The following is a 72089-nucleotide window of genomic DNA, read 5'->3' on the forward strand; positions in this document are numbered from 1 at the left end:
ACCACTCGTACGATGATGAAATCCCCCAAACATGGATTTTGAAGGAATCTCCAGCAACTTGAATATTTAGTTTGAAAACCAAAAACACTAGAGTAAAGAATTCAAAATTCCAATTCCTTGTGATACATTGAATACATGAACGAAAGATGATATGTTGTCATGTATGATGTACCTGGTCAAAAGCCTCAAGAACAGGTGGGTCCCATCCGAAACACGTCAGTCGGTACTCAAAAAAGAGATTTTTTTCTGGATACGATTCCTTTTGATTTCTCCGATATTTTTTCACACTTTTGATTTCTTGAAGCTTCTGTTCTATACTATGTTTAAGAAAACAACAATTTGTTTGTCAAAGGGGCATTGGTGGGTGGTAGCCCTTTTCAAAGGGAACATGTTGGATATATCGTGCGACTATTCTTTCCTTTTTTTTGTCAACACTTTGAATCGACTCAAAACTTCATGTTGTTTATTCTCTTAATGTTCCAATAATCGAATTATCTCGTGTGAACTGTTAGAAATGTAGCTATTATTGCCACTTAAATTTCGTGTCTTCCAAGGTATACATGTAGTACCAAAGACCAATGCATTTGTGTGGTATATATATGTCCTCATACTTCAACACATCAAATTATCTCCTCCAAGATTGAATCTTTTATTTTAGAAAAAAAAAACACATGTCGAAAAGCTTGAGTTTAACGAAACCGCATGCAAGGCTTCCACCTAGACGAGGTCAAGTCAAAATACGTATATTTCATCTCATTATTGAGCTTCTTAAGGAGAGAGTGATCCGTATACTTGATGATAATGAGAATGTACTTAAGGTGAAATTTAGTTCTAGAGGGTATAATGATATTTCTTGAAAAGCTATGCATTTTTTCAATATTATGAGCCTTGGGATTTTTATATCTGTAGTCAAAGCTATTAAGGTGATGAAGATACTTTGTATCTAGCTGTAAATAATCTTTAACATCATGCCATCGAATTCAACTATTTTTTTTTTATCAATGAATAAACATTTTGTATGATATTTACGCATTTTTCTTGTTTGAGTAGTATAACATCAAAGTTTTCATGTTGTAAAACCTTTGCTTGAATGCCAAGCATATGAATCTATAATCTGAGTGATGGCTATTTAACCTTGATGTTGCATATATGGGCTTTTAGTTAACCCAGAATGGAATCGAATAATTATGCGACTTGTAATGGAGTTAAATGGTTATTGTCAATAAGGCCAAAATCATCATCATCATCATTTGAACAGGGGGTTTCAACTGTCACTTCTGGAATTTTTATTATCATCCTGAAAACAAAGCCAACATTGATGATTTGCAAAATGATGAAGTGGAATGAAGCAAGTGTATTTGATTATTAGTCAAATGTCTAAAATAATGACAAAACAAAGACATATCAACCATATTACAAACCTAGAAGTAGAAACCCATTTGTTATCACCTGAGATTTTGATTTTATGGATCATATTTATATGTGATGAGAAGAAATTTAGTTTAAGATGAAAAAGCAATCATCGTCTCTTTTTTTATTTGTAAAAAAAAAAATATCTATCCTTTTTTTATTTATCAATATACGTTCATTTAGTTTTCTAATATTACATAATACCAACAAACAAGAGGTTTGAATGACTCATTCCGGTCATTCAAGCTAAGCAAACATGATAACCAAATGTAATCACCATCATTCCTTACCTTATTTTTCTTAATCCTATTCGCCATGAAACAGGTCATGGGTTTGTTGAAAGAACAAGATTCTCAAGTAATGGAATCAGGAAAGCTGTCAAGATCACAATTCAATGGAATCCGAGAAGAAAACAAAAAATTCAACAAACTATCAATGTTTTGAACTCAAAATAACACAAGGTGATTACAGGGAGGATCATCAGTTTCTGAACAAATCCTATGTGAGGAAACGGAAACTGAAACTGAAACTAAAACATGAATGAAATGGCAGAGTAAGGGGAATGGGTGAATACATAGACCAAATAAACGAGTAACTGGAGATCTAGAGTTTACCTGTTCAGAACTGGATCGATTAACCCAAATAAACGAGTAACTAATGATCTAGAGAATTGATGTTCTTAGGCGGCGGCTCATTCAAATTTGATCAAGGATAGTAACCCTTATCGTCTAGATTAGTGGTGGGGTGAAAACGGTGGATAGTGGAGGGGGGAAGGGGGAGGTATTTTGTGATTTACACCCCGTTCCCGAGTTGTAGCAGATAAAGAAGAAAAGAAGAGAAGAGAAAAGAAAGTAAGGAGAGAAAAGAAGAGAAGAGAAAGAAAAAGAAATTTGTGTTTTGTGTTCCCGAGTTGGAGAGAAATGGAAGGAAAGTTAAACATTTTGTTCTTTCTCTTCAAATCCTTCCAAATCGGAAGGAAAGTTAGGAGGGAAAGTGATCCCTCCATTTCCTTCCACTTCCCTCCTTTAATGAAACTCGGGAACACCAATTTCTCTTACTTTCCTCCCACTTCCACTCATTTCCTTTCTTTTCTCTCTTTAAATTGAACTCGGGAACGGGGTGTTAGGGAGGAGGTAAGGCAGTCGACGAGTGGTTAATTGAAGTTTAGGGTTAGTATGACCAAATACGCCCAAATACCAAATACCATTTGTTAAAAGTTTTTGAGGTTTTTTTTAACTTAAAAATTATATCTCTTGAAAGCACATAGTTTTGTCTAATAAAAATTACCATTTACTTTTTTTCATATAACTCAAACATTCCACAAAAATTATAAAAAACATACAACTTAACATACACGTATACTAAAAATGAAGAAATGATTTAGACAAAACTGCAAAAATCGTCTTAGTGGTATGCATTTTTTTGGAGTTTTAATCCAAACCATGACTTTTTTGGATTGGTGGTCATTTTGAACTAGTTTCATTGCGTTTTTGATCCCTCCAAATAGTGAATTGATTGTAATACCCTTAGGGTATTTATTTTCTATTTTTCTTTCATTTTTTTATATCTAATACTAATTTATTTATTTTAATAATAAAAAATAAGAAGGGGCCCACCTCTCTCTCTCTCTCTCTCTCTCTCTCTCTCTCTCCACCCAAGAAGCGACCTTAAGTTCCTCTTCTCCATCCAATTCACCCAATTCTAGCCCTTAAACATTAAATATGTTCGTAAACCGAAAATGATAAATGCCCATCCTAGATCTCAGTCCAGCCACACATTCCTTTTATAACCCTCCAAAGGAATTAAGGTTTTTAGATCTGGGCAAGTTACGCCATGCGTAACGTTGGGTACACCCAGCGTACCTGAGGGTGAACGCATCCAAATGAGGCGCGCGAGTACGCGCAGCGTACAGCTTGTACGCCCAGCTTACTCGCCTATCATGAAAGCCCTAAATTAACAACATAACCAAGATGCAGGGCCAAAAAGAAGAATACCTGAATTTTGGGCTGTGACAATTCTCCCCCACTAGAACCAGACTTCGCCCCCGAAGTCTCATACTGAAAACAACTCTGGATATTGATCCCGCATATCGGACTCAGACTCCCATGTCATCTTGGACCCCTTCCGATGTTGCCACTGCACTTGTACCAGGGTTACTTCCTTGTTCCTCAGAACCTAAACTTTCCGATCCCTGATCGCTACTGGTCTCTCCACATACTTCAGACCTGCATCCACCTGAATATCATCTAATGGCACCACTGCCGACTCGTCGGCAATACATTTCCTCAACTGCGAGACATGAAAGGTATCATGGATTTGCCCCAACTTAGCAGGTAGATCCAACCGGTAGGCTACCCGGCATACCCTAGCAATTACCCTGAAGGGTCCAATATATCGGGGTCCCAACTTGCCTCTCTTCCTAAATCGTATCACTCCTTTCCAAGGAGAGACCTTTAGGAGCACAAGATCACCAACCTGAAACTCAAGCTCGGACCGACGCTTGTCCGCATAACTCTTCTGGCGACTCTGCGCGGTCAACAACCTCTGCCTGACTTGCTGAATCTGCTCGGTCGTCTGGAGTACAATCTCCATGCTACCCATCACCTGCTGCCCCACCTCTCCCCAGCAGATGGGGGTGCGACACCTCCGCCCATACAACAACTCAAAGGGTGGCATACCAATGCTCGAATGATGGCTGTTGTTGTACGAAAACTCTGCTAAAGGTAGATAGGTGTCCCAGCTCCCTCCAAAATCCAAAAAACATGCTCGGAGCATATCCTCAAGCGTTTGAATCGTCCGCTCGCTCTGTCCGTCCGTCTGCGGGTGGTATGCGGTACTGAAATGCAGTCTCGTACCCAACTCCTCATGAAACTTCTTTTAAAACCTGGAAGTAAAATGCACATCCCGATCTGAAACAATCGACATCGGAACCCCATGCCGCGATACCACCTCCCTCATGTATAATTCCGCCAACTTCTCCGCAGAAGAGCTCTCGCTAATGGCTAGAAAATGAGCACTCTTCGTCAATCTATCCACGATCACCCAAATTGCATCGACTCCCCTCGCAGTCCGCGGAAATTTGGTGATAAAATCATGGTAATCTGCTCCCACTTCCATTCGGGAATCTCTAGCGGCTGCAATTTACCGTGCGGATGCTGGTGCTCGGCCTTAACCTGTCGACAAGTTAGGCACCCCTCAACAAACCATGCAACATCCATTTTCATATAGGGCCACCAATACTTCTTTCTTAGGTCCAAATACATTTTTGTAGCCCCGGGATGAATAGAGAATTTCAATCGATGCGCTTCCTCCATCAAAATAGTACGCGTACCGCCCACAAACGGTACCCAAATCCGACCCTGAAATGTCATAAGCCCTCGACCATCCGTAACGAATCCTAATACCTGACCGACAACTCGCTCCCTCTTCTGGTTTTCTGGTCTTGCAGCCTCAGCCTGAGCTCCACGAATGGTATCCAAAATCGGGGTCATCACCGTCAACCTCATACAAATATCTCGGATCGGGGCGCTTTCCACCCTACGGATCAACGCATCGGCCACCACATTGGCCTTGTCCGGGTGGTACAAAATCTCACAATCATAATCCTTCACCACATCCAACCATCTCCTCTGTCGCATATTCAGATTTGGCTGATCCATCAAGTACTTCAGACTCTAGTGGTCCGTGTAGATGGTACACCGAACCCCATAAAGATAATGCCGCCAGATCTTGAGGGCAAACACCACAGCCCCCAATTCCAGGTCGTGGGTGGGATATCTTGACTCATGAGGCTTCAACTGCCTCGAAGCATACGCTATAACGTGTCCCCTCTGCATAAGCACCTCCCCTAAACTCGATATAGATGCATCACAGTATACCACAAAGTCCTCCATCCCTTCCGGGAGTGCAAGCACCGGGGCCTCGCACAATTTCTGACGAAGAGTCTCGAATGAGGATTGCTGCTCCGGTCCCCACGAAAATGCAACACCCTTCCGGGTCATCTTAGTAAGTGGCACGGAGATCTTGGAGAAATCCTTGATAAACCTCCGATAATAGCCGGCCAATCCCAGAAAACTCCTGATCTCAGTGGGCGATCTCGGCACCTCCCATCTCAACACCGCCTCAATCTTGGCCGGATCGACCAATATCCCTTTCTGGTTAACAAGGTGCCCAAGGAACTGGACCTCTCATAACCAGAAATCACACTTGGAGAATTTGGCATACAGCCTCTCCGATCTCAATACCCCAAGAATTTCCCTCAAATGCTCCTCATGCTGCTCCGTAGACCTCGAATATACCAAGATATCATCAATGAATACGATCACCGACCGATCCAGCATCGGCATGCACACCCGGTTCATAAGATCCATGAACGCAGCCGGGGCATTGGTGAGCCCAAAAGGCATCACCACAAACTCATAATGTCCATAACGAGTTCTGAATGCAGTCTTCTGAATATCTTCATCCCGAACCCTCATCTGATGATAACCCAACCTCAAGTCTATCTTGGAGAACCAAGATGCCCCCTGCAACTGATCGAACAGATCATCGATCCTAGGTAACGGATACCGGTTCTGAACCGTCAACTTGTTCAACTCCCGGTAATTGATACACATCCGGTGTGAACCATCTTTTTTCTTGACAAATAAAATCGGGCTTGAAGCAAATAACATGAACCAAATGACAAGATCCGAACTTTTTACCTGATAATGAAGCTTTAACCCTTGCAAAGCTCAGATCTACACTTGAACACCACTTCTAGCCTTTCCAATGAGTTCTACTTCTCCTTTGCAACCTTGGAATGGCACCACCAAGCTTAGAATATACACCAAAAGGCTTAAGAACGAAGGTACACTCTATTTAGGGTTTCACTCTGAGGGATGGTCGCTGAGAAGTCCAGCCACACATTCCTTTTATAGCCCTCCAAAGGAATTAGGGTTTTTAGATCTGGGCAAGTTACGCCATGCGTAACCTTGGGTACGCCCAACGTACCTGAGGGTGAAGGCGTCCAAATGAGGCGTACGAGTACGCGCAGCGTACACCTTGTACGCCCAGCATACTCGCCTATCATGAAAGCCCTAAATTAACAACATAACCAAGATGTAGGGCCAAAAACAAGACTACCTGAATTTCGGGCTGTTACACAACCGGTGGTGCTCGCTTCGGCGACTCCCGATGCTTCTGTCCATTTCTTCAAGCGAGGTCGATGCGTGAGACACGATGGGAGGAAGAAGTAAGGGTCGGGGACGTTTGGAGGATGTTTGGGGTTGCTGTACTAGAAAAAATAAACACGGTGGTGGTGGGGTTTTACCATGGCAGCGTGTAGTGGCGGAGGGAGCTGCTCCAGTGGTCGGCAACAGTGGTTCTTGGTTATAAGTGAAGAAGAAGGAAGAGAAATGTTGGTCCGGTGAGGTATGAGAGAGAGAGAGAGAGAGAGAGAGAGAGAGAGGGAAGTGGGCCCTTTTTATTATTAAAATTAATAAATAGATATTATGTTTAAGAAAAATCAAAGAAAAAATAAAAAATAAATACCCCAAGGGTATTACAGTCATTTCAGTTTACTGAGGGACCAAAACTACATGTAAACTAGCTCAAAAGGACTATTAATCCAAAAAAGTTGAGGTTTGGATTAAAACCCCAAAAAAATGCATAACACAGGGACCATTTTTGCAATTATGTCAATGATTTAGGAGCATCAACAACCTCTCCCTCTTTCCATTGCTGCAATTCAAACAACACATACAACAACACACATCAAAAATTAAAAATAAACACACATAATCACCGGGGAAGTTGATTAAAAGAGACATTGGATTTGGTCCAATGCCAATCTATTTATGGTAATTTGTTCACGCCAATTGTTTGTGATATTCATTATGGATTTTTATGAATGCAACTCTTGATACAAACAACCAATAATGAACTCAACTTTTATCATCATTTTAGTTAATAGCTCTAGTTATATTTATTTTAAAGATATGTTTGTTAGCGAATAGGGTAGGAAACAAAGTTTAGTAACCATATATGTGGATACCTCACGGATCGTGTAGTTCAATGTTCGTATATATTGATATTTCTTTCATATGTCTATGTTAATAACAAATTTAATCTGAAATATCGTGCAGGACACTTGGTGTTTCAGGCACAAAATAGAAAACAAAGTTCTAGAGAGAGTATATGGATTGTTCGATTAGTTTCGTAAGAGAGTTAAAAATAAATGATAAATGAGTGTATATACCCATTGACCCAACAATTGGATAATATTGTCGATAATTGTGTTGAAAAATGGTTTCTTAAGAAATTGCCCAAAAAACTTGAATTGTTTGACCACAGTTATCACAAGCAACTTTGGCTACCTGGCAGTGTAAGTTACATTCGAGCTAACTCCATTTTGTATGTTTTTCCAGCTACCTTTATTCTAATGTTATCCACTTCATTCCAAGTCTAAAATTGTGTAAAGGTTGACACCCACCTTTCTTTATGTTATGACTCAAACTCATGTTATATCCAAGTTTACACTCTGCACACTTAACTTGCACATGTTAGATTACAATTATAAATTCCAATTTAACACACATTAATTTTAATTATATAAAATAGCTAATGATAATGATATCACAAATAATCAATAATATTTGTTGCCACAACTTTTTGGTTATTTTTCATAGAAATCCAACTATACAAACAATTTAATTTCTATCTTATAATTATGTCATCCAATACACAGAGAAAACAATCGGTTTCCATAATTTTCTTCTTCTTTATCTCATATAAGTTTGGGATGTTATAAGGGTAAAATGTGAACAGTTTCAATAGTTCAATGGCAAATAGATAACGAAAAAAAGTTTAGTGACTAAATATGAACAAAATCGAAAGTTCGTTTCCCTCTAAAAAGTTCAATGACTAAATGTGAACAAACTTTCTCTTATATTATGTTTTACCAAATTATTTATTTTTGTTAAATTGTAGCAACATTTATTGATGAAGAAATCTATGAAATAAAATAAAAAAAAAAAAAAAAAAAAAAAAAAAAAAAAAAAAAACAAAAAACAAAACCCTGAAAATATATTTAAAAAAAACAAAAAACCAAAACCGAAATAAAAAACCAATGGTTTGACATTTTCCAAAATAAAAAATCAAAATTTCCAATCTGATTTTGGTTTTACAAAAAAATGAACCATTCTCACTGATATCAATTATGACCATTGGTTTGACATGCGAAATTTGTGACATCCCATGAATATGTATTTACAACATCATGTGAACTCGTAATTCATAGTAAGGGGTTAGAGTATCATCGCATGAATACGTAGTTACAACATCGCCTGAAAATCGTAATTCATCACCTACAGGTTATGGGCCTGCTGGTGTTTCCACTGGGTTGTCTAGAATAGTCCGTGGTCGCCATCTATACTCTGGTAGATTACTACATCGTCACATTGTTGGTTAAGGTTATGGTATCTCCTTTCATCCTACATCACATATTCATCATCATCTATTTACCTAATTATCATCACCTTTCTATCATCACCTATCTCTCATCATTTTATTTCATCACATTGCTGGTTTAGGTTATGCTTCCTAACTTCAAACCCCAAGGTTTACTCTACTAAAGCTTCATATTCTCAGCTTTCTGGACCTAGAAGGGTCCAGATCTATCACACCAAAAAGCTCAAGATAGCTCTTCCTCTCACTCTACACACTCAAGCTTACTAGGGTTCTCACTTATGGGAAAGGTAGTCACAATTGAAGGCCATAAGTGCCTTTAAATATGGGTCGGGCCCAAAGATTTAGGGTTTTTGCCAACAGCGCGGACTCGTCGAGTCGCCTCACCGACTTGTCGAGTCCATTCATTAATCCGAGTCATCAGTCGCGACCTTACTCGACGAGTTGTGGCGTCAACTCGTCGAGTCTCTCTTCTTAACTCAAAAGAAAAATACTTAAATTATGATACCTGGAAATCCGGATGTTACATTTTGTTTTTTTATTTCATAGATTTCTTCATCAACAAATGTTGCTACAATTAAACAAAAATAAATAATTTTGCTAAAACATAATACAATAGGAAGTTTGTTCACATTTAGTCATTGAACTTTTTAGAGGGAAACGAACTTTCGATTTTGTTCACATTTAGTCACTAAACTTTTTTTCGTTATCTATTTGCCACTAAATTTTTGAAACTGTTCACATTTTACCCTTATGACCGGTAACAGCCGGTTATAAGGGTAAAATGTGAACAGTTTCAATAGTTCAATAACAAATAGATAACGAAAAAAAGTTTAGTGACTAAATGTGACAAAAGTCGAAAGTTCGTTACCCTTTCAAGTCATTATCCCTATAAGTTTGTAATATTTTCTTTTTTCTTATTAAAAGTAATACTAAATTTTAGAGAAATTTTTATATACCTTTCTTAAAAATCAAAACATCATATTTATTCAACCTAATTTTTAAATATCATATATACTCTTCATAAACTTTCAAATATCCAATTTACCCAAATACTTGTTTTTAGACATTCTATAATCATTTCAAATCTTTAGGTTTCTCAATAGAATGTTATAACCGTATTAAAAATCTAAGTTTAAAATATCATTTATTCCTTCTTGTAATACAAATCATGTTCTCAACTCATTTATTGACCTTGTTTTAGTTGTATCGGTTTGTTATTTTTCAAAAACATGTTAATATATTTAGAATGAGCAATAAGCAACGATTATGTAAGCTGAGCATCAGTCCAGACCCGGACCTAGAACTGAAGTACTGATAACCAATTTAGTGGAAAATGGAGAACCGTGACCAGACCAATACCCTAGTTCTGGTTCCGATTCCGATTCTACAAGTGCGCTCTTTAATTAGGGATGTGTTCAATTTCGAACCCGATTTGAATTAGAACAAGTATTGAAGAACTGAGAACCAATTTTGTGGGAAATGGAGAACCGAGAATCGAATCGAATATCCTGGTTCCAACTTTTTTTTCTAATCAGATCCAGTTCCATCGGGTCAAATGCTCGCCCGTACGATCATGTTCAACAACTTTTCAAACACACAAGAGTACATATAAAATATGGGCAAACAATAAGCGTTACAAAATAGACACCACATTTGCAATACATCTAGCTTTACAAAGAAGGTGATTGATTTTAGATTAAAATATCAACTTTTTTTTCTTTGGATTGATTTTAGTGAATAAAAAACAAAACTTACTATAATAATATTATATTTAAAAATTAAAATTAACAAATGTAATATTTTATATTCAATAATGACATATGAAATACCTTTCTATTAAATAAAAACAAGAAAAAAAAATTTAAGCCAAAACTGAAAAAAGCGCCATCCGTGGGACTCGAACCCACGACCACGTGGTTAAAAGCCACGCGCTCTACCAACTGAGCTAGAACGGCTAATTGCTTGAATATATAGATCAAGATTTTTATACCGAAAAAGACTTGGAAATAAGTAGAGGCATACGTGTCTGTTTGTAGTTGAAGCCTTATCTTTGTTATCTTAACTACGAACCGACTTATTGATGAATGTTTTAATGTACAAAAAGTTTGGTACATGAAGACATGTATATATATCTTGCAACACCATAATAAATAATTAGCACCATGTTATATATAGAATATATTAAAAAATTTAAGAGTAAAACTACATTAAAGTTCATTTAAAACAGCAATTTCCAACCATCTAAGCGATCCTTCCATTAACCCAGGGCTCAATCTAAACATAAGAACATAAAACTCCATCTCACTCAACTTGCCATCTCCATCAACATCACCTTCTCTTACCATATATCTCAGTTCACTGTCGTTCATCTTCTGCAACCCCAGCGAAGATGCGTTCCTCTTCAAGCTATCAAATGTTATGAACCCTTTCGTGTCTCTGTCCTCCAATAACTCAAACCCTTTGTACAGTTCGTTCATAAATCCTTCGGCACCCAACTTTTCCACCATGGATGGGAAATGATCCTCGAATTCAACAACAAAGTTTCCAGATTTCAAACCCATGAGTTATTTTTCTTCAGAGTACTATATATATAGTATAGGCAAAGTTAATCGTGGAATAGAAGATGAGATATGTGTATGTTTATATAGACAAAAAGAAGCCATGGATTCGAGGAAAGAAGGTAGGGGAGATGCCAACGAAGTTACAGATCATGATTTCTTCTTGGTGTTGTGTTTGGTTTTGTTGAGGAAATTCATGGCAGTAATGATGTTTCCTGGAAGTTGCATAATAAAACTGGAAGCTACCTCAGCCTCACTACAATACTTAAAATAGAAGGCTTTAAATTAATATAAGCCTTTGTTTGGTACGCAACGTGGGTAGCATTTTCCCTTTTCTGGAAACTTTAAATGAATTATGATGATGGAGACTTTTGATGCCATTCTTAAGATGTTTTTGAGGTTTCGTCGAAAGGGATAAAAGAGTCGATATTTTTTTTCTTTTTTTTCCTTTTTTCTTCTCTTTTTCTTTTTCTTTTTCTTTTTCTTTTTCTTTTTCTTCTTTTCTTTTGTAAAATTTGAGCTTTAGATTTAATACATTCTCATTTCCGCCTTTGATTTTATAATGCTTAGTTGTAAGTCACAAGAAATATGAGATTATATAAATAGTAGAACCGAAGGACTTATTGCTAGGGATGGAAAAATCCCCGTATCCGATGGGAATCAGAAACCCGTGTCCGGTTTGCCAGGTGAATCCCTAAGTTGACCGGGAATATGGAAATGCCCAAATAAAAAAACAAGTATGATGATACCCCTATTTCCCGACCGAAAACCTAACTCCGGTAGATATTAATATATATAAAAATAAAACAAAAATATATTTATAGTAAAAATTTACAACACCTAAAATTTGATCCAAGTAATCTAACTCATTATAATTATTTGGTTTGAATTATATTTTTTCTTATTCGTTTATCTAATTTAATCTCATGTATAATTTTTTATCTTTGGTTTATTTATTGTTACCTCAAATATCACATTCATAAAAAAATTTCTACCTGATTTTTTATGTATGTATTTTAATTTGGTAGAAAAAATTTTAAAGTTTTTATGCAATCTATGAATAGTTTTATAGTTTTTAAAATCTTTAATTTTATGTTGGTAAAGTTGAAATTTATATTTCTTCCTTATATAAAAGTTTTCATATTAAAATAAAAAAAAATAAAAAAAAAAATCTCTGATTGTCTATGATCCCCAATGGCGGGGTGGGGATAGGGATTAATTTATATTTTCCGGTGGGAGGAATGAGGATAGAAATTTAAATGAGGATACATGGATGGAGATTTGGTACCCCATTTTCATCTCTTGTTGATATATGATGTTGAAATGATGATCATAACCAAAATCGTTGGAGATTCAGGTCTGGTATGTTTGATAACTATAATTAATTAGAGTATATGCAGTTGTTCTAAAATAAATTAATAAATTTTTTTGTCAATGTAAAAGTTTATAATATGCCTATTATTTTGATATTTTTTTAATAAAAATCTCTTGAGAATGTATGTGTTCGAAATATTTTTCCCCAATAATAGAGTTCTACTATCATGCAAATATTTAAACACTTTTGATATATATATATATATATATATATATATATATATATATATATATATATATATATATATATATATATATATATATATATATATATATATATATATATATATATAGAGAGAGAGAGAGAGAGAGAGAGTCAACATCAAATAAAAAGGAAATTTTTGGTAGGAATGTAACAAGTTTTTTTTCTACATATTTTTTTCACGAACAAACAAAATGAATCATTAGATGATTCATTTGTAAGATGATTCACAAGAAAAAATTCTCAAAAAAACATCTCGCCGATTCATTTATATAATGATTTTGTTGTTATTCACTAAAATTGTCATAAAAGTGGATTTTTTCTTAATTTACTTAAAAATGAATCATATAGATGTTTTTTTAAGAATGTTTTCTTGTGAATCATCTTACAAATGAATCATCTAGTGATTTATTTTTTTTGTTCGTCAAAAAAATATATAGAAAAAAAAACTTCTTACCTTCCTACCAAAAAAAATTTCGTACCATATATATATATATATATATATATATATATATATATATATATATATATATATATATATATATATATATATATATATATATATATATATATATATATATATATATATAGTGTGAAACGTAAAAACATTATTTTTATGTTATTATTCTGTAATGAATTTTGTATCTACAATTTTATGTCATTATTCAGGAATGAATAAATAAATAATCACATGTTAAAACTAAAAATAGAATTTACTAAAAAAATACACATATATAAATCTAATAGAATAATAAAATTCTAACGAATATATGAGTAATCAAAAGGTTAATATTCATATTAGAATTGCTTCAACAACATACATATACAACATTCATTACATAATAATAACATAAATATAGTGTTTTTACGTTGTCAGATTATTTACTATTTTTATTTGAACTTGCTTCTATCTCTCTCTCTCTCTCTCTCTCTCTTTATATATATATATATATATATATATATATATATATATATATATATGTGTGTGTGTGTGTGTGTATATATATATATATATATATATATATTGAACAAATGAATTTTTTAAAATTAATAAGAGGCTAGAAAAGAAACAGTTACAAACACATAACTAAAAAAGGGATTTTGGATCCCATTAGTCCACTTAGCCAAAACCTTATTGCTTATATTCATATACCGATTAAATGACAAATCTACGATACTTATCAAACAACAAGTCTCGACAAGGGGGTTTATCATCAAACAACAACTCATTTTGCAACCTCAAAACAACCCACATAACCACAAAAGCTAAGGGCTCCAACACTCCTTTCTCACTGAACTGATGTGAGACTCGTCGATCCAAGTGAAGATATAAACAACCGCCACCCAGTCCAGAATAACAAAATCAAGCCATCTAAACGCTCACCTCCAAATATTAGCAGCAATTTCAAATGCCAAGAGAACGTGATTGACAATTTCCATCGAATTTGAACAAATAGGACACAACAAGGAAGACATCGCAACCCTTTTTCTAACTCAAATCCATCTAGTAGGAAGTCGATCAAGATAAGCACGCCAAACAAAAATTTTAAATTTGCTTGGGACAAGCCAACTGCAGCTCGTTATATAAACAACCCTCCAACATATAAACATTATCAATGAACTTTCTAGTCTCACTTGTTGGTGGTTGTTGACACCAACAAATAAATAACACTAATGTTCTAACACATAATTATGTGTAACGCCACATTTTTTAACACGAAGTACACCAAAAAAATTCAATTTTAATTTAAAAAACAACATGGTGTACATTTTTTGTTAACTAGGAAGATACAATAAGTTATGAAAATGGTTTGCAGCCGAAAATAGGTGTTCGGTTCTGCTGGTGTTTTCGGCTCCTTGAAGATATGAAGGTTGTTCTTGGTGTTCTTGGTGAAAATATGAAGATTCAAAGGACTGTTCTTGAGGATATGAATGTTCTTGGGAGAGAATTGAGAGTGTTTTCGGGTGAAAAGGGTGAGAAATGAACAAGTTCTCGGGGAAAACCCTTTATATCGGTTGAGTTTTTGGCTAGAAAGTGGGTTCTCGGCCAAAATCCTTTTTCGGTCCGAGGGTTTTCGGCCAAAAACGCATGGCTGAACAAGATTAGTTGTTTTTCGAGGAAAAATCCAGATTTTTAAGTGTTTTTGGTTCCGAAAACTTATATAAACTTTATTTATATAATTTAAATGGTTTTCTAACCTTTTTGAGCTTAATAGAATAATTAAATTTTGAAATTTTATTTAACATAATTGACTTTTGTTGATTGGAAAAGTATCAGGTTGTCACATGAGTTGTTGTATGGACAGAGATGTCGCACCCCATTCTGTTGGGGTGAGGTCAGTTATAGGGTGATGGGTCGCACCGAGGTGGTTCTGAAGACTACCAAGAGGATTCAACGGATCAGACAGCAGTTGCAGATCGCACAGAGTTGGCAGAAGAGTTACGCTGACAGACGCCGATCTAACTTGGAGTTTCAGGTCGGTGACATGGTACTCCTGAAGGTCTCCCCCTGGAAGGGTGTGATCCGTTTCAGGAAGAGGGGGAAATTAGGTCCCCGATACATCGGGCCGTTCAGGATCATTGCCAAGGTTGGAAAGGTGACATACAAACTAGAGCTACTAGAGGAGCTTAGTCAAATCCACAACACTTTCCATGTATCACAATTGTGAAAGTACGTATTAGATGAGGAGGCAATGGTGTCTTTGCATGACATACAACTCGACGAGCGGTTGAATTACATAGAGAGGCCAGTGGCCATTCTGGAGAGGAAAGTGAAGGTTCTACGGAACAAGGAGGTACATTTGGCAAAGTTACAATGAGAGCACCGGAGGGGATATTAGTGGAGTTGGGAGCCGGAGACTGAGATGCGAGAGCATTACTCGAAGTTTTTCACCGCAGAGGACTTCGAGGATGAAGTCTAATTCAAGTGGGGGAGAATTGTAACACTACGACTCTCTGGTATAAACTTTACAATGTTATATTCATTTTGAAAGGTCTACTCGACAAGTCGGATGCCCTGACTCGTCGAGTAAGAGCGGATTTGGCTGCGTGTCTTAAGTGACCAACTCAATGAGATGGAGGACACAACTCGATGAGTTGGAGCTAGAGGATGAAACCCTAATTTCCAGGGTTTTGCACCCTATTTAAAGGGTCATTAGCCTCCCTTACAGCCCCCTTGAGCTCAGAAACCCTAAATCGTATTTACTCTCCATATTTGTGTGTTATTAAGCTTGGAAGGTGGATTTTGGTGAGAAGAGATTGAAGATCAAGGAGCTTGGAGCAAGGAAAGTTGTGGATCCGAATTCTACTCCATCTTAGCATCACTTTGAAGGTAACAATTCGTTACTTAACTTTCTTCTAACTAGATCTCTCCATGCTTGAGATTAGGGCCATTTTAGCATGTTGGTAATTCATTTTAGGTGTTGGGCATGATCTGAAGTTGCAACTTTAGATCTAGGCTCTCTTGGTCCTTATAGTCATAAAGCTTCAACCTTTAGCGAGATAATACCTTTTCCTCGCCTTGAACCTCTCATTAGCTTGATTTTGGCCCTTAGCACCTTGCATGTACGTAAAGTTTGCAACTTTACGTAGGAAATATGCCTTAGGAACTTATATCTACAATATGGAGCTTTGGGGTGGCTTATAAACATCTAAATGGAGAAAGGAATGAAGGGACTCGACGAGTTGCATGGCCAACTCAAAGAGTCTGATGAAGATTAGCCTTTGACGGTTCTGCATGAACTCGGCGAGTCAGAAAGACGAATCGACGAGTCAGTTAGGGTTTTCTCGACTTGAGAACACGCATGGACTCGACGAGTTCTCTGGAAACTTGACTAGTAACTAGGGGTTTCACGACTTCTCCATTTATGGAAGGACTCGACAAGTCAGTGAGTTGCACTCGACGAGTTGGGTCAACATGGACTGTTGACCTTGATCGTTGACATTGAATTTAACCAAGGATTGACCAGTTTGATTCCCTAGGGGGTATTTTTGTAAATTGGAAATTTATGGAAGTAGTCTTATAGCAAATATAGGTGGCGGAGTCTGTGGCTGTGATTCGAGAGTTTGAGCTTATCACTTCAGTTTGACATTTGTGAGGTGAGCTTTCCTCACTATACTCAAGGGTCGAAGGCACCAAGGCCGACCCTTTTTAGATTGTTATCCTGATATGTTATGCCAGTATGATCTGTTAAATCAGTATCCTGGTAGATAGGATGGTATTATGCTGTTATGATATGTTAGATCGGTATCCTGGTAGATAGGATGTTATTATGTTGTTATGATCCGTTAGATCGGTTTGTCTCTCTATAGACTGTTATGTGATTATATGTTATATGTTCACATGTTTGATTGGTGGTTGAGGCTTATTTGCTTTGTGCGAAAGCCAATACACCTGGGCATTCTAACCCGATGGTTCTGGGCCGTGAGTATTCCATCTCGATGATGATTGTACTTGTAGTATGTAGGCATTCCAATCTGATGGTTGTGGTCCTGGGGTATTCCATCTCGAGGAGTATTGGACTCATAGTATGTTGGCATTCCTACCTGATGGTTGAAGGCCTGGGGTATTCCAACCCGATGGTTGATTGGACCCATAGTAATGAGTTTGTGATTATATGTATATTGTTATGTGTATGTGTATTTTGGGGGAACTCACTAAGCTTCGGGCTTACAGTTTTGGTTTTGGTTTCAGGTACCTCGGATGATCGCGGGAAGGTAAAGGCGTGATTGTACAGCTCCTCACATTTTCTGACTTTGTTTTTAGGATACTCTAATGTAGAACCATTTTGAAAAAAAAATTGTAATAATTGAAGGATTTCTAAATGCTTTAAAAAGTTTAAATTTGGCATGATTTTTATGGATGTTACAATTCCATACTCATGAAGATCCATATTTTGTGACAAAATGAACTCAAATCCAAGACCAAACAAGATCTATCAAAATAAGCTCCAAGGTTTGAACTTTATACCTCAAAAAAGTGGACACGGAGATGAAGATTCTGGATCTAGAAGCTAGGATGCACCACCACATTTTGAATGATCTTCTTTCTCTATCAAGAACACTCGAGAATTACTCTCAAGCTTCAAATCTCACTCACAAAAGCTAGGGGTAGATTTTAGTGTTTGGAGGATATGTATGTTGGTCATAAGAAGGTCCAAGAGGGATTATGATGTTTAAATAGGAGTCACAACCCATAATATTAGGGTTTGGAGAATGCACGAGTACGCCCTAAGTGCACACATGTACGGTCGGCATACTCAAATGTTGACCTGCCATAATGTGTTGACTTACGCCCGGTGTATGATTTTGTACGCCCAACGTAAGGACCTCTTCTGCAATCTCTTAAAAATATAAGGGACTGGAAAAGAAAATACCTAGCAACGGGTGTTACAATGATCCATAAAGTTGCTAGCTTTATTGAATCCCACCATTCCAACATGCTTGTTTTTGAAGAAAATGGGACAAAAACCTAGATCTAGAGACATAGAACAATAAAGCTTGGATCTTGAATACTTCCAAGAGTCCATAATATAAAATAGAATATGATCATGAGGTTTGCAAGCTAGATATGTCCACCAAGTGTGCTTCCTTTTCCTTCAAAACACAAAAAACACCAACAAAAGCTCAAGATCTTCAACAATGGAGGCTAGGGTTGGATGAGATAAGATCTCATGGGGTGGAGGCTGTCAAATAAGGCAACCCTAAGAGTTAGTGCCCTTAAAGAGGGAACCAGTCCCGAAATTAGGGTTTTGGCCCAAAATAGTTGCCACGTAGTGGCAAACATACCGTCACGTCGTGGCATTGCACCAAAAATGCATTCTTCTCAGCCAATGCCATGTCGTGGACCCCCCGATGTCACGTCCTAGCTATAAAAAACTCCAAAATATTAAATGATTAACTTATGAAAAGAATATTACATGCAAACTGGATGTTACAACAATATTGGCCAATACCATTAATGATTACTCTCCAATCGATCAATCGGTTTCTTTTTCATATTGAACTCGTTTTATTTATAAATTAAATTTCTTTTAATATGTTTTCTGTAGTCTTTTTTTTTTTTTTTTTTTTTTTTTTTTTTTTTTGCAACAATCGATTTCTATAATCGTTTTCTGCAACAATCACTTTTTGTAATCATTTTCTGCAATAATCGTATTCAAAAAATCTTTTTTTCTATAATCGTTCCAATAACCCATTTCATTTACTTGTGTTTTGAAAAATCGATGCATTGTTGTGGTTTACTGCACCAGAGTTATTGGCTTGTTTTATAAAATAAGAACAATGCCTAAACATCCTTCCAAAAGAGAGTATTTGAAGTTTTATATAAGGGATATTTGAAGCAGGTTATGTTGGGGATATAAATTTCATGTTTGTAGGTTATCCTTACTGATATAAATTTCATGTGTGAAAAAAAATTGGAATTTTCGGTTGCTATTTATCCTTGCTACTATATATATATAATTGTTTCATACGATTTCTTAGTTACCTTTAGGGGTGAGCATAATAACCGAAAAACCGAACCATAACCAAATTAACCGATATTACAGAACCATAATAACTGAACCGTTTTAAAAACCATTGGTTCGGTTTCTAATTTTTGTTAACCGATAACAAACGATTCGGTTATGGTTTTATAGGTTAATCGAACCATTATTAACCGAACCGTTAACTTTATATTTTAATACATAAAAATTATGGATTATATATAAAATAATATAGTCAAACTTATGTAAGACCCATTAAAATTTGAAAATATAACTCATTTATCCTCACTTATTAGGAGACGAAAGTGTAATCAAACCATCAAAGGATGATCACGCAGATCATGCAGACACACACAATTTTCAAATCATGCATTGAGTTAGATTATTGATTAATGTTATAATTCTTAATCGGCTAATTTTATAGTTTGTAAACATTATTCACAATTAGTTTAATCTCAACACTCATAATCCTAATCGAAGGCTTCTCACACCGTTAATCCTAATCAAAGATTGTTTTGACTTTATAATTCTATTCGAAGGATTTTTATAATTGATAATTAAAACTTCTAGGCAAGTTAAGTTTTTTGTTCTTCTTCACTTTGTGATATATTAAGAATGTATTTTTTGTTTTTTAATTTTTCTTTTTTTATTTATTGTTTTTGACTTTAATCACATTGAATGTATATGAATGATTGTTTTTTTTATATCTATATAACTAGTTTATAACCCGTGATAACCACGGTTATAAAATTAATTAAATTTTCGTATTAAAAAATCAAAAATATTAATCAATTATTTTAAATAAATTATTAATTAAAAGATATTCTTTTTTAGTTATATAAAATTATAATCGTTGATTTAAATAAATACATGGAGTTATATTATTTTATCATTTATATTAATTTTATTTTATTTTTTAATCTAATGTTATTAATTTAATATAATTAAAAGGATAAATTCTAAAATTTGAAATTTAAAATGAAGAATCAATTATTAATTTAATAAAATTAGAGTGGGAAATTTAAAATTTGAAATTTGAAATGAATAATTAATAGGTTGACAAGTGGCATGATAAATGATATATACAACATTAATGAGGGGTTCTAATTGTATGATACTTGTCAATATGAGATTAAAGTTATTCTTTTATTAGAATAGGGAGATATGTAATATAAATGTTTAGTTATTTTATTTTATAGTTTTTTATTTTATCGCATTGAACGTGCATCAATGTTTGACTTTATTTTAATGTTAAAATATATGAAGTTATTAATATCAATTTTTTAATGTTCTATACTTTTTATTAAATGTTTTTTTATTTTGAATGTGATTATGTGTTATTTCACTTTGAGTATCAAAGATACACATTTTATTATATTACTATAAGTTAGGTTACAAACATTGGTGCCGAGGACCTTTTGTATTTTCTTTTCATTTTTTATGCCACTATACTTTTGTCATTTATATTATTTTGAACATTATGGTTAACCAATATTAACCATTAACCAAAACCGTTAACCAACAAAAATCATTAACCATAACCAATATTAACCATACATAATGGTTACCAAAATACATTAACTAATCATAATGGTTATAGCTCGATTTTGATCGATAACTGAACGAAACAGTCTCATACACATCCCTAGTTACCTTATGTACATTTTCTGTTTTCTTAGTTACCTGGTTTTAACATATATGAATTTCATTGCAATAATTGATCCTTAGTGCTATATTTTAACGTTTCTATAGTTACATTCTTTAACTGTTTAAATCCATTCTCTTTTTAGTTTGATCTTTTTTTTACAATTGTTTTCTGTTTAAAATCAACACAATTACTCAATTGCTTTCTATTTTTTATTTTGCTTGATTATTATCAGTTTCGTATGTTTTCTTATTTACATGGTACGCATTGTCTTTTTTCTTAGTTACCTAGTATTAACTTAATATGTTTTCTTAGTTACCTGGTATGCATTGTTTGTTTTCTTAGTTACCTGTATTAATTTAATGCATTTTGTTTGATGTGCTCTTGTAGTGAGACTCACGATCAAATTCAACAACTTGTGCAACCAAGTTCAGAAGCTACCGGAACAACTAATGTTGCATCTGTGGTTGATGGTGATCAGGATCGGCCCTAGAAGGTGGGCAAGCTGAGCGACCGCCCCAAGCCTCGCCAAATCTCGGGGTCCCAAATAAGGATTAATATTATATATATAGTTTTAAAATGATAAATACTATACGCATCCCAAAAATATATAACCAAAGGTGCTTGTAGTTTATTTGTTTTGAAGCGTAGGAATGGTTGTGGTTGTTGATCCGTGTTCGAATCTCACTGCTCTTATATTTTACTAAATGTTGAGGCCACTCTAAACAACGTGGAGCCACTGGGGAAGAAATCACCCACATCAAAAATTGTTATTGTTGAAATTCTCTGTATATAAACATATTCTTTTTTTTTTCTCAAAAGTGCACTCTACAAATATATCCTTTCAAAACTTTCATTTCCACAACAAAATTTCCTATTATGTTATACAAATTCAAATGGAAAGATAAAAAATAATGAAGGGAATATTATTAGTTCATGTTGATAGCTTCCGAAAGGAGATTAAATTCTAATTCAATAACAAAACATTATTTTTTTGTGAACCTTTGCTCGTGGTTGATTTAATCAATTAGATTATGCTAGGTTTATGTTTTCTTCTATAAGGTGATTTTTACGAGATTTTTTTATTTTATTTTGTTTTATCGTATTAACTTTATCTTTTATACGACTAGTATTTAATACAACACACGATACAACGGAGAACTCATTTGCAAAGTGGACTACAATTTATAAAAATAAAGTTTCTGTCCAAACAATTATGTATGAAGGAGTAAATAATAATTAAGAAATTATATTAATAAAAACGAAAACTATAAAAACAAAGTTTGTAAGGGATCAAAGACAATTTTAAAATATTGTATTAAATTTTTAAATTTAACAAAAATTTCCGAAGTACGGCAGTGAAGTGCCTCAAATTTTATTTTGCTCCGAGCCTCAAATTGTCTTGGACCGGCACTGATGGTGATGAATACCCAACAGGGTCGGTCCAGACGGTGGGCGACCGTCCATGGCCCACGACTCTAAGGGTCCAAAATTTATGGGCTATGTAGTTTATATATGTAAAAAAATTATTACTTAAATCATTTTTAGGGTTTAAAGTTGGTTGAAACTCAAATTAATTCAAAAGGTAAATAATTTATTTTGTTTGTTATTTCTAATTTAACACGTCTATATTGAAGAGAAATTAATATTTTTTTGAATCTTTATTATATTTGTCTTTAAAGAACCTTCTTTTTTCTTTTTACCCCGGGCCTTATATATGTTTAGACCGGTCCTAATATCAAAAACTTTTTTTGTGATTAGAGTGAAGTTCTTATTTTAGTTTTTGTATTTTGTTGTCTTTAAGAATGAAATGTGAATCATTGAACTTTTTATTTATTGTGATTATTGTTTATGTTTTTTGAATTTCATATTTATAAAAATGAATTTCATTTACTAAACAGGTATCCTACGGGTTCCCCGAATCCAATAAGGATCTTTTTACTCGACTCCGTCGGGGATTAAACGGGGCGGAGGCGGGGATGGATGTGGTAATCAGAGGGCGGGGACGGGGATCACAATCTCCACCAATATCCGCCCTCATTTGCATCCCTACTCTTAAGGTACCAACTATTTCAGAAAAATCGGGTTTGGAGCAGGATTCGCAAAGATCCGAAACTTCAGGGACCCATATTGTAAAATTGGTTTAAAACTCCCCCATGCGACGATGAGGGAGAGAAAGACGGAATTGGGAAAAAGAGAGCTAGGAAGAAAGGTGTGTCTTGGTATCGACCAAGCACGTAGCTTTTTGCAGAGTTGTCTTTATCGCTGTTTAAAAATAATTAACTTTTGATTTTTTTTTTTATTTTGAAAAACGTCAACCCTTTGAACGTGGCTTACAGTATCAACACAAACTCAGCCCACTCGTGCAATTCTTTTATTCGTGATTTTCACACCAAAAAAGCGCGTCTGGCATTGACAAATGAGGACTACAGTCTGTAGTTTAGGGTAAACAATTCAAAGAGGTCAACATCATATCAGAAAATCTTCTTCGATTCTTTATTCCATTAAGAATAAAAAAAGAAAGCGCAAAAATGTCTGCTTGTTTTTGGGTATTCACAACCCTCTACTTATACACATCAAACGCTTCTCCGATCACCGGTATTTCCAGTTCAAAAACCATCGAGAGCCTCGCTACAAATCAACAACTCTATGATGGAGAAACCTTAGTTTCTCCAGATCAGCGATTTGAATTAGGTTTTTTCTGCCCTTCAAATCCATGCAAAGATGTAAAATTCTTGGGAATTTGGTACAAAAACATAGCACCGACTACTGTTGTTTGGGTAGCCAATCGGAAAAGGCCAATTCGAAGAACATCTTCAGGTGTACATTTGATGCTAGACGATTATGGGGTTTTTGTTATTCAAGATGGTAGTAAGCGAGTCATCTGGAGGAGCCCTCCCAAGAATTACTCTCCATCTGTGGGTCGAAAACCAGTTTTGCAGCTTCTGCAATCTGGAAATCTTGTGGTTAGAGATTGTGATATTAATCTATCATGCGGTGGATACATCTGGGAAAGCTTTAATCATCCAAGTGATACATTATTACCAGGAATGGAGCTCAGTCTGGATTATGGATCTAGGCTTCGATATCGCGCAATCACTTCATGGAGAAAGAAAGACGATCCATCTGATGGCGATTTTAAGTTTGGGTTCGACAGATCTGTTCAAGCTCCCCAATTGGTGCTCACGAAAGAGAATGGCGTTCGACTCTCAAGATGGGGTCCATGGGATGGCCAAAAGTTCAGTGGTATGAACTCGTTAATGGATAATCCAATTTTGTCACCCACATTGAGGTTTGATGACGACCAAGTTTCTTTGAAATTCGAGGCATTAAACCAATCGATCTTATTGAGGTTGGTGTTAAGTCCACTAGGGAGTCTGCAGTTCTTGTGGTGGAAGAGTAAAAACGAAGGTTGGATAACAATTCTGACTCTAAATAAAGATAACTGTGATCGAATTGGATCATGTGGACCTTATGGTATATGTTATAGTGATGATCCAAGTTGTAGATGCTTGGAAGAAGGATTCATGGCAATTTCGTCAGTGGATTGGTGTGGATTTGAGTGCTCAAGTGGATGCAAGAGAAAAAATGATCTGAATTGCACTGCAGGAGATGGGTTTCTGAAGTATGAACAAATGAAGCTGCCTGATAATTCATCTGTTTGGGGTGCTTTAAGCATCAATGAATGTGAAAATAAGTGTGCAAAGGAATGCAGTTGTATGGGATACACTAGCTTGAACATGTATGGAAATGGGAGTATTATTTGTGTGGTTTGGCTTAATGATCTTATTGATCTGCGAACAGTTCATGGAGGTGGAAATGATATTTACATACGCATGTCACACATCGAGCTAGGTATCCATCTGTTAACTAATTTGTTTTGATTTTCGTTTCCTTTTATTTATGTAATTATAGTTACTTTAACTCTTGAGGATCCCTATAAGGTTTAGACTATTGAAAATACTCTGAAACTTTTTTTTCTTGCTTGAACTGTTTTTGAAGTGCTGTTTCATTATGGAGTTATTTGCTTGGCTCTCAAGTTAAGTTAGTTGTCTATTAAGAATATTTTCGGTTATTTAAGTTTCATTAAGACTATTTGTAAGGTCATATATAAAGCATTAGATCTCATATTTTTATTCATTCCTTCTTGTCCTTTCAGTTTTGCATAATCCTCATCATTCTTGAACTCATCATAATGGTAAACACAATGTGCAGTAGAACTACATGATCTTCTTCAGTTCATTACCTTTTTAGACCTCAAAATGTAAAACAAAATTTGTGTTTTAATGACATTAATTTACTACACTGTTTTGATCTGATCATAATCTATAATCTACTTGTTGGATTTTCTTTGAAATCTTTTCATACTCAGATTCCATCATCCACAAGACGAAGAGGAAGAAAGTAATATGGGTTGCCTCTATTGTTCTCGTGTCAACAATTATTACTTGTGCACTTCTACTTATTATCATAGCTCGATATTTTACTATGCTAAAAAGGTCAAAGACAAGAGGTAGTAATGCCCTTTTTATCTTTCACATATCGTGTATATATATGCCTGCAGCTTTTTTGCCATAACTTTTGTATTCTCTAAATTTGCCACACTATATTCAGCATTGGAACAGGAACAAAGTCCATTGACAGAATTTGGAGGATCTCAAGAGGAAGATTCAGATTGTCGTGTCTTTGAATTGGATGAAATTGCCACTGCAACTAATAACTTTTGTACCTCTAATGAGATTGGCTCAGGAGGTTTTGGTAGGGTCTATAAGGTAAATTTCTTTGATGAAAGCCATATTTCCTGAAAAAATATATAGATATGATCAAATCAAATGATTTATTTTCAGGGTGAATTACCAAGAGGAGAAAAAGTAGCTGTGAAGAGACTAGCCGAGAGTTCTTGGCAAGGAATTCGGGAATTCAAGAATGAAGTTACTTTAATAGCAAAGCTCCAACATCGGAATCTTGTGAAGCTCTTGGGATATTGCATTGAAGGAAATGAAAGAATACTAGTATATGAATACCTGTCAAACCACAGCTTAGATCATATCATTTTTGGTAAATTAATATCATAGAATTTCATGTTTTATCGTATATACGTACGTACTCTTTTAGTTTTGTTATAATTTATGCTTGGAAATGTGTAGATCAATTCAAGAAAAGACTCCTGATGTGGGACAATCGTTTCAAGATTATCAAGGGAGTAGCAAAAGGACTTTTATATCTCCATGATGATTCTAGGCTAAGAGTAATTCACCGTGATCTAAAAGCAAGTAATATTCTTCTTGATAGTGAAATGAACCCCAAGATTTCTGACTTTGGATTGGCAAGAATTCTTGCAAGTGAGAAAGGGGAAACGACAAACCGAGTAATTGGAACACAGTAAGTATATATGTGCAACAGATTTCTAGATAAAAAAAACACAACTTCATGTGTATTGGATATAAACTATTTGCTTTCTTATGTGCACACATGCAGTGGTTATATGTCTCCAGAATACATAATGAATGGCCATTTTTCTACCAAGTCTGATGTTTACAGCTTTGGTGTTTTGGCTTTGGAGATAATAAGTGGGAAAAAGAATTGGGGATTTCAGCATCCTGACCATAACTTGAACCTGTTAGGTCATGTAAGAAATGAAATCTATGATTCATCATGCTGTGTAGCTATATAGTTTTGCATTCTGATTAGTAGAAATTATACAAGATTAATATATGTGTGTGTGTGTGTGTGTTGCAGGCATGGAAGTTGTGGACTGAAGGAAGGTCCTCAGAACTGATGGAACCTGTATTAGGTGACTCAATCATTCAGGAGGATGAGATTGTAAAGTGTATACATATTGGTTTGTTGTGTGTCCAAAAACAGCCTGAAGATCGGCTTACAATGTCTGAAGTGGTCAACATACTACAAGGTGAACATTGTATTAATGTGCGCCAACCAGATGAACCTGGTTTTTTTGCAGGAAGGTCTATGATGGGATTAGGGTTTTCTACAACTGCAGAAAGAAATCTTGAAAGTGTAAATGAGGTAACGATGACAACTATAAGTGGAAGATAGTTGAGTTCTGAAGAACAAAATGTATGTATATCCTTTTAGATGAGTGGGATACATGGATACATATATGTAGAGAGTAGATACTTTGCAGATCTATAAAAGCATGCATACAGCGATCGATATATGCATTCCTGAGTTTAAAAAACTGGAATGGAATGCAGATATCGATCATCTTCACTTGTTGTTTATCATGTATACAAATGTTGACAGCTTTTCAGTTTGTGCATGTTATTGAAAGTAATCTGAAAAAATCAGCTTTGTTACATTAGCGCATATCTCCTTTCTCAGCTAAGGACTGAACAAGAGATTTTGAAAATAGGTAATAGTTCCCCTTTCATTGCACCTTGTTGTTGCACAAGGCTTTTCCTATCATTAGGCTGTTAATGTGATTCTTCATTGATTTTATGTTATTAGCAATATGAAGGAAATATCTTTAAGTTTCCATCTACTATTTAACAAGTGTAATTGTGCGATTTCAAATCTGGAACGAACATCAATTACATGTAGCTACATTTGTGATCCAATTGCATGGTTTAGAGGAGAACTCATGTTTGAGATTTGCAACTTCATCATCAGGACTTCTGTATGCCGAGCTAGCCTCATATCCATATTGCTTTCATCAATGCCTTAGTGTCGCATTTGGGTGCTTACGGGTTTTATAAACCAAAATAAGGCTTATACAATATTAATTATGTCAATATTTACACCATTAACGATAGCCATTGATCGTATTTTTCTCCATTCAATTGCATTGTAACATCATCATTAATTGTTATAAAACATAAGATTGTTTTAGATGGGACTAGCCAATGGCAAGCTAAAAAGGATTACATTAGAGAGAATTAAGCCAATTGGGATAAGGCATCAAACTTGCCGGTCACAACTATACTTTTTAGATCTATCTGAAATCCAAGTAAATAATAGAATCACAATTTTTTCAAACAAAGTATTGTTTGGCGACTTTTTCTCCTTGAAAACAACATTACAATAGCTTCATATAGCCCCAAAAGTGTTGAGCACCACTACATCCATACATCTTGAACTCCTGCATCTGAACCGTTTAAGAGAAGGGATGTCCATATACGAAGGATTCTGAATATTACGCCTTAGCCTAAAGCGAGATGGCAATATGACATGGAGTGTGGATAAGGGATCCCCTATTTCAATTGTGTTGTCACATGATAGGGCAACGAGACAAGTGAAGACCAATGCCTCATTGATGACCCGCATAGGGAGATGATTAACAGCAATCCGGCAAGACAAGACATATATTTATATAGGAACAAGGTTGTCCTATCAGACCTCGTTAAGTATCGAAAATATCAAGTCTTACACTACTAGAAAATATCAAGACATATTTATATAGTTATCAAAAATATCAAGTCTTACGCTACTAGAAAATATCAAGACATATATTTATATGCTACTAGAAAATATCAAGACATTAACAGTAATCTGGCAAGACAAGACATATATTTATATAGGAGCAAGTTTGTCCCGTTAGACCTTATTAATTATCGAAAATATCAAGACATATATTTATATAATGAGAAACCTCAAGCACTAAAAAAAAAAGACGGCCATTTTTGTCGGTGATCCGAGTCGTTACTAAAGGATTTCCGACAAAATTACTTCCATAAGAAAAAGGGTTGTGGGAAATCATTTACAACAGATTTCCGATGGAATATTTTGTTTTTTAGAAAATGGGGTTTGGCTAACTTTTACCATTTTTGACGGATTACCAATACATTGGGGTTTGTCCAACTTTGAGCATCATTGACCAGCTTTCACCATTTCTGATGGATTTACGACAGAATGGGGTTTGATCAGCTATGACCTGGTTTGACCATTTTGATGGATCACCGACGGAATGTTATGGTCACCACGTATTATGGTGTTTCTAGACGTTATGTTTCATTACTTTCGAAAGGTGATTTATGATGAATTTCTAAGTTCTATGTATACCTCTATGGTGTTATATTACGAAAGTATTTTCAAATATTTTCGAGGGTTTGATCGTGGGAATGGTTGGTCGCGCTCAACTAATGCCCTTAAAGAGTCAACCTCAGGTAATGTCAAGATACTTTCCAAAGCCTTACGCTTGTAGTGTGACATGGACTTAGTTTGCATGATGTTAGAAAGAAACATGTTTTTGGACATTTTAGAAGACTTTGCCTTGTATGATTATACTTTACCGATGTTTCATGATATTCAGTTGTTACGTCCTCGCATTTTTAAACAATTATGTTTTGTTAAACTTTTGGGACCGAATATTCCGCAACTATAACTTTTAAGTTGATTGTTTGGACTTCGTAAACTTTTATGGTTTATATTTGATTTTGTTAAAAATAAAATTGTACTCATTTTAAAAGAGCCCACAAGAGGGTTGTCCTCAATTGATATCAGAGCAATGGTTTAAGTGAACTAGGTGTTATTTAGGACAGTTCATAGACTTAAACTATAGTTGTTGGGGCAATTAGGGATCTATGAGTTCATCTTCTATATATTTAGTAATTGACATTATTTTAATCCTTTTTTTTTTTTTTTTTGCAAACCATAGAGACCAAATTTGCAATTTACTCCTCATTCTATATAGAGAAAACTACAAAAATGATCTTTGTAGATTGTTGTTTTTTCGATGGAGTCCAAAATTTTGAACTTCGAAATATTTTTTGTAATTAATATAATGTATATATCGACATGTGTATATTTAACGCTTTAATAATTCAACTAAGAGGGTATTTACAATCCAAAATCTACGCAAAAGTTTAAATAAACCATACAAGTTTAAATAATTCAACATGCTAACTCTATGCTTCCTTTTCATTTACGAGTACAAAAATAATACGTTGGGCTTGGAAAGCCTAGTAAGCAATACCGAAATCTAGCTATGGAATATAATTCGGTAATAACAATAATCCAACTCCCAAGTCAAGACAAATGGATAGATATAATGTTTAAATATTTAAGTGATGCAACCGAATGTAAATTAAGTTTAGAGAGCTTTTATTTGTTGTAGACTTGTAGTACATGTGGTTATACTTATATAGTAGGATCTGAGGTGCATGCAAAACTTGGTATGGGACATAAAACTGACGGCTGAAGTTGTATAGTATTAGACTAGACAATATTAATATTAAATGGTAGTAATGTGTAATATTATGTAATACCTTTTCTACCCCTGTATTCTATTCTAGATACACAATAATACAAAATTACCAAGTTGAACTTGGTATCAGAGCTAGTATACCCTAACCCTAGTCGTCGCCATCCAATCCTCTTCCATCTGCTTAATCGATTTCAAAACGATGACAACTCTTGTCGCTTTCACCCAAGTCGAGAAAACAATCCACAACACACACAAGTTCGGATTCAAACTCTCCTCCACAAATTATGGGTACTGGAAAACAACGCTCTAACCCTTCCTTATCATTAACAACTTGTTCAACTATATCAATGGTACGATTCCATGTCCACCTACTATCTCTTTGGCTGCATCCTCTTTTGACAAAGATAAAGAACAGATCACTACAACACAAGCTAAACCGGAGTACACAATTTGGGTACAGAATGATGCTCACATCAGAATGTTACTCTTATCCACGATCTCTGAAAATGCCTTCCAACATGTCTAGGGAATCACATCTCGTGACTTATGGTTGGCCTTGGAACGTGTCTATGCCTCACACACGTCATCAAGGGAATATACCTTGAAAACTCAGTTATTAAAGCTCCAAATGAAACCTGGTGAATCCACTTCTACCTATCTTACTAGGGCTTAAGAAACATAGGCGAACCAAAAAAACGAAAAAGATGTTGTCATGCTTCTTCTATCTGGCCTCCGTGAAGAATAAAATGGGTTTAAGTCTACGATTCGTGCTCGCCAAACTCCTATTGCCTTTTTTGATCTTCATGCTTTATTATTAGATCATGACTACATGATTTCAAAAACATCTACTGAAGTCTCTCATGTACAAGCCTTTAATACCACAACTGCCATTCGAAAATCAAATACCACAACATGTTCTTCATAATCATCTCCAGATGCGGTTCAAGCAATACAAAAACTTGCTGCCAAATTAGGCTTTCAACTACACCCTTTCAGCTTACAACAACCTCAATCAAACTTCACAAATCCATCACAGAATAATTGTGATCTCCCTCAAAACAACCGATCTGGAAACATGGGACGTGGCAACTACACCAACCAGAATTAAGGTAACCGAAATCAGTTTAGTTGGGCATCTAACCAAAATATTGTATGGAACGTGTAACAGGTGTAGTATAGGTCATGTACCATCCCAATGTCCAAACCGAGATCCCAATACTTTCCGATCTCGATAACCACCATCCGTCAACTATTAGGGATGAGTATCGGAACCGGGTACTCGCTTTTGGAACCAGAACCGCCTCGGAACTGCCGGTTCTGCAACTGGAACTGCCTAAGCTGTTTCAGTTCCGCTTCCTAAAGTTATGGAACCGCCTTAAGTGGTTCCGATTCTAATTCTCATTTTTTCAGAACCGCTACCCGCTGGATACCCACCGAAACCGGTTTAGTGTTTCATATAAATATGTGTGTTACTTAGACCAGTTTAGAATATATTGGTCTGATTTTGTCCCTCTTTGGTCTGAATTGATTTGATTTGGATCGAACTAAGTTGCAGTTTTATCGACAAAAGTTAACAAAGTTGATTTAACCGGGTCACCCATTTCCCGGAACCGAAACCACTGGTTCCGGGACTGGTTCCAGAAATTTAAGAACCGCTTAGAGCGGTTCCGGTTCCGGTTCTAACTTTCTAGGAACCGCCGGTTCCAGTTCTGGTTCTCGCCAAATGAGGCGGGTACCCGCCTCTGCTCATCCCTACCAACTATGATGATTATCATTCACAAGCTTCAAATATTTGGCTTCGGGATACATGATCCGGTCACCATGTCGCCTCCAATTTCTCCAACCTTGACCACTCTGAAACCTACTATGGTGAGGATAATTTTCATGTTGGTAATGGTAAGGGTTTACCCATATTGCATGTTGGTTCTTCTCGTTTTTCCTCACCCAATAAAACGTTTGACGTCAAAAAAACTCTTCATGTTCCTATTATAACTCAAAACCTTCTTTCAATTCAGCAATTTTGTTTTGACAATAATGTTTATTTTGAATTTCACTCTACTTTATTTACTGTGAAGGACACGTCTACCCACAAAATCCTCCACACGGGTCCAAATAATGGAGGTATCTACTCATTCAATTTTCCTAGCATTCAACATAAAGTGTCTTTTTCTGCGATTCGTGCTTCCCCAACTATTTGGCATCATCTCTTGGGTCACCCTCATCCACAATTTTGAAATCTATGTGTTCTAAGTATAGTTGACCTTTGACAAACAGTTGTTCTAGTATTTTGTGTGATTCTTGTCTTATTGGAAAATCTTAAAAACTTCACTTATCTCATTCCAATGTTAAAAGTACTTGTATTTTAGATCTTGTGTTTTGTGATGTATGGGGCCCCACCCTAGTTACCTCTGTTGATGGTCATCGGTATTGTTTATTGTGCGTTGATCACTTTACCAAATTCATGTGGATCTTTCTACTCAAACGCAAATATGATGTATTTGATACATTTAAGCAATTTCTTCTCACTGTTGAATGCCAATTTAACACCAAGCTCAAATCAGTTCAAACAGAATGTTGGCCGGGGGGGATGAATTTCATAACCATTCCTCCATCTTTTCCACCATCGGCATTATCCATCACTTTTCTTGCCCACATACAAGTGAATAAAATGACCTTGACGAATGTCTTCATCGTAATGTCATTGAAACCGGCCTTACCTTACTTGCCAAATCCAATGTTCCACCAACGTTTTGGCACTTTGTTTTCGATATTGCCACCTATCTCATTAATCGAATGCCTTCTCGTACAAACTCAAATACCTCACCCTTTGAGCTTGTGTTTCATCATCCTCCTGACTACACATTTATGCATGTATTTAGGTGCCAATGTTATGGCTATTTATGTCCATACAACAAACACAAGATGGACTTTCGCTCTACATCATGTGTGTTTCTTGGTTATAGCACCTCCCATCATGGTTATCAGTGTTATGACCTACAAACCGAACAACTATGCATCGTTTGTCATGTATGCTTCAACGAACATTCATTTCCATTTACTAAAACTGCCATTTCTCCAGATACTTCTCTTTTCACACAGAACCATATTATTCATCATATCCCACTCCACTTCCTCTTAGTCCTAACCTTGAACATCCTTCCATTGTTGTTTCCACCAACCTAATCACACTTTCTCTATCTTTGTTCCTACCACATACCTATGTTCAGCGATCACAAGACCATGTCGTAACTTCTGCCTTTGACTGTTACACTCAAACAGAACCACCTCCTTCTTCCGCTATTCCTCAACCATCAACCGAATCCTCACCACCTTCCGACCTCCCCGACATCGTAAAAACACCCACAAACAACCAACCCAACTCCACAACGACCTTCATTACCACAACTCGTACATGTCCTTCCCATATCAAACAAAACCCTAAACCTAATACCAAATACGCCTCTTCCTTTCATACTCAGCCTTCCACCTCTGAAAATGAACCAACATCATTTACTATTGCTAACAACATCCTCAATGGTGTCAAGCCATGGTTGATGAGTACTCTGCACTCTTACGGAATAACATATGGTCTTTAGTTCCACGTGTTCCTGATACTAATGTGGTTGATTGTAAGTGGGTTTACAAGGTTAAACGTGATCAAACAGGGTCTGTCACACGCTACAAAGCTCGTTTGGTGTTAAAGGGTTTTCGACAACAACCTGAGTTTGATTATCATGAAACATTTAGTCCAGTTGTAAAGTCTACGACCATTCGTCTTGTTGTTTCCTTAGCAGTTGCACAAAATTGGTCTCTGCGGCAACTTAATGTTCAAAATGCTTTTCTCCATGGTGATTTAAAGGAGACTGTCTACTTACAACAACCACAAGGGTTTGTTGACCCCAAGAAACCGGATCATGTGTGTCTTCTGCACAAGTCTCTTTATGGTTTAAAACAAGCACCAATGGTGTGGTTTCAACGACTGTCTATGGTTTTACAACGCCTTGATTTTCTTGGCTTCAAAACCGACCCATCACTCTTTATCTATACTAAAACGACACTCTTCTTTATATGCTTGTCTATGTGGATAACATTATTTTGACAAGAAATAACCCGGAGGCTATTACTCAAGTTGTTCACAGTCTTGGTTATTCGTTTGCTATTCATGATATGGGCAGATTGTCTTATTTTCTGGGAATCGAGATTATTCCATGAGACAAGGATATTGTGTTGTCACGACAAAAATACATTATGGAGTTACTTGAGCGTGCACACCTTTACAACGCAAATCCTATGCCTACTCCTATAGCAACCGATGCCAACCTTGCTCTCGGTGACAGTCCTCCCCTCAAAGATCTGGTTCAGGTTCAATATAGACAGATTGTAGGCGCTCTTCAGTATGTTACTCCATCTCGATTTGACATTGCCTACGTTGTGAACAAAGTATGTCAATTTAGGCATTCACCAACAGTTAATCATTGGTCTATTGTCAAGAGAATCGTGCGTTATCTCAAGGGTACTTCTTTCTATGGTCTTCTAATCCATCACAACTCTGAGACTTCTCTTTATGCTTACAGTGACTCAGTGTTTACCAATCTTAGCGCATTTTCCAATGTTGATTGGGCTTATTGCCCTGATGACCGTCGATCCATATGGGGGTATGCTATATACATCGGATCTAATCTTATTTCTTGGTCGGCACGAAAACAAAAGAGTGTATCTCGGTCTTCAACGGAATTTAAATACAAAGCATTGGCAGATATTGTTGCTAAACTCACATGGTTACCAACTCTGTTACATGAACTTCGAGTACCAATGAAGAAAGTCCCGACACTATGGTGTGACAATCTAGGAGCGACATATCTCTCATCAAATCCGGTGTTTCATGCCAGAACAAAGCATGCTGAAGTAGATTTTCACTTTGTTCGTGAAAAGGTGGCTCAATGAAGTTTATCGATAGAGTTTATCTCTACAGACGATCAGATTGTAAATGTGTTCACAAAGCCTTTATCCTCTCAAAGATTTTTAGACTTAAGAAACAAGCTAAAGGTCGCTTCCCTGCCTTAGCTTGCAGGAGAATATTAAACTAGACAATAATAATATTTGATGGTAGTAATGTGTAATATTATGTAATATATATTCTACCCTTGCATTCTATTCTAGATACACAATAATACAAAATCACCAAGTTTAACTTATTGATATAAACCAACAGTAATTCTAAATTTAACAATTAAAAAAAAACCTTGTTCTCGGTGTAATTCCTTCTTATTTTACTTTGAATAAACAAACAATGTCATTTAGATAATAAATTGAAATACTTTAATAACTAATCTAAAACAAAATCAAAATTCAAGTGTGAAATAAGCTAGGTTGCATTTGATACAAGGTAAGAATTTTTTTATGACAAGGAGAGGAAGGACATTTATGTATTTTACGCAATTTGAGAAATCCCATCTCAATGATTTCTTTCTATTTTTCTGGTTCTTGGTAACCATTGGTTTCAGATGCAGCTTTTGCATCTGACACCTCATTGCTGCTTTTACTTTCACCCGTAGTTTTTGTCTGCCACATTTATTCACGTTTCTTTTTAAATTAATATAGAAAAAAAAAGACTTAATAGAAAAAATCAACAAAATGGATCCCATCAAGAATACTACCTACCTTGTTCCTGTCACGCCAACCAAGTCCAAATGAAAGTATCCCCGGCCTTCTTCCAGCTGTGTTAGATTCCGGACGAATTAACCTATATATATTAAAAATATATATTTTAACATATAGTAATATTATTAATAATAGTAATTGTAATAATAGCAATAAGATAAGTAGCCTTACCCTGTTGGTTGTACTGCTTTGACTTGACCAGAATTGTATTGCATTGTTGCCTCTAAAGTAGATTCCGCCATTACAACTCTCTTTTCCATTTGAGCAAGAGTATACACAGCTTCTTCATACTTCCTCTGCATATAACATATATTTAAAAAAAAATAAAAAAAAAAAAAAAAAAAAAAAAAATTATTTAGTTTTCATTCATTTGATTTCCTTTGTTCTAGAAGAGTAAATTAATATTTGTTTATAAAGAGTAGAGTAGTTTACCTCAAGTACATTCACTAAATATCTCTGAGCAGCTGCATCTTGCTCTGCAGATTTACGAGCATCTTCTGCCACCTTTTGTTCTTGCTCAACTCGCATTAAAACCTAAATTAATTAATACATTTTAAAGTTTTAGATCGATCTGTATCAATATGAACAATAAATCACAACAATTAAATATTAAAACATTTATTTAAACCTCAAGCATTTTTTTCTCCTGTTCTTTCTTATCAGCAAGAAGTTGGTGCAACTCATTAACCTCTCGTTCCATATGCTCAATCTGTAATTTATTATATTAATAATCATTTTTTCCATTATGTGTTGCCACATATAACATAAGGGAGTCCTTTTTATTTAATCAATAAAGTTGGTAGAAAGTCATGTTTACTAAGGCATACATACCAATATAACATTTCCAAAAGCATATACATAGCTTCTGGTGTATATAAATTTTTATCAAGCAACAAAATGAGAATTTTTGCCAAATTCACCACTAATTTGGCATATTTCTTTATATCAGTAATTTTCCAAATTAACCATTATATACAAGTCAAAATGGTTAACTTGGAAACATGTCTGAAACGTTTATGGTTTAATTGGGAAACAATAACGTATAAACGGTTATGGTTAAACCATAAAAATTGCCCAAAATACAATGGCAATTCTGTAATTTCCCTGAATGAATATATACCTTTGCTGTCAGTTCACGCCTATTATCTTCTTTAGCCATCTCCATGAGTGCTATCTCCAACTCCTCAGCTCTAAAAAACCATAAACAAATTTAACAACAGAATTTATGCCAAAACATTTCTTAAAATCTAAAAAAAAATAAACCTTATTGTAGCGGATCTCTTGTCATCCAGCATTGAACACAACTGAGCCTTCAACCATACAACCTATACATACATATAAACTATTGAATAGATACAAGTGCTATAATCTATATATTTCCTATGATTAATTGAATTACCTGATCTTGAAAATCAGGAAGAGAGTCAACTTCTGTAGTCATGGCAGCAATATTAAGAGAGTCATCAGGTTTAGGAGCAGTGTTCAAATTTGTGTTGTCATTTGTTAATCCTTGTTTCATACTAGGTTGTCGTACAAGTGGCTTAGGTTCATGTTTGAAACTGTATAATTTAGTAGCAAGTCCTTTTGGATCTTTCCTTATAGCATCTCCTCTTTTTCTTTCTTCAACTGCTGCAATCACATCAGGTCTGTGTTTCTCTCTAAGTTGTTGTAATGTATCTTCTGTTACATATGAGAAACTTATGCAAGCAGTCACAACAAGATTGCTGCTATCGAATGTTGAACTGACAAGTGATTGCATTGAAGTGATTGCATCTCCTGCATCTCTTGTTGTACATAAATCAGGACCTGTTTGTAAAAAACTTATTGTTACTTATTAGCCACATAGGAATGATACATAATAATAATTATAATTATTAAAATGGGAATGAGTTTGGGATTACCATATAGCTCCATTAAAGCCAATGCAGTTCGTAGTAACATTGCGCGATTTCCTTCGAATAAAATTACATCCCAAACACGAAGAACTGAAGGTAAAAGAAAAGTGATGTTTATTGTTGAAAGATAATTTTTTTGTTTGTGGAGTGTTATGTGTAAAGAAAGATATATAATAAGGGGTTACCACTTTCCCATGGGATCATGTTTACAAAGATGGAAAGAAACCATGGTCCACAAATCCAACCCATTTCAACTCCCAACATGTTAAAATGATTAACTGTAGAAAAAGAAGAAAATTAATCATGGGGATGTTGTAAGTTATAACTTATAAATAAAAAGGTAAAATGAATTCTGTTATAAGTGGTGTCAATGGAGAAACCTAGTTTAGGATATCGTTCACGCATTAAATCTTCAAAAACAAGTTGATCCACCTGAATAACAAGAGTCTTGAATTCAGAAAGTAAACATATAACATAAAGATAATAACCAATTTCACCTGTTATTAAAAAAGTATTGTTTTATATGAAATGTAGGGATAATTGAAAGACATACCTGGGATTCGATCATGTCTGTGGTGAAGTATCCATCAAAGTAATCATCAATCATGCCAACCAAAGTCCTGAAAAGATTCATTGTAGTTTTAAGTAATCAAGTAATATGTCAATGGGTTTATCAAAAAGGTAATTTTGGTGAAAAAGTTACAGTATCTTATCTTAGTTGTGTAAAGAGTGATAATGAAAGAAGGATAACAAAAACGAATACATACCAAAAGGCATTTTCTTCAGGCATCATTAGTAGTAACATTGCAGCAAAAAAATTCATTGCCTACACACACAGGTTTATTTATATATGTCAATATAAAGAAAAGAAACAAAACATTGAATGAATTTGTGAAAATGTAAACAAAGTGACACCTGGCAATACCCAACATCAGGGTTATGGCGAGCATATGCTAAAAGTAAGCGTCTCAAGGAGTCCCTACCCTCTTCATTTAATGCAGGATGACCTGGAAATGTTCTTGGTAAATCCTGCCTTGTTCAAAAGAATACACTATTAGTCCACAAGAAAATTTGAAGAAGTTAAGGTAAATAAAAGGGGGAATCAACACCAATTAATAACCTTTTCAATTTGTTTTTTACATTTTTCAGGCACAGCTGCCTTTTCTCCTTTTTCCCCTAATCTTTTTGGATTTGATTTGATCTGATCATGCAATTGTTTGTTTCCAGCATCTCCTACCTCCAACAAATTCTGGTAGTATCTCTCCACCCTACGTGCTTTCACACCAACAAAAGCTTGCCATACCTGTAGTAACAATTATATAACTAATAATCTTTTTTAATGCTTAAAAAGTATAATAATATTGAGAAGCAGAAGAAGATGATGAAGAAGAAGAAGAAGAAGATGATGATGATGAAGAAGAAGAAGAAAAAGGCACCTCTCCTCTAAGCTCTCTAGGCACACCACCACGAACAAGTGACTCAAGTTCTTTCCATGGAAATACAGGATTTGGTTTTTCATCATCTGTTGTTAACTCCTCTGTGGAGGGTCCCACTCCCTCCTCTTGAACATGTTTTTGAGGATTGTTGACACGATGACACATCATATCTTCCATGGTGTTGAGAGATGTTCTGACATCTGTCCAGTTTTGCAAGGCATGCTTCTTTGCTGGTTTTGCTGCCTCTGAGACAACTTTTTCAGGAACATTTTCTGTTTGATTGTTGTTAGTATTATTATTACTATTATCTTCTGTTGGCTTCTTGTCACTTAAAACATCTCCCTCTTTTTGAGTTGATTCCAAGACATGATTGGTGTTCTCTTCTGTAACCTCAGCATCATCAGGTTTTTTGATGCTCGAGTTCAATCGAACAAGCTCTTCTTGCTGCTCGAGAAAGGACCTCCATTTTGTTGACCTTTCTTCTTCCTCCTTCTGCAGTATGAATGGAACATAATTGATGCATATTTTTTACCTAATTCAGAATTCTGAAACATTCACATATTACCTTATAGATACTATCAAACTCTTTGAATGTGTCAAGGTACTGAGGTCTCACAGTAAATCCATATGCATCCCTGTGGGTTCAATTTCAATCACCAATTAATTCATGAATTGTTAGATAACTTAGCATAATTACAAGTGCATGAAAAAGGAGCGAGTAATTTCTCAGGTAGTATATCTTTTATGCTGCAAAAAGACATAAGCTGGAAGAAAACGAAGAAGATAACCGAAATCATACCTGGAATCTGCATTTAATGTTCTCTTACTCAGCAAGGATAACAACATACTTCATAAACGTTACCAATTCTACTTCCCATATCGTTGCTTTTGCTTCAAACCATGAATGCGAAGTTGATGTTATTCTAAAATCTGAAGTGAAAACTAAGATCTAGGATTCCCACTCTACACTATTTGTTGGTGCCAAATACACGAAATCCAGAGCATAATCATCATATAATATAATATTTCCCACTAAATCGTCAAACTAATCCGAATCAAATAACTCAAACCCTACGGAGAAACAGAGATTAACCCGTATAATGCCATCAAATCTGAATGCGCATAAAAGCTGAGATCGAATACCGACTTCTTTTAGCGTCAAAAAGTGGAAAAACCCCAACATAATCGAACTAATGAACCCAATTCCGAAAACTCGTAGAACAAACAGCCCTAATTCTCGATTGAAATGTGATCGATCCCCTTCTTCACCTTGATTGCGAATGTCTGAAACGACCTTCCTGAAATTTCTGACGTTAATTTTATCTAAAACGATAGCTCAAAAATAATTTAACTAAAAATAACGGAATTGAGTACGCGTGTAATTAAAGAACACATATATCTATGCATGCAGTGTTGTATGTATAGATATAACGATACGTATATGCATCATGTATGTGCTTGTAAAATTACCGTTAGGTCTCGATATCCTGGAAGAAATATAGCGCCATTTCCGGCAATTTCGATTGATCCAGCGGTTTCATTTGAATTTATTCAATATCAAATAATGAAGTTATTACAAAAAAAAAAAAAAAAAAACTATAAAAGAAATATTTTATTTTATTTTTGCTATTATAGCTGACTAGATGTATGAGTAATGAGTTAGACTTTAGAGGATGTAAAAAACTTCTGTGAGACTCTTACCTCGATAAACTTTGTGTGTAATGACCAATGACGAGTCTAAAACAGAAAACTATATGGCTCCTTTCTATAGAAAATTTTCTATACAAACTTAAGGATTTTATGGGTAAGATAGGTCCTAAATTATTTTTAAGGTGGTTCACCAAAATTTTCCTATAGTAATGTTATATAAACTAAAAAAAATAGGTGGGTCATTGGACCAACCTTACATACACATAGCCTTCCTCCTAGTAAGGACACTCAAATGCATCCACAAGTCTTGCCCATATATGTACATTTACTAAAGTGATTCCATTAGTTGGTGGAAACTGATATAGTGGAAGAGGTCCGGTAGAAACCAATGTAGTGGAAGAGGGTCTGATAAAAATCTATCACATCCGGTAGAAATCAATTAAGTGTGGAAAGCAACAATCAAGCAAAATCTATTATGTGTAGAAATTGATCTAGTGGAAGAGGGTTCAGTAGAAACCAATAAACTTATTCAATAGGTTTCTTTGGAGAATTATAAGTATTTCGGTGATGACAACGTTGCTACATATGTTGATGGTGATGTTGCTACATATAAGGATTATCATTATTGAAATGTGCTTCTTCTTGTTTATGATTTTAATATACCTCCTCATCGAGAGCCTTTAAAATATTATTTGGGGATATTTAACATTGAAAAAATTAAAGTAATTTCAAAGATGGCTTGTCAGAATGATGCAATAAAAACATCAATCTACGGTATGATCCCCCACAATGCCATATCCAAACCTAGTTTATTAATTTGTATATCATAATAAAGGTAACACCTACAAACGTTAAAAAACAAAGCTCTTCGACTAGCTCTTTGGATTTAAATGTGTTCAAAAAGGTTATCAATAAAATATCAAAATATATGCAAAATAAAGGTTTAAGGCAATAGTTATTGGTGAAAATGCACATAACGTGTTATGACTAGGCTAGTTAAGTATATTTGTAACATCCTGTTTCGGATAGTGTATGATTTAGGGTTTGTGGGCTGCAACCCGGGCATGAGGAATCTAACTTATAACGAAGCGTAGGGCTTCTCGCCACCTTTCGGTGGATATAAGGTTCGTTGGAAACTGACTTATAATGAAGAAGTTATGATAGTTTGAAGTTTTGGCAAGTTTAGTCCTTTATTTGAGAAAGGTGGTAGCTGAGTATGCGGGGCATACGCATGTGTATGCTCAGCGTACTCATGTGCGTGTTTTGGACGCGGAAGCCACCTAGTAGGCTGGACGTACCAGAGGGTATGCTGGGCGTACTAGGCTCAGAGTGAAAACCCTAAATATGGGGTGTGTCCCTATTTAAGGAACATGGTGGCCTCATTTCTGGCCACCATTTCCAGTCATCAACTCCCCTCAAAACCCTAATTTTCGTTCTCTTAGATTAAGTGGCCATTTTAAGCTTTTGAGTGTTCTTGTAAGATTCTTTGTGTGAAGAAGGAGCTTTGAAGAGAATAGAGTTGGAGTCCAAGCTTTGGATCTGAGTTTTCGTGTGGTTGGTGTATCATTTGAAGGTATCAAGCTCAAAGCTTTCTCATTGTTTTGATTTGTGCATCTTATGGTTCATTTTAGGGTTTATGTCCCAAAGCTTGAAGCATTATGAGTTTGTTGAACTCCACAGCCTAATACATGTCTCTTTAAGTGTCTCTAGTGGAGTAAACTCATTAAAATGGAACCTTGGACATTAAGATCTTCCCATGCATAATGTATGAGAACTTTTGTGAGTAAAGAGTGGGAGTTTATGAGTTCTAGACTTGCTCAGCCATGCAAAGGCTTAAAGTCACAAACTTTATGGAGTATTAGGCTTTAGTGAGTCCAGATCTGAGATTATAGTTATGGTCTTAACGGGTTAATACCAAGAGAATGGGATAAGCAAGTCTGGGGCGTACATTGGGCGTACTCCCATATACGCTCACCGTAGCGACGAAGTTTCCTGATGCATGCATCGCAAAGTAGTACGCCCAAGGTAAAGGGTTGTACGCCCAGCGTACGCGCTTGATGTTGACTTTTGTTGACTTTTCGGATTTGGTCAAACTGTGGACTTTTGAGGCCATGGAGATGTAAAACGGTCTTTTATCCTTCTAAGAGTTAGTAGAGGGTTTAGCCTAACATCTTTGGGGGTCGTTTATTATTAGAGTTAATTACGATACATGTTAGGCGGAAGCTAGACTGGTGGTTCGTGTACGAGACATACTTGTTTTACTTACGAGGTGAGTTTTCTCACTATACTTACCTGAGTGGTAATATTGTGTAACCGGAGGGTCTTATTGTAACGCCTGTGTTTCCGGGCTTGCCATTTTTATCAATGTAATGGTCTAGGTTAACCTTTGTAACCCGTTTTGAAATAATAAGATTGTATTATTTGAGTATTATGTGTTTTGTGCTTAATTGCTTAATTATGTGGTTTAATTATGTGGTTTGACTAATTAAGAATAAAAATAAGCGTCAAAATTTAAGTGTAAAATAAACTTGATATCTTTAGATAATGTTGTAGTAGTTGAAACAAGGTTTCCGAAGATATAAAGAATGTCGAAATCCGAGTTATAACGAGGAAGTTATGACCTGTCGAAGTTTCGCGACAGAACCGGCACGACACAGCGCGACGTAAAAAGTGAATTTATGTTAGAGCGATATTTAGCCTTAGCAATCTAAATGAAAGTCGTAGAGTACGTCAAACCATGAGCGTGCATAAAAAGAACGCCCAAATCTGACTTCGTATGAGGAAGTTATGATTTTTCGAAGTTTCGACTTAACAGTATGCAGCCCGAATGCTCGATTTGAGACCGAGCGGTTTTTAGCCGAAACAATCTAAATGAGAATTGAAGATCTCATTAATTGTAGTAAAACGATAAAAAGATAGGCGAAAACGGACGTCGGATGAAGAAGTTATGATTTTATAACGGAGTTTTCCTGTCCCGGCCTACTAAAAATAAATAATAAAAAATAAAGTAAAAATTAGCCTACGGAGTCTAAACGAAAGTTGTAGATCGTAGTCTCACCTACGCGTGGATATAAAGAGCGTCGAAAACGGAGTTCGTATGAGGAAGATATGAATTTTTGAAGTTTATTTAATAAATTCGGTATTTAATTTAAATAAAAATTCGCTGATATTATCCATGGGGAGGGGAGTCACCGGCCTTATCCCCGTTACGCCCCGCGTACATGAATTACGCCCCGCGTAAATCGCAGATCCAGCCTCCTATAAATAGGATGCGAAGGGTCCGGGTTTATTTGCTAATTTCCTCTCGTTTTTGTGCCGAAGCTCTACGTTTTTTACCCCCGAAGCCATCCCGAAGCCCCGGTAATATTCCCGAGTCCCGAAGCGAGTCCCAAGATCCCGAAGATCCCGAGAAGTGCGGTTTCCGAGCCGAAGCTCTGCCCGCGAGAAGTTCAATTTTCGTAGAGATCTTCCAGATCTGCTGAGGATTACGACTTCTGCAAGCCGTAGTGCTGTCCGATCATCTTCTGATCAAGTGAGTGTATACTACCTTTCATAAACGCAATAATAATACAAGTATGGTTTGAGTGTATTAAGTTTATCGTCGTTTATACGTGCGAAGGCGTTGTTACTTTCTCCTAACGTATAACTATAAAGTATTTTATACGAGATACGTGTTATGTGTATATTTTGTTGTTATGTGTGTGAATGTATATTCACCTTCTTCTATCTTACAGATATGATTATTTCTATATGAAATACGTGTTATGTGTGTGTGCCTCATCTATTATATGGAAAATGTATTGATCAAGCATGCTATACAGGTTTTGAAAATATGTATAAAAATGTATGTTTTTATCTACTAATATGTTGGGTAGAACATGGGTAGATAGTTGGTGTGTAATAAACAGATGAGAGGCCTCGTTGTTGTTTTGATCCAGTCATCTAGCGGAATTTAGATGACGACCACGGACTTTTCTAGACAGTCCAGTGGAACGCTAGCAGGCTCATAACCTGTAGGTGTTAATGAACTTGGGTGTTCATTCGTTGTATTCCATCCCCCTCATGGTTGCCTTATTTGACTTATATTGCTGAGGAAACCCCGCAGCATGTGTTGTCACCCCGATGAAAATATTCTTAGATTAGGTCCCTTGTGTTAGTTATTTTAGGGACATAAAGTGAGAATAACGGGAATGGGTAACTGGGTTATTGTTGGTTGATAATTAATTTAATTATTTATTGTGGGTTGAAAACCCTATATGCTCACCAGGCTCCCAAGCCTGACCCACTCAGTTTTATTTGTATTACAGGAAGTGGCGCAAGGGCGTAAGATGGATGAACCATCAAGTTGTTTTGTTTACAAGTCTGTATATGTAAATATTTGTTGAATGACTTGTAATGTTATCGTTTATGCTTATTGGTCTATATCGGAACATGACACCCCGAGTTTTGATTATAATGAAAATACATTTCTTTTATGAAATGCTTCGGTAAACATTGTTTTATCATGTTTTGTTTTTGGGAACAAATTCCGCAACTCTTTCAAATCAAAAGGATTTACTCTGAATTTATTTTAAAAGCATAAATGAAAATCGGTCTTTTCTGGCCGAGATTTTAGGGATGTCACACTTATGTGCTTATACTGAGTTACGTGATATCATGCATTTTGTCTTTGTGATTTATGATGTATATTACTCCTGTGCCTTATTGAGTTATTTTGTTCTTGTGAGACTGGAGGGTCTTCATTGAGATACCGGACCGGAGGGTCCAACCCGAGCTATGAGACCAGAGGGTCTTCACGGAGACACATGATCGGAGGGTCCTTATTGAGATATAGCCATGAGAGGCTAATTATTTGTGTGAGGTATTTTGGGGTACTCAGTAAGCTTCGTGCTTACCGTGTTGTGTGATATGTGTTTCAAGTACTTTTCCGGATCACGGGAAGGCGCTGACTTGATTGTACACACCTGTTCAAGACTGTGTTGAGGATTCTGGGATATTATTAGTTGTTTTGGTGATCTGTGTTTTTGATATTTGATACATTATGGTTTTTGAGAAAGTATGATAACGAGTTTTATGTGATTTAAAAATGAAAAAAAAAATTGTTTGGAATTTTACGGCATTACAATATTGAAGTTTTCCGATTCTATAAATTTGTTAACAAACACGCTTATTAAAAAATGTGATTGCACCAAATCATTACCAAGTCGATTAAAAGGTGGTGAGGTATTCACAGAAAAGAGGTTATTGCTATTAATCATAGTAAAAAGTACTAGAGAAAGGAATCTTTTAAGATTTCGATACAAAGTTTAAAGTTGATATTTCTTAGATCTAGGAAAGTTTGATATAGGATGAAAGACAAAGAGAAGATTGTTTGGTTTTGGTGGTGCACATCTACGGAAAGAAGAAGAAAATTACTTGGTGCTTTTATAGGTTGCATTGTGTCGAAGGTTGAAGCTTTATTGGCTGATTCGTGACCATTGGACTCGCATCTAGAATATAGACCAATTAAGACCGGCCAGATCGAGATTAACTTGTAGTTTTTGAGACCCGTTTGACATCATAATGTTCACTACCGATTGAGATTAGAGGTGGGCAAAAAAATTGTTTCCTGATGCGAAACCGATTTTGAATCCGAAGTCAGATCTTCTCTTAAACCAATTTTGGTGAAACTGGTTCGGTTCATAATTTGATCTATTGGTTCGATCCATATTTATATTATAGCTATTAGCATCGTTTGAGACTGTTTTTTCACAAACTGGTTTGACGAATCGATATTCTATCTGATTTGAAATCATTTATTCCAAGAAGAACACTAATCATTTGTCGCCTCTTTTCTTTGAGGAAAAGTCATATGACTGTTTTTCAGCTTTTATGGTCGATTTTTACCTAAAAGTCCATTTTTCCCCTCAATTGATTGTATTATATAGATATTGGATCTTGAGGTTTAATCACCCAACTCAAAAACATTCATAAAACGCAAAAACACTCTCAAGCAACGGCGTCTGCATGTGGGCAATCATAATCTTTGGTTGGTGTTGGAGAATCGCCAAGTAATATTATGATTGTCACCATCAAAATGACGACAAGAAATCCAACAATTTGGTGAATTATGATTTGTGTAAAATGTTGAGTGCTTCGAGAAAGGCACGATGCAAGAAATGTGAGTTTTTTTTTCTTCAGGAAGACGAAAATTCAACTTTGCTAAAACATTCAAATATTTATTGCAAAGCGATGAAATTTGGATAGACATAACCAAACAACAATGAGGAACGGTGCTACATTGTGGCATTATGGAGCGAGTCGAGTTCGGAATAGGATGGCGAAGTTCGTGATTCAAAAGAGTTTGTCTTTTGACAACTTCAACAATTCTTGACAAAACTCATCCATGAGAACTCAGCAACCATATTATTTTCATGCAAGTCGTTCAACGTTTAGACATGATTGTATAGAATTGTGGAAACTTGTACAAATTGAAATGATTTCACGATTTTAATCTCTAGAAACTATGTTAACCTGTAATTTTAGACAACTCCACATAATTTACTGGATTTGAACTTCGTGTTACTATTCATTGGGTAAATCCCAATATGGAAAATGATGAAGCGATGTAACTTCCTATTTCCTATTTTATTTTAAATAATAATTATTAATGATTACATCAATAATATCGTTTATTTAAAAATATTAAATATAAAAATATTTAACCACTTGAAAACGAATTGTAGAGGGTTAAACAAGAAATCTACGAGGAAGAAATAATGATGTGAATGTCAATACAAGTTACTATACAAAAGTGTTATTACGAAGATGAATTATGCATTGTGAAACAAGAAGAATTGTGCAATGTGGAACAAGAAGACTAAATCTAAACAACAATTACTATCAACAGTCAAAATAACCAAAAAGAATAAGGAAAAAAAACAAGAACTACGACATTATGCTTTATGCTTTATGTTTTTATATTTGAAGATGTATTATTTCATTTCTATAACCAAAAAAAATGAAAAAGAAAATTAAGAAAATTGCTCCCAAAAAATGTCTCATGCCTTCACTTTGCCACAGGTTCACATTCACTTTTTTTTTTTTTTCTTCTTGGGCCAACCATTAAGACACAAAACCACATAAACAGGCTTTTGAAAGTATAAGGAGAACACTTCTTGTGGGCTGAGACAATTACAAAAGTTCAATTTGACCGGTTTTCTTTCCAAACCGGACTGAGACAATGGATGCTTACACAAAAAAGCCGATAACACTACAGCAACTACTACATCAATGGGACATCAATTTCTGTGAAAAATAGAAGGCCTTTGACTGCTGCCTCGTTTATCCAATTCTACTGATCCATCGTCAACTCAAAACCCCAAGGAAGCCGCCATCTTTTGAGTTAATCAACCACAATTTGGACAAGCTTCTTGCGACTTCTAAAACATGGAAAGTAGTAGCGGAGGCGTAATTGTATCAAAAGGGATGCAGAATCCATTTACTTTGAAGGTGGGTAAAGTATTCACTGGATTTGGCGTCGGTTGTGGTGCTGGTATCGGCGTTGGCAGGCCTATAAATCTAGGTAATTTCTCTTCATCTATGTTGTTCAATAACACGATGAAATTTGGGGGAATTTTTAAACCTAAAGAGGGGGAAAACCATGATCCTAGTATGCTGTTTTTTTCAACTATTTAATTGCATGTTTTGCTATTTTGAAATGTGGGCTTGTTTTGTTATTGAATTTTGATTGCATTATATGTCCCTTGAAGATATATTTATGTCATTTCGGTTGCAATATATAGCTTTATCTGTCCCTTTAGGTCATAATTTCCAACAAAAGATTGGCTTAATGTTAATACATGGTAAAATTAGCTCTACGAACTGGAAAAAACTCACAAAAGTTTAAGCTTTTATAGAAGTAACGAAACTGTATGTGACATTTGTAATGTTCATTTGCTTCCTCTATTCTTACCCATTCCATTACAATTTTGAATGCATTAGTGGTTATGTTTGAATTTAACAGGTGCAATACCAGTATTAAATGAAGTAATGGGTGCTGCTAGAGGAGCAACAGATGTTTTTTCAGGTGTTGGAAGGCATGCCAACAACTCTGTAAGCTCATTTAGGTTGTATACTACTTACTTTTCTATATTATTATTAGATCATAAAATAATAATAATAATCATATCCATTTCAGTTGAATAAGGTAGGAGCAAAAAACGTTAAAGTAGGCATTGGGTGTGGAGTTGGTTTTGGCCATGGTTTTGGAGTTGGTATGCATTTTATATATCACCTATTGTGATGATATTGATTTTTTAGCAATTTATTTTACCCTTTTTGTTAATCAAAAAATCAAAAACAGTATTTTATTTCCATTACAGGTCTTGGTATAAAGCCTTGGGTGTTACAGCAAATACAAACAAGCCTTGTAGTATGTCACTTCTCTTGAACATAATCATCATCATCTAGTCTGTTGTGTTTTCTATAAACCCTAAGTTTTTTGCATCTTAATTATATGACAATACTTCAAATATTCTCCAGCAAACAGCTACAAAGTTGATGATGAAATTTGGAATGACACCCAACTTATCAAGTGTTACTGGAGGCATGTTTCCCCAATCATTACAATTACAAAGTGGTATTAAGACTAAGAACATAAACACAACTATGACACAAGAAAATGTGTCATTAAAACCTCCATTGACTTCATCGTATGCGAATCATACAGAGAAGGTTATCAACAACTTCTTGAAAAATCCTCTTCTAGAAGGTGAAGCGAAGAATCAGGTATACAAAAATGTAACTTTTTTTTTCTTGAAATGTTTACAACTTGTGGCTTGATGCGTTTTAAGGAATGTATTATTTGTAGGTGGGTCCCTTGCATTCTAAGGAGGAGGTCATTGAATTGGTATGTTTTTTTGACTTTTGAAGTGAAAACGAAGTTTCAATTGGTATGAAAAGTAGCAAGTAAAATGATTGAATATGTCTGTTGTAGGTTTTAAAACAACAACTTGCTCTTGAGAAACTTAAGGAAGAAAATGAGAAGCTTCGGGAAATATTAGTGGAAGACTTGAAAGTTTCACCTGATAAGTTTAAAGTCAAAGTCAATGGGTATTATTCAGGTACAAATACGTATACATGTAATGATTGTTTGGAGTGTCGAAGGAGACAAAGAAGAGATAGGAGAAAGTAAGTAAAAGTGTATACTCAATTACTTAAATCAATGAGAAATGCTTTTTTTTTTTTTTTCTTTCACAACCAATAATGATAAGAGTAAGTTACAATTTTGGTCCCTGTGGTTTGCGTTTTTGACACCAATGGTCCCTATCCCAGTCGTTTATTCGAATTTCCTGCAACTTTCATAAACGGTCCTGTAGTTTATTAGTTTTAGTAGTTTTGGTAAGAAAAGGGAATCATAAAAATGAAAAAAAGCAAGAGCATTTTAGTCATTTTATGCAAGAGAAAATGAGTCATTTTATATGTATTTAATTGAGGATAATGGGATAGGGAATTAGGGACCAAATCTGATAAAATTGCCAACCACAGGACCAACTGTAATTTACTTTAATAATAATGATGATAACAACTATAATCAAAAGTAGGGGTGTAATAACCCGTTTATTATACGGGTCGTGTGGATTGACCCCGATCGGCTTATTTTTGTTAGATTAAAAAATTAAAATATTTATTTATTAAATAAATAAAATAGTAAAATGAGAGCAAGGACTGATATGAAATATATAGACCTTACTCTCCTTACTCCTTTATCTAATAAATAAAAAATTTATCTTTTTCTTTTTAATCTAATAAAATTAAAGGGTTGATGGGTCAATCCGTGAAACTACTTGCGAACACAAACACAGGAATTTGTTTGGGGAAGAAATTGGAATTGTAGCCATGTCTTTTTTTCATTAACGTTTTTTATTTTTTATTTGTATCTTGGATTTGGATGTGTTTGCATGAAGGTTTTTATTTTTTATTAGGATGTGTTCGTTTGTGTTTGCACAAATATTTTTAACATTATTTGGATGTGTGTATTAGTTATTTTTCTAGAATTTGGATGTGTTTAGTGGTTTATTTTTTCTGGAATTTTCTCTAATTAAACAAAAATGACCCACCAATCTGATTATATGACCCACTAACCTACCCATATAGTTAAAGGGGTTAGATGGGTCATGTTTGGGTTTGGAAATGGCCCCTTGACTAACAGTGTTAGTAAAAGACTAGACTGTTAATTTATTATTATTATTATTATTATTATAAAACTGCTTACACATATTTTTGTTCCAAGCGAGAACCTTTGGCTAATGCATGCATATCTGTTGAACTCCTAATATCGGTAGGCTAAAGGCTGTTAAGTTATCTAAAATCACTGTGTGGTCTCAATATCTTCAAAGAAATCAAGCGCCATTTGTGGCTCAAATTCCACAAAAATCACTAAAACAAACAAATTAAAATTTATTCTAATGGCGACTGCTTCTTGCACGATTTATAGAATTTCATCTCTGGTTCATAAATTGAATTGTGATGGTGCATGTGTTGAGTGGCGAAAAATATTTTCAAAAAAAAAAAAGTGCCAAAAGGATGAGACCCACTTCCAAATAGGGTCTTATAATAACTAATTTTAATAGAGTAGCTTGTGTCACATACACAGTATTTGAGTAGATTTTTGCTATTAAAGATGTCCAATGTTATCTTTGCCTATTGAGGACTATTCCTTCTTTCATTATATAACTACAATACATCATAAATCAAAATGGCATTATAGAACACTTTTTGAAGAAACAGTCATTTATTTACATCATATAATGATTTTAATACACACAAAAATAACATAATGATGTTTTTAAGCATCAAATGGTAATACGTTGGATTTTTCATGTTTTCTAAGCTTTACCCTATATAAAATACAAAAAAGTGGACATACGTATCTACTACCAAAGCCTCTTTTGACCCATTAATTGCAAAACCAATATCACAACAAAAGAAGCGGAGGGGGTGAACTTCAATTTGTGTATGAAAAACATATAAATATAATATAAGCAACAAACTGAAATCTTCCAAAACATGATTAAAAAAAGTATGTAAAAATCTACACCATTAACGATTAATGAAGTAACAACTACCCCTAAAAGGCTAGATAGAAATCATGAACATCAATCCTGTTTGGTGGTAGAAAGTTTAGCTCGGTGCCTGAGTTCTGCTCTTTTCCACTTCACCATAAGTTGACATAAAGAAAACAGTGTGTTCACCTGCAAAAACAATAGCCAATAGTTAATCTTATAATACTAAAACTTTAACTATAAGATTAAAAATAAGAACATTCAAAAGTTAAATTACCAGAATGATCAATGAGAAAACAAGAAGAGGACCAGACCAGAGCACAGAGAGGAAGACTCCATTGCGGTCAAAATAATTTTGACCAGCAAAGCTTTTCCAGTTATCACTCAAAACTGTGTTTAGTCTTTCAGCAAGATACACACCAACCACTGCATCAAGAATCAAGATTCAAGGGTATTATAGAGATTTCACCAGTTAACAGCTTCCTTAACCTATATTATATGTTTGTTGCTAAAGGGATACTATAGTAAACTTACATGACAGAAGGAAAAGGGACATCTGAAAATTGATATTCTTCCTTGAAGTGAGGATTATTATAAGTGTCACAAAGTGGAACACCATCAACCCCACTAACCATGGTTCCTGAGAGATACATATAGAACAGAAAGCAATCAGCTTAAAGAACAACAAACACATCACAAGTACCAAATTGAAGTTTTTCTAGGTTAGGTTAGGTTATGTTATATAAACTTGTGGATCCATGTGGAAAGGTGTTACCTTACCTTCCAATCAATGGCATGAAAGAAGCCAATGAAGTTATCCATTGCTGGTTGCATTCCAATTCGAAGCTCAGATGAAATTTTCTCAACAAGTTCTTGCATTTGATCCATGTGCTCATTCATAGCTGTCTTTAGCTCGTCCATTTGATTCAGCTTTGTCTCAATTTACTACACAAGAAGTTGACGGGAGTAGTAATTAACAAGACATCATGACTCATGACAATTAGATCTCATCATAAGCAACTTTATAACCAAAAACTGGTTCGTTTCAAATTTCAATTTCAATTTCAATTAGATCTCTATAAACGTTTTAGAAAGAAGAAAAAAACTTATTTACAACTTGAATTTGGAAAGTACAATAGAGGAAACTCTAAGCTAAAATGATGACGATTTGGGGAATCGGATGATGCAATTATAAACCAAAGGAGCATGAGACTGAGGTCACCAGTTAAATTACGAGTTCAGACAGACAAATTTATACTATTATCTGACAAAACGAAGTTTAGATGAAAACGTTCTCAAATCGGAAAAGAGAAGAAGAAATTACAGTGTAGCGAATGAAGACAGTGAGAGCGAGAGCCACGGCGACGGCGACGGACTTGTTCCTCACGAAATCGCCGAAGTTATGATTCAGTTTGAAGTGGTGATTGGTGAGATTTGAAGAGTAGATCTTGTTCTAGAGAATTAAAAAGGGTTTATATCCGCAAATTGTACAATTTAACACTTTATTTGATTATATGGAAAATATTGATGATGAAGCAAAATTTAAAGGGTTAACTAAAATTAACACATTGAGACCATCTTATGAGCTTGTTTAATATGTATTTTAAAATTTAAATTGTATTAGATTATATAAAATCTAAAAACATAGTATATAATAAAATTATAATTTTATATAACATCATTATGATCCTTTACCATTTTATATAACATTTACATAGAATGATAAGAGATATAAGGTTAAAATATTGAATAGTTGATAAGGATATATCACATAAAACAATAAAATTATATGTATTTTGTTATATATATATATATATATATATATATATATATATATATATATATATATATATATATATATATATATATATATATATATATAAACTAGCTAGAAACAAGGAAGTAATTAGAAGTGGATTTTTAAACCAATCAACCCAATTACTATTAGTTTTTACATTTCTAAAAGTAAATCAATTATAAGGAAAATCTTCTATTGCATAAAAAAAAAAAAATACAATTTTTAATGAGATTGGAGTCTCCAAAAATATACCATTGCAATATCTCCAAATCATCAATTAAGTCGTCTGCATAATAGTCTCCAAAACCATCTTTTTATTAATTGATAGCAAGATCGTATTGATCCAAGAAAAAAAACCCCTAAAATACTTACACTCAATAGCGTCAAATCCATCCATCTAAACACTCTTTGCCAAATAACACATACTTCACATAATAAAAACATGATCTATTTTTTCCATATGTTTATCATATAAAGGGCAAAGCAACGAATGAATATCTAACTCTTTGATGCTAAGATTTCACCTAGTAGGTAATCAATCTAATAACAATCACCAAATAAAAATGTTTACATTTATAGGGACAAAACAATTTCACCTAGTTGCATGTGTGCTATCTGGAAAACACTCAAAATTAATAAGTTTTCTAATTTCATCCACCGTGAACCCAATAGCACAATTCAACTCCTATTGCCAATCATCTTCTTCTGAATTCAGCTGAAAATACTAAATGAGTTATAGTTAGTCTAATTTAAAATATATCAAGTAGAACAAAATAGAAATATACAAATTAACCCAAAATTGTTAACATCAATGAGTAGTGTGGAACTGTTGATGCAAAGAAAAAAATAAATAACTTTTTTTTATCGTTCTATGAGTTCTTTTTTATATTTTGTAGGTCAAATTCCATAAAAACTATTATGATTTTATTTTTATTTTCTTGTTTAATGATTGGATGAGTGTTTTTTTCTTGTTTAGCCATTAAGAGTTTGCATTTTTTATTTCTACAAAAACTACTCAGCGGCGGGCTTTGAACTTTTGATTTAGAAGAGCCAAAAGTATAATATGTATGAAAACCTAAGATATATAAAATTTATACTTCGAACACAAAAAAAAAAAAAAAAAAAAAAAAAAAAAAAAAAGGAAGCCACAACCCCTTCTAGCCCTAAAGAAGCTCCTTTGGTTTTATAAAATTTTGAATTCTATAAAAATTGGATTGAGTTGATTTTAACCATCCAAAAGATTTTTCTTTATGATTTAACTATCATAGTTTGGTTTTTTCCTTTTCTAAACAAAGCAACTCCATCGGGAAAAGTATTCTTCCAATCATTTTTGCAATTCGTTACCGAGAAAAACTTACTACGATTTAAAAAAAAAAACCTCAATGGTTAAAACAAGAAAAAATTAAAATTATTTCAGTAGTTAATCTTCCCTAATAAATAAATAACTTTTTGGTACATATCCTCTTCTCCTTCATTTGAACACATGGTATTTTTTAAAATTTTAAAATTTTCTATTTTTCACTTGTGATTTTATGATTTTATTGTAATTTTCATTTTATTAAATTAAAATTTTATATTTAATACGTAAGATAATATATATGTAATGTATTTATTAGAAAGGGTTTATATATGTAATATATTCTATACATTAAAGCCTTATTAATTTTAATAATTCAAAATTTTTATTATTTTTCTTATAAATTCAAACTTTTCAAATTGTTAAAATTTCATATTTTATGTTATTTAAATAAACTCATGTAATATATGAGTATCACACCTAGTTTACAATAAGTAGTTTGGTAGAGTCTGACGTTAAATTTATTTTGATTTATGATTTTTTTGGGTTTAAAATGATCAATTTGGTCAATTATAAACTAAATAATATGCATGATATGTTTAGTCAATCCATCTATGAATAACAAGTACTACTTAAACACGCCCTATTTCCTTATTAAAATAAAGTAAACAATGTTTAGCAATATGTATCCATCATATTATTAACAAACAAAAATGCATTATTATTATTATTATTATAATATTACTATTATTCATAGAAGATGATCAACGAGATGCTTGTCATGCTTCATCACATGTTTTCACATAAATGAAGATTCAACAATCTCTCAAAATTCTCCTTCTATTCAATAGATCACTACTTTTTTTTTTAGTTTCTTTCAAGAATGACCAAATTCTAAGCTGATTTCTTCAACAAACTCAGCAGAACCCCAGCACTAAGAGTCGTGGCTACACATCCTAGAGAAACCTCAGTTGATACATGATACCCTGCAAAAGACGTATTTGCCCTCATAAATGGAACCATAAGGAATTATCTTTGATTATGAGTGACCTAATCAATAATACACTTACCAAAGAAATCTAGAATCATTTTGCATCCAATGAAGCCCAAAACTATGCCAATGGAGGGCTGATGATCATACCAAACAATGCTAACATATTATTGGTTTGAATAAAGAAATTATAAATTACCAAAAAGGAAATCTTGAAGCAAAATCAATACACCATTGACTCATTTCTAATGTTAATAATGGGCAAATATGTAAATTCAAACACAGAGATATAGAAGAAAATGTTGACCTAACATCAATTGATTTGTAGATAGATACTATATATACTACCAATTCATTCATAACAATGGACATGGGCAAATACGTCATTTAACATGAAAACTTTTCAAACAAAAAAACTTACCTGTAGATACTCTAACTCTGCCATGCTTTCTGAAATCAGTGTATATAGAGATCGTAGACCTGCATCAGAAGCAAAAAATTCAGCCCAAAATTTTTTGTGTTTGACCAATTAGATAAAAGTCAACTCTGGCATCATACTTTACCTAAAATGGCAAAGAGATTAGATGAAAAAACAATGAAGGGATCTCTTGTCACACCAAAAACTGCAGGTATAGAGTCAACCTAGAAAAAAAAATTACATAAAATAAGTGAACAGAAGTTTTAAAATATTATAAAAATATGTTAAATGAATAAACTTACAGCAAATGCAATGTCACTGAGTTCAATTACTGCTACAGTTAGAAGCAAAGGTGTAGCCTGCCCAAAATGTTTGATGCCTGTTAGAAACCAACAATTCAAGATGACACTTTTTGAGTAAAAAAAATGAATCAAGAAAAGATTCCCATTTAAAAAAAACACATGTTTTTAACCATATTAACAAATCAAAAAAATACCCATATCTTTTCACTTACTTTCCAAGCTCCATTCACAACTGTAAAAAACCTATTGCCATCATATTGAGCTGCCAAATCAGGAAAAATAATGAATGAAATAAATACCAGATTTACCCTTGAAGAACAATGCAGAAAGTTAGCATCTTTCCAAATCAAAAAAATTATAACTTCTGACAATTGAAAAGAAATTAATTATTACATGTTACAGGAATAATCTTTTGGCATGTTTTCACGATAAAATTTTCTGATAGATCCTCATCATCATCTTCACCAGTAAAAAACAGCTATAGAAAGAGATGGAAATGTTATGATCATGGTTTAAAGTGTTAGCTAGAATAAACTTTAGTAAATACTTTCTTTAATCATATTTAATGTATTAAATATTAACTAATTAATTATTTAAGGAAAGAAACAGTACCTTAAAGGATGAGTACAGAAGTATTGATGCCAGTAGCAAGTTAACAGCCTCAAACCTCTAAAATGTTTTACATTAATAGTTTTAGTAACTTTTCATATTGATTTGTTGCAATTTTCATAAAAACAAATTGAGTATTTTTATTTATTTAATGTAAAAAATTACCTGAAGTGTTGCAGTTCCAAGAAGTATTAATGACAATCGAAAGATCACTGCACCAGATATACCATATGAAAGCACTCGATTCTGTAATTACAACATGAAGAAATATCAATAAATGATTGTTTTATTAAGTGATTTGACTTTGACTGATGAGAGAGTTTATTAGAGATTAGACTACCTGATAAGGAAGTGGAACTTTAAAGTATTTGAATATCAAAACAAACACAAAAAGATTATCCACAGACAAGCTTTGTTCAAGCAAATACCTATGTGAATTTCAAAAAAAAAAAAAAAATCAAGAAATGATGAGATAACTAAGATAATTGAAATACTTTCATGAGCAAAAAAAGAAATTCAATCTCATACCCTGCAAAGAATTCTGATGCTTTTCCAACTCCATCTTTTAATCCCAGACCAACACCAAATGCTACAGCTGAGAACACCTAATACAATGAAAATACTATTTTTGATCTTTAAACGAGGGTAATTAAAACTTCATGAATTTGAACTTATAGTGAGGTTATACTTACGCACAAGGCTACAGTTTTAACGGATGTCTTGTAATTTTCAACATCTTTGGTCTTTTCTTCTAGAACATCATCAATAATGAGATGGCCTTTAGATTTGGTGGTGTCATCGAATGGATTGGAGGAGGATGTCTCCCTCTCTGCCAGTAAGATCATGTTGTGCAACAAATAGTGAGTAATTTATGGTAAACGCATTCATTTCGCAAAGATCACTAGTATTATGATATGTAGACGTATATGTATATGTACGTAGGCATTTGTTTATTCTGAATATCGCATTAGAAACATTAGATGTTTATTTTCTCACCTGAAGAAACAGATCCTTCTTCTTGTTCAACTCCTTTCGAGCGTACAATCGATAACTTCCGCGTCCAACGATTTCGACAAACACCTGCAATCAAATTTTGTTTTTCAGAGGAAAAAATTATTGTCTCTTACATCCATCGCCCTCAACATTCAAATAGTAACGTTACCTGAACTGAACGAACGATTGGGGAAATGAGTGATTTGAAGATGAACCCATTTGGGATACCGAGTAGAAGTTGAAACTGGAGTAAATCTAAGCAATCCCACTCCCAAATCAAATTTAAGCGGGTGATATATCCCATTTTGAATTATCGAAGCTAATTTCATGGCTCCAAATTCAATTCGTGTTATAATCAACGGAATACGGTTGGTTGCAGATGAATGTGAGACGCACAGGGGGTTTTGGGTTGTTGATATGAGAGGGGTGTCCACCGTCGCTAGTGGTTATGATCCACCGAAAAATTGAAAAATATTCACTTTGTTCCCCTCGTTTATAAACTTATTCTATCTAAGCACATATTTTAAAATCCATCAATATTTGGTATATTGTTTTTATTTGGAATATTAACACAATGACCACAACTTATCTATGATCTATATGATTTATTGGATATGATTAACATTTCAGGTAGTTAGCAAATGATCATTTATTTGCCATTCCAAAACAATTAGATATATTAAATCCACATATTTTATTTACTAAAACTAAAGCCAATCATTTGTCTTTTTAATATATGTACTTAAATTCGAAGTGTAAAGAATCTGAAAAGTGATCGTTTATCGAGAAGAATTTTGAAAAGTTAGTTTTTTTTGTCTATGGTGATTGTTTTAATTTTTCTAGTCCTAGAGGACCTAGACCTTGTTGGCTGTGGCAACAATTTTATGTCTCGATCGAGTTATGGTCTTGGTACATAAAAATCATGGTTGCAGACTTACGTTTTTAAGAGGAAGAAACATTATCACTTACTCTATTGAGTAAGGTTTGATCCAATGGTTTAAAGTTTAGGGTATATAGTTTAGAATGCCTTACATATTGTTATATTTCATCACATATAAGTGAACGTATTAAAGTTTTGTTTTATAATTTCTTATTTAAATGAAAAGTGTGTTTATTGAAGTATGATACATATTTAAATGAATAGCATGATATGTTAGATTTATTTGTAAGTAATTCGTAAACACCATTTTCGATATGATTTACAACAAAAAAATTGCATCGGATGCGAAGACATGTTAGTGATAATACTAACTAAATATTTGACATCATTATCATTAATTATTTGCAACCTTGACTTGGAAGAAACCAAGTTAACAAACCCACAAAAGTTGATATCATAGGTTAAACACGCACCATAACTTTGTAATCTAATGTCATATTCTAAATCAGGGTCGATCCTAAAAAATTAAATACTCTTAAAAGCTCAGGACGAATAAGAAAAAATGGGCACTTATCCTTATTATAATTTTTTATTTTTAAATAAAAATATACAATAATAAAAATTGGGTCATATGCAGTTGCCCACTCCCCCCCCCCCCTCCCCCTCCCCCTCCCCCCTTCAACGCCCCCATATACTACATAATGTCATTGATTTGTTCACACTATCATCCATTACATGTAGGAACTCTTAAAAACTACTCATTCTCAATAACATAATGGTGTATTGAGATAAAACTTATGAGTAAAGCCTTAAACCCATATGATATTTTGAATTATTTTTTTTATAATATCCCTTCATAATGTAAGAGGTGCCGATATGTAATGTAAATTCACTTTAACATGTCGTGTTATATTACTAAATGTCATGTCTCATAAGTTCTCTAATAGTTTCAGATAAAAATGAAGAGCTTATAATAAAGTGTTGTGGAATTCTTGATCATTTTTCTAATGTAAATTTATTATAAATTATTAAACGCAATACATTTTTCTAAATAAGCTTGAAGTTAATTAATCTAAGAACATCTTTGGATGTCTTTCCATTATTCCCTAACAAACCCTATTCTTGTATTCTGCTATCAACATGTTATGGGGTTACGGGTCTAGAACCATTGTTGTATGGTTCCTCCTCTCATGTAAAGAAATAGGTTATCTATCTTTCGAGACTTCATTACAGTCATCGTAATCGTAGGAGGGTTTGCCCTTAATCTTCTTAGAAAGTGAGGGATTTAATAACGAAGCAGAAGCTACTTTTCACTTATATTCAAAAGCTAGACCGGCTGGCTACAAAGCGAGGATTTGTTCTTAGTTTCCTAGTATTACCTTCCGACCAGAAAACCCTTTTTTTATTTCATGCTTAATGGTAGAGCGGTTGGCAAGTAAATGACTAGTCGGGCGCAGGTTTGAATCCTACTTGAAATGCTTCCCTGGACTTTTTTGACTCTCTGCTTACTCCAGTTGTAAGTAAACTCGTAGAATGGGATATCATCCACTGAATCCTAATTGCGAGAAGAGAATTTCCCTCCTAAGTCATAAAAAAGAGGATGCCTAGCTATGAAAAAAGGCTCCACATATGATTGGGTCTTAGGGAAAAAGAAAAGGAAGATCGTCTTGACTCTCTTAACTATGGTAAAATAGTTAGAATGTAAACAAAACACATGTTTCACTCTCGTTTTCAGTATTTTGACAAGAGAGGATCCGCTGAGTTGATTGAGTTGTTCTCTCAAAAGAAGATTCTATCAAAATCTTTGGAACAAATGGTTGCCCTTGAAAATGAGTGTTTTGTGGAAACTAAGACTAATTAAGAATGTCATTGCTATTGATAGCAGTTTTCCTAGGTTTGGAATGAATTTTGCCTCCAAATGTGTTTGTTGTTCCTCTCCTGGAGGGTCGAGAGAGGCTTATTGCACGATACACCCAACCGCCAATAAATGTTGCATAAGCTAAAAAAGTGGGAGGCCAGCCCACAACCATCTGGAGGTGCACACCCTTTTATGAACATATACAAAGGGCTAAAGAGAGAAGTCTATTGAGAACTACCAAATCCAATGAAATTGATTTGTTCGTACCATTTTGTCATCAATCACAGTTGGGTTGGTTGGTGAGTCACCCAAAAAAAACATCGAGAAAGGTCAAACATATCTTTTTTATGAAATGATCAACTGTTTCATTTATGCTATGCCTTGCATCGTGTTCGCCCGTGTTTATTGAGCTTTCAACGCTAATGGAGATTTTTTATGACTTATTATTATTATTTTTTTAATAAACATTCATCCTTATTGGAGTATATAGCTTATTTAATTTTTTTAGTGACAAATCTAAATTGAATGGTCAATATACTATGTTAGTTTGAACATCTAACCCATTTCTTTTTAATAATATGTCATAATATCATTTTAATTATATTAAAGTTTGGAATATTTTTTATTTTCTAATGTTTAGGTATTCCATTAAATACCCATATATGACAATTATTATATATTACAAATCATAATAAAGTTTAATACAAACCATAGCAAAAACATTAGTAAACTTGTAGTTAATTGCAATACATACGAAGAAGTTTTATAAAATATTTTAGATAGTTGGGATAAATTCGTTAAATTTATTAAAAAAAAATGGGCTATATAATAGGTTAACCATTGAAACTGTTGTGTTAAAGTTAAAGGGATGATGATGTGATATTTATTTTGAGTTATAGTATAGGTAAACGATTGAAAATACACTATATGATATAATTTTAATATATGATTTTTTTGTGTATTTAAGGATATTAAATAATATTTTATGCTTCTCTCGATTGCTAGAAATTTGATCAAAGTATAAATCTAAAACCCCCCTTAAAAGAAATGTAATCTAACATCAGAAGTGCACAAAAGGTCAAATCACAACTAAAATAAAGCGCTTTTCATAGGAACACATTCCTCCTCATATATTCATAGGGAAAGGTGTTTCAAAGAAATTCTAAAAAAGTATATTATAGGAAACTAATTGTGATCAAGGAGCTTCTTTTGTCGGAAGTCCGAAGTCGCCACACTTTTCCCATATACCCATCTTGCAAGGAGTTCCGAGGAATTATATCTTTGAGGAATTTCTTAGGAAATTTTTTTCCCATAAATTTCCTAGGACCATACTTTGTTGACCGTTTTTTGACATAAGGTTCCTATACAGGTTTAATAATAACCGTTCAAAATAAGTTTAGATTTAAATTGGTAAACTATCTTCGAGTTGAAATGGATTATGTCAAGCACATTCGAACCCACAACGATTTTGATCCTTGATAGTTATCATATATAACTACACACTAGTATATGAAATATAATTGAACCAAATATCCATTTCTTATTATTAACACATTAGTAGATTGAGAGTACAAAGACATTTGCTCCATTTTCTTTACAACTAAACCTTTCCTTTTATGTATTTGAAATGTGACAATAGAACATATCAAATTAATATATTATTACATAAATAGGTCGAACTCAAATGCATACCAAGACTTCCTATAAAGTTGTTTAGAAATGGAATTGAAATCAAATAAGCTCAATTCTCATGTAACAATCACCTTTGGGCCGGGTCAGGTCCAAGCCCAACATTCCATGTCTACCTCAGAATTTTTTAGTCGTCGGTAATCCTACGCCCCCTTTCATCGAGACACTCGAATTAGGGTTCGCGGAATCGAGAAAAACGACCACAACTGTAATATCATCGTGAAAATGTCTCCTCACCCCTCTTTCGATCTTCTTCAGGTCCAAGTATCTCACTTCTCTTTTCTTCGCTGCTGCCTGAAGCGCTGCCTTCACTAACCTCCTTGCGATCCCCTGCATGAAGACAGAAAATAAAGATGCTTAATCCAATTGAACAACTTAACATTGAAAATGATGTTCTTGTTCGATTCAGTTCCTCAGGTATGCAGGCGTTTTCTCAGGGAAATAGTTTATGAACTTACGTTACGTGGGTAAGTGTGGACAATATCGACGGCTTCTTCATTGCTGAGCTGCTCCCATAGGCCATCGGATGCGAATATGAGAAATTCGTCATTTGGATCAACTTTTTGTATGGAGATTGTTGGCTCAGGACTAAGAATTTGCTTTGAAAACGATTGTGGAATCCTAAACTTTGGCAAAAGTGGTGCTCGATTGAACTCCGGATTCTTCAGATACGCATCGCCTATTGATCTCGACACCTGTGAGAAAATTCATCAACATAATCAAATCGTATTTGTTTCAAATGAATTTAACTTCTTGATGCACATTTGGGGAAATAGAAAGGGAAAAATACATGGGACAAATTTTTTATAAAGTTAAACTTAATTGAGAAACCCTAGTTTCCTTAAACGATTAAGTGGTCTTTCTACATTTTGTCTAAAAAGATGCTAAATGAAACAACTACATACATATATGATATATCTGAATGAATTAAGACAAGTCTTATACCTGTATAAGTCCTTTAACACGCCAAACGTTATGTTTCATAACCACAATCTTTGGATCATCGGGGTGTAAAGAACGAAGCTCATCTCTTACACACTCATGGTTGACATTATGTTCTTGAGATAACTGAATAGCCGAGACACCACCACTATCCTTATCTACTCTCCCCAAAACCACACGCGAATCCCCCGCATTCGCAGTGTAAATGACCCCATCAACAATAACTCCAACCAAACAACACGTGCCCACACACGCAAATTGTGGGCACGTGCGCCATTGATCTCTAACAAGAGATATAAATTGGTGCTCGGTTGACAAGAATGCCTTTCTAATTGCATCCTCCGACATTTCTTCATCTTCGGATACAAACCCTGAAATCAAAATCAGATAATCAGATAAATAAATAATTAATTGATTGTAGCTAGGTGATGCGTAGTTAATTTTACATTTATCTAAATGATTGGTTTTTTTCTTAGAGTAACTTCTAGTAAGTTTAACTTTTGTGGGCTAAAAGCAAGAAACGACAACGTACTTTCATTTATTTGTGTATTGTAGTTTTGTTTGTATGATTGGAACTTTTATCTATAATATATATCTCTAAGAAAATATCTAAAATAGATTCAAAAATCTAAATAGATAAATAACATAACTAATTGAATCATGCTAACAAATAAATTCAATTTTGACTCTACTTTTGTTTCTTCCTATTACAATATTGTACTTCCAAAAAATTTTAATTAGTTATTATGACATTATACTTTGAAAGAACTACCCTACAATATCATTGTACTTTCAAAATTCTTTTATTAGGAGATTATACTGAGAAATATCTACCAAATTATAGCAAGTGAGAATTGCTTTTTAATTTCAGACTTTTTTCTTATTATGTCATTGTACTTAGAAAGATTTGTCCAATCATAGCATTGTATTTTCTCTTTTTTTTATTAGTATCACCGAGTTGTACTTAGAAATTGCTTGTATTTGGATGACATTGTTGTAATTCGATAGATTTTTCAAAATACAATTTTATAATATGAAATAATGAAAATATGGATGCTAGTATAAACAAACCAACACAAATTATTGTTATTTCTTGCAGGTAAACCTTCTTTTTAGAATAACTAGTTATAAAATCATAACCATAGTAATAAAATCATAACCATAGTCAATTAAACACACAAACAAAAGAAAAATATTAAGGGGTACACAAAATGATTAAGAAAAAGGACACACATTAGCTCATATCATATCATTCTTGAATCAAAGTATAAAAAAGGATTCAATATAAGAATTTGACAACTTACTCTTGAGATTGGAGAACATATTTTCGTTGACAAACCGTGATGCTTCTGGCCCACCATGTCCATCATAGACCCCAATAAACGTCCCGTAAAGCCCTAAATTCATTGAATCCAACGGTCCTGATTCGATCTGGCTTTGATCCTCCATCAAACTGTTAGCTTGAACCACAGCCATTGAAAACTCTCCATTAACATGAGACCCCAAATCTTTATACCACAACAACCCATCTGTTCTTCCACTTTGTGCACCCCCAACACATGGTCTCCAAAAAGGTTTCATCATATCTAAATAGCTATAACTATTACCCCACATGAAACTTTAGCATAAATATTACTTATATGTTTTCACCAATCAGATTAATCCAAATACATGATCGAAATTTCTATCATCCAAAACAACCAGCAAACAATATGTTTGTCGAATTATGATCAAGACTCAAACGTAAAGTCAATCTCAGCTCCAGTTTCTGCTTATGTTCTAACCCAACGACCAAGATTCTTGAATTTATAAAAGACCCACAAGAGATAAAAGGACTAGACACCATTAATGTCAAGAAATGCAAAAGGGGGCAAAATGGGTATGGGCTAAAATTGCCTAAAAACGAATCTAGTGTGACTCAAAGGACAAGAAAACAACTGTCTTTAATGGAGTTCAGAGAATATGGAGATGTGTTCTTCAAGTACATACCCTATACCTCTTATTTATTTGTCCCTTTTCAAGAACATCCTTAGCTGTAAAACCCATAAGATTTTGATTTTTTGACAGAGTATGTTCATGGATCAGATGAAGAAGGCAGGGTTTTTGGCGTTTTTTGGCAGAAAATCTTTGTAAATTTGAGATCTTGGAGATGATGGGCTGATGAGGTTTTTAAAGAAAGGAGAAAAACTCTAGAAATTGTTAGCAAGAAGGGTTTATTTTTCTTCCCCAATTGAACTGAATTTGACCTTGAGATTTCTTTTACCTCTCCTTTTTATTTGGATTTGTTTTGTGGGTGGATGGTTGAATATTAGAATTTTATGACTTTGTTCGAATAGTAATCCACGTTTTTAGCCTTTTTTGGCTGAATGTTTCGTTACATGTATGTGGACCACTCCTTTACTTTAAGGGTAGTTTGGTAAAAGCCATGATTTGATCAAATATTTTTGTAAGTTGTATTCTAATTTTATAATTGTTAAATATATTTTCAATTTCCATTTGAAAGAAAAAAGAAAAAAAAAATAACACATTAAAATGATGATAACGATGAAGATATGCTCGATTTTAAAATATTCATAAGCCATTAACATCAGTTTAATTTCACTCATTTTCTAATTAGGTCATTTATATCCGTATACTTCTACTCATCTATTAATTATATCATCCACTTCGGTTTATTTCCACCCTTATGTAATATCAGTTTTTACAATTAGAGATATGTGTGGAAAAACATAATTAATTATACATGTATATATGCAGAAAAAACATTATATTAATTTTATGTTGAAAAAAAAACCTTATTTTATTACTTAAGTTTCAAATAAAACCAAATTATAAATATTTAAGAGAAATGATCAGCTAAAAATATATGATGTAACATATATATTCTTTATATTTCCTTGATTGTATGCGAAAACATGTTAAAACCTATATTTATTTCAATGGCTTTTGCTCGATTGTGTTCTCCATATTGAATTATATGATTGATTTTTCCTTCCTTAACTAATTGTTTTTATCATATCAATATCGTATTAAAAACAAAAATGTAAGCAACATCATATTTGCAGTCATTAATTTCTCTTAAAAACCCATATTTTGGTATTTTTTGAATGATAACTATTAATATAAAAGTTTTTTTGAACATAAAAATAATATAAAGGTTTTATATATATATATATATATATATATATATATATATATATATATATATATATATATATATAAACCTAGGTTCATTTGTTTCTTATATTTATTGTGTCCTATAATGCATCAATAGAAACTTAGTAAAATTAAATAATTATTTAATTAAATAAAAATATGTATTAAATGATTTCCATAATTATATATATATATATATATATATATATATATATATCCATAATTATAATTCTCTTTTTATGAAAACTAATTAAATGTGTCATTAATGTCATCAAAAACATTTATTTAGATTGAATTTGCATCTACGTTTTCATGGGTGGATTCGTGATTTATTTATGGACTCGTTCACTTAAAATGCAATAAAATTGTATGGAACATGAAGAACGAGAATGTATTCTACTAAAATACACTTTCATTCTGTTATAATATACTCTCATTTTTCTAAAATAAACTCTCATTCTGCTAGAACACATTCTCGTTCTCCATGTTCCAAACAGCTTTGTTGTATTTGGAGTGAATGAATCATAAAACAAAATATGAATCGATACATGAAAACTTAGATGCAAATTCATTCTTAAAAAATACATTATTGATATTAATGATGAATTTAGTTTTCATAAAAAATAAATTATAATTATAGATATCATTTAATATACATATAATTATGTAAATCATTTAATATCTATCTTTATTTGATTAAATAATAAGTTAATTTTTACTAAATTCTTATTAGTGCATTTTAGCATACAATAGATGTGAAAAATATTTGAACTTAGCGCGCTCTCTCTCTCTTTCTTTCTGTATATATATATATATATATATATATATATATATATATATATATATATATATATATATATATATATATATATATATATATATATATATATATAATTCGTTGTTTTTTTCTACATATATCCTTTATCGTCAACATTAGTATAATACCAACATTTTCAAAGATGGTCATCCATAAAGTCATCCACATCGATTTAAAAAGTCCACTCATCTTTTAATTATGTCATACATATCGGTTTAACTGAACTCATCTTTTAATTAAGTTATGTGTATACACTCATCTTTTAATTATGCCATTATCATCATCAATGCATTACCAACATTTTCAAAGATGGTCACCACTAACATTTAACAACTATCTTAATAAATATTCTTTTTATTTTTACTTAATAAATATATATTTATAATTTAAATTTTAGTTAAACATATAGCAATAATATATAAACTAAAGATTTTTAATACATAAATATATTTATATAATCATAAAATAATATAATAACTATATATAAATGATTAAGAAGTAAAATAATATAAGAATACATAATATCCTATAAATTGATTGTCCTCTATGTTCTGGAAGGCTAGAAATTTTAAAAGACAATTCGTTAATCAATCTTTTAAAAATCGGTTTTTTAGTTGGATAAGTATGGTGGCCGATCTTGGATTTAACTGGTTCGTCCGCCGGGTTAAATCAGTTTCTAGAATTTTTTTATTTTTTTTTATTTTTTTTATTTTCACACACACACCAACACATATACATACACCAAAAAGAAAATAAATTATAATACTGAAACAAAATATAATTTTAAATGAATACAAATGTATCGAAAAATTTCATAACATTTACCATGTATTTTTATTTAATTTAAAAGATGTTTAATTAGATATGAAAAGACCACCAAAATTTATTATGTAAAATGTTTTATTTGTATGTGTTTTAATTCAAATTAATGTATTCAACTCGGCTTTTGTAAAATCCATGTGTTTCATTTCGATTTAGAAATAGATATAAATTTGGTGCTAATTGAACCGTTTTATCCGGTTTCGGTCCAACCGGATCAACCTTTCGGTTCAAACCGATTTTTAAAACATTGTTGCTGACTCATCTTAATAACGGTTGTAAAATGTACATGGTCTAATGGTTAAGTTTTTCAATGACTTGTTATTTTTTATTTTATTAGTTTATTTGAATAAATAGTTGTTATCGCAAGCATATTCAAAAGGTTAACTCTTCAAGAGTTTTTTCTAAAACACAACTAATTTATCTTGTCTTCATGTATATGAAATATTTTATAAAATGTCATAATCTAATTTATGGTTTTTTAATCACACCTCATATTTAAAAACAACAAAATATATTATATACATGACATTAACATATAAACAAAACAAAGTTTTTCGTAGAAATACAAAATATGCGATATATATGAAGATAAATTAATATATGTATATGATATAGGAAGCATTGTTTTAATTAAATAGTCAAAAATCAATTAATATATGTATATGATATAGGAAGCATTGTTTTAATTAAATAGTCAAAAATCACATTATTTATATAGGTTTCCAACATCAACAATTTTGGATTTTGACATGAAGTTTTAGTAACAAAAACCTAGTAACAAAAACCTGTTAAGTTTTTTTAAGAAACATCTAAAAAGTTGCATTTTTTTCATATGTTAATCGAATTAAAACAATGTCTTAGCCTCAAATTTTAATTTTATGATCAATGAGGATTTTGCAGCAACGGTTAAGGTTGGATGTAGTGGTGTTGAGCTCACGAGCTCTATCTCAGCCAAACAACCATCCACCTCAGCTGGTGGTAGACATGTTGATACCACCACCATGACAAAGGAATGTGGGGAGAAGAGAGGGAGGAGAGAAACTCCACGAGTTGCTTCCAAGTTCGAGTGTCGAGCTCGGTATGTCGAGCTTAAGGGGATGGTGTTTGCCAAGCTGACTAAGCCAATACTGAGCTTTTGCAAACTCAACTCACTCGACATAAAAGGAAATGGTTACAACTTACAATATACAAATTTGTTTGCTATTGTTTTTTATTAAAGAAACTAGGTATAAGACTCATGTATTACATGAGTTCATTTAAAGAAAATATATGAAAATTTTAAACATTTGAAAAAGTTTGAATTTATATAAAAAAAAAAAAAAAAAAGGAAAAATACTGAATTATTAAAAATAATGTGTTTTTTTTTCTTTTAAGTTTAAACAAATAATTGAGAGAGTAAATTACACGAATGGTCCCTATGGTTTGTGGTAATTTGCGTGCTTGGCTCCTTACTTATTTTCTTAACTCGGAAATTCTCTATTGTTTGTTTTTGTTACGCGCTTGGTCCTTACTTTTTGTTTTTGTTACGGGTTTGGTCCCTGTTTTACCTAAAAAATACTATTATTTAAATATGGAACAATGATTTGGTAGGTAAGGTAAGGTGATGAGGGTGGAGTTGGAAGTGTGTTTATTTAAATAAATTAAAAAAATCAAGAGTAAAATAGTTTTTTAGATAAGATAGGGACCAAACGCGTAACAAAAACAAACAATAAGGATCTTCCGAGTTAAAAAAATAAGTTAGGGATCAAACACACAAATTACCCTAAACCATAGGGACTATTCGTGTAATTTACTATAATTTAGATAAATAAACAAAGATAACTAATAAAATTTTAATTTAAAATGTTGAAATTTAAAGAAAAGTCAATTATTGAAATTGATATGCATTTATCATTACATTTATTACAATTATTATATTTAAATATTATGTGAATTTAAGAAAATGAAAAAAAACCACAAAATATCATATAAAAATAAAATTAATTAAAAATAATCACAAAATAACATATCATCAAATCAATGAAAATATAATATATGACAAAGAGATTTTCGTTTATTAGAGTATATTCAAATATTTTCCCTAGGGTTTCGTTTGAGTGGGATCACATAACCGTTTTCAATAAAATACTTTTTTTTTTAGATAAGCAACAAAGATCATACGAAGTCCAAGTTGAACAATGATAGATCTCATAGTAAAAGATTTTAGACTTTTAGAGTTTTAGTTGCAAGAACATTAGAAAATACTAGAAGCGTGATGTCCAAAACTCATCCATACGTAAAAAATATAAAATATATAAAAAAAAATGTTTATCTAGTAATATAAAGTGGGTGCTTCAATCCTAGTTCGCACATTACATATTCGATGATAAACTATCATAGCACAATTAGGACATACCATATTCAAATATATTCAAATTGCTTTTCAGTTCTAAAGTTAAAAAAAATCATTGTCAGTCTACCACCATCAATATGGATTAGTTGTGATCGTCTGATGATATAAAACACTCCAAAATATAGTTAACATATGTTTAAATCCCACAAACTTCAATCTTAGGTCTGTCTTAATAGAAAAACATTACCAGGGTATGGACTATATACACTTTGGTCCGATTTGAGAGCAAATTCTAAACCACAATTGGATTGGGTACAGTTACTTGTATTCTATTTATTTATTTTATTTGGACTATAGTTTGATATGACCTAAGTTGTTTTAAAACATGTTTTAACACCATTCATATTCCATCCCTATGTTATGTGTATGACACATGAAAGGAGACCTTTTAGGCCCACACACCCATAAAACATGACCTTTACATAGCACTAATATCATTGTAGCATTTCCATTCTTCTTCTAATGCATAAGAACCAACAAAGGCACAAACAACCAAAAATGGACCATTTGTCACATATGATTTTAAAGTATTATGGGTTCAAATTATTTATAAAAAATTTACATATATCGGATATATTGGATGTCTTTGTTCTAGGGTTTCATGTTTTCTCTTTTATCATTGGGTAAATTACACCATTCGTCCCTCGTGTATATGTCAAAACGCACGTTCAGTCCCTATTTTTAAAAATTAACTCGGGTTGTCCCTGTGTTTGTTTTTTCTTGCACACTTGGTCCCTATTGACATGGAATGACTATTTTACCCCTAATAACTTCTTTTTCATTTTCTTTTATTTCTTTACCATTTTTAAATTAAAAAAGAAAAAATAAAATAAAACAAATATCCACACCCCTCCCCTTCCATTTCCCAAGCTCCAAAATTTTCACAGATAATCCCCACCACCTATCACCGCCAATGCCTCTGGTACCACTATATATCACCGCCAACACCTCCTATAACGAAACCATAATATGAAAACCTTACATATGCCTTCTTCCTCGATCTGAAACCCTAGACGAAAATCGATATGAACATAGGTGAAGAAGGATATCGATTTGAACATATTTCAACGAATTTTTCCTCAATCTAAACCTTGCACCTACCTTCTTCTCTGATCTTTATATGTGTCAACGACTTCTTCATCGATCTCGAAA

The 72089-nt window shown here is 33.7% G+C and overlaps 6 protein-coding genes, 1 non-coding gene and 1 pseudogene across 9 annotated transcripts; 2 read left to right on the forward strand and 6 right to left on the reverse strand.

Annotated features, from left to right (window-relative positions):
- Window positions 1-10741: 10741 nt before the first annotated feature.
- TRNAK-UUU (transfer RNA lysine (anticodon UUU)) lies at window positions 10742-10814 on the reverse strand. Its single transcript has one exon. It is a non-coding gene; the product is annotated as a tRNA-Lys (tRNA).
- Window positions 10815-11066: 252 nt separating this feature from the next.
- LOC145005672 (calcium-binding protein PBP1 pseudogene) lies at window positions 11067-11420 on the reverse strand (annotated as a pseudogene).
- Window positions 11421-23654: 12234 nt separating this feature from the next.
- LOC145005682 (G-type lectin S-receptor-like serine/threonine-protein kinase At4g27290) lies at window positions 23655-27548 on the forward strand. The gene is made up of 7 exons (XM_078964801.1): window positions 23655-24978; window positions 25496-25636; window positions 25738-25895; window positions 25971-26181; window positions 26271-26505; window positions 26602-26752; window positions 26863-27548. Exons 1-7 carry the CDS (start codon window positions 23655-23657, stop codon window positions 27178-27180), a joined length of 2538 nt encoding a protein of 845 aa, XP_078820927.1. The 3' UTR covers window positions 27181-27548.
- Window positions 27549-35645: 8097 nt separating this feature from the next.
- Window positions 35646-40596, reverse strand: LOC144997763 (uncharacterized). The gene is made up of 18 exons (XM_078957635.1): window positions 40078-40596; window positions 39844-39913; window positions 39279-39770; window positions 38963-39145; window positions 38758-38871; window positions 38610-38668; window positions 38396-38462; window positions 38223-38274; window positions 38028-38120; window positions 37849-37932; window positions 37347-37753; window positions 37211-37272; window positions 37068-37137; window positions 36576-36656; window positions 36380-36481; window positions 36119-36243; window positions 35948-36029; window positions 35646-35848 (listed from the first exon to the last, which is right to left on the reverse strand). Exons 1-18 carry the CDS (start codon window positions 40122-40124, stop codon window positions 35756-35758), a joined length of 2283 nt encoding a protein of 760 aa, XP_078813761.1. The 5' UTR covers window positions 40125-40596; the 3' UTR covers window positions 35646-35755.
- A 7580-nt stretch (window positions 40597-48176) lies between these two features.
- On the forward strand, window positions 48177-50154 carry LOC145034893 (dynamin). 2 transcript variants are annotated; one of them, XM_078983455.1, is made up of 7 exons: window positions 48177-48492; window positions 48934-49022; window positions 49108-49183; window positions 49292-49341; window positions 49452-49697; window positions 49780-49818; window positions 49906-50154. In XM_078983455.1, the coding sequence occupies exons 1-7, from the start codon at window positions 48357-48359 to the stop codon at window positions 50101-50103; spliced, it is 834 nt and encodes a 277-aa protein (XP_078839581.1). In that variant the 5' UTR covers window positions 48177-48356; the 3' UTR covers window positions 50104-50154. The 2 variants fall into 2 exon arrangements, with proteins under 2 accessions (XP_078839581.1, XP_078839589.1); XM_078983463.1 differs by lacking the exon at window positions 48177-48492 and adding an exon at window positions 48522-48579.
- A 1765-nt stretch (window positions 50155-51919) lies between these two features.
- Window positions 51920-53455, reverse strand: LOC145034911 (Tmem18). The gene is made up of 5 exons (XM_078983473.1): window positions 53298-53455; window positions 52754-52918; window positions 52508-52613; window positions 52251-52399; window positions 51920-52162 (listed from the first exon to the last, which is right to left on the reverse strand). The coding sequence occupies exons 2-5, from the start codon at window positions 52892-52894 to the stop codon at window positions 52067-52069; spliced, it is 492 nt and encodes a 163-aa protein (XP_078839599.1). The 5' UTR covers window positions 52895-52918; window positions 53298-53455; the 3' UTR covers window positions 51920-52066.
- Window positions 53456-55765: 2310 nt separating this feature from the next.
- On the reverse strand, window positions 55766-58826 carry PDE149 (integral membrane TerC family protein). The gene is made up of 14 exons (XM_078983485.1): window positions 58551-58826; window positions 58385-58468; window positions 58081-58217; window positions 57917-57993; window positions 57729-57816; window positions 57554-57634; window positions 57392-57448; window positions 57173-57257; window positions 56992-57041; window positions 56780-56836; window positions 56623-56701; window positions 56481-56539; window positions 56139-56196; window positions 55766-56054 (listed from the first exon to the last, which is right to left on the reverse strand). Exons 1-14 carry the CDS (start codon window positions 58708-58710, stop codon window positions 55963-55965), a joined length of 1164 nt encoding a protein of 387 aa, XP_078839611.1. The 5' UTR covers window positions 58711-58826; the 3' UTR covers window positions 55766-55962.
- Window positions 58827-62639: 3813 nt separating this feature from the next.
- LOC145034928 (putative protein phosphatase 2C 48) lies at window positions 62640-65827 on the reverse strand. Of its 2 annotated transcripts, XM_078983504.1 has the most exons (5): window positions 65736-65827; window positions 65055-65336; window positions 63754-64121; window positions 63267-63503; window positions 62640-63138 (listed from the first exon to the last, which is right to left on the reverse strand). In XM_078983504.1, exons 1-5 carry the CDS (start codon window positions 65794-65796, stop codon window positions 62926-62928), a joined length of 1161 nt encoding a protein of 386 aa, XP_078839630.1. In that variant the 5' UTR covers window positions 65797-65827; the 3' UTR covers window positions 62640-62925. The 2 variants fall into 2 exon arrangements, with proteins under 2 accessions (XP_078839630.1, XP_078839623.1); XM_078983497.1 differs by lacking the exon at window positions 65736-65827 and having other exon boundaries at window positions 65055-65364.
- Between the last annotated feature and the right edge of the window lie 6262 nt (window positions 65828-72089).

The sequence above is a fragment of the Lactuca saligna genome, chromosome 1 (genome assembly GCF_052625555.1).
Source record: "Lactuca saligna cultivar CGN05327 chromosome 1, ASM5262555v1, whole genome shotgun sequence".
NCBI classification, from domain to species: domain Eukaryota; kingdom Viridiplantae; phylum Streptophyta; class Magnoliopsida; order Asterales; family Asteraceae; genus Lactuca; species Lactuca saligna.

Coding starts and splice junctions, on each gene's coding strand:
- LOC145034893 (XM_078983455.1), top strand. CDS start 48,357: ATGGAAAGTAGTAGCGGAGGCGTAATTGTATCAAAAGGGATGCAGAAT. Junction 48,493..48,933: donor TGGCAGGCCTATAAATCTAG/GTAATTTCTCTT, acceptor TGAATTTAACAG/GTGCAATACCAGTATTAAAT. Junction 49,184..49,291: donor TGGCCATGGTTTTGGAGTTG/GTATGCATTTTA, acceptor TTTCCATTACAG/GTCTTGGTATAAAGCCTTGG.
- LOC144997763 (XM_078957635.1), bottom strand. CDS start 40,124: ATGTTGTTATCCTTGCTGAGTAAGAGAACATTAAATGCAGATTCCAG. Junction 39,146..39,278: donor CTAGAGAGCTTAGAGGAGAG/GTGCCTTTTTCT, acceptor TTGTTACTACAG/GTATGGCAAGCTTTTGTTGG. Junction 36,482..36,575: donor AGGAGAAAAAAATGCTTGAG/GTTTAAATAAAT, acceptor TAATTAATTTAG/GTTTTAATGCGAGTTGAGCA.
- LOC145034928 (XM_078983504.1), bottom strand. CDS start 65,796: ATGGGTTTTACAGCTAAGGATGTTCTTGAAAAGGGACAAATAAATAAG. Junction 65,337..65,735: donor AAATAAGAGGTATAGGGTAT/GTACTTGAAGAA, acceptor ATAGCTATTTAG/ATATGATGAAACCTTTTTGG. Junction 63,139..63,266: donor TCCACACTTACCCACGTAAC/GTAAGTTCATAA, acceptor GTCTTCATGCAG/GGGATCGCAAGGAGGTTAGT.
- LOC145034911 (XM_078983473.1), bottom strand. CDS start 52,894: ATGGACGAGCTAAAGACAGCTATGAATGAGCACATGGATCAAATGCAA. Junction 52,400..52,507: donor GTCCCTTTTCCTTCTGTCAT/GTAAGTTTACTA, acceptor TTCTTGATGCAG/TGGTTGGTGTGTATCTTGCT. Junction 52,163..52,250: donor TTTTCTCATTGATCATTCTG/GTAATTTAACTT, acceptor TTGTTTTTGCAG/GTGAACACACTGTTTTCTTT.
- LOC145005682 (XM_078964801.1), top strand. CDS start 23,655: ATGTCTGCTTGTTTTTGGGTATTCACAACCCTCTACTTATACACATCA. Junction 26,182..26,270: donor CTTAGATCATATCATTTTTG/GTAAATTAATAT, acceptor GGAAATGTGTAG/ATCAATTCAAGAAAAGACTC. Junction 26,753..26,862: donor ACTTGAACCTGTTAGGTCAT/GTAAGAAATGAA, acceptor TGTGTGTTGCAG/GCATGGAAGTTGTGGACTGA.
- PDE149 (XM_078983485.1), bottom strand. CDS start 58,710: ATGAAATTAGCTTCGATAATTCAAAATGGGATATATCACCCGCTTAAA. Junction 57,817..57,916: donor GCATCAGAATTCTTTGCAGG/GTATGAGATTGA, acceptor AAATTCACATAG/GTATTTGCTTGAACAAAGCT. Junction 57,042..57,172: donor AAAGATTATTCCTGTAACAT/GTAATAATTAAT, acceptor CTGATTTGGCAG/CTCAATATGATGGCAATAGG.